The following is a 72089-nucleotide window of genomic DNA, read 5'->3' on the forward strand; positions in this document are numbered from 1 at the left end:
CGGAAAAACTTCCAAATGGCTTTTTGGTACTCTGGATTCAGACGATGAAGGTAAATATAACGATGCTATTCAGGAACTCCAGCGTAACCAAAATTCCACTCTGAAGGAAATCACAATGCAGATATCGCTTTCAAAAAAGCTGATAGACAATTACAATAATACAATAACTATTCTTACTACCAATCGAGAAGTAATTTAAAAACGGCTAGATTTTCCTCAATTCAATATCAGTCAAAACCTGATAGAATATTTGGGAACGCAAAATACATTAAATCAAATTATATTAAATTATCAAAATTTAATTACTTTTCTGAACAATTTAGAAGATGCATTAACATTTGCAAAATTAAATGCATTACACAGCACTGTGATGTCAGCTACGGAGCTAGAAAAGATAATGTGGCATCTATCTTCATTATACAATAAAGACAGGATTCCTCAATTTAAAACTTATATCTCATATTATCAATTGGTTGGCAAACAGGTTACCTTTTCAAAAAACAAACTTATATTTGCTATACATTTTCCAATTTTCTCTCAAAACTCATTCGAAATGTTTCGCCTATTTCCTATCCTAATTAGTAATTCCACAATCGTCCCAAGTCACCCGTTCCTACTACTTGGAGAAAATCAACAACAGTACGAGGATGAGATGTGCCCAACAATCGAGGACACACATATTTGCCAAGATCATCGGGATCTACATATAGACGATTGTATAGCAGCCCTTATCAAAGTAACCAACAATCCAAATTGCCGCACCGCCGGAGACTACGTAGCCAACCTCATCATAGAACCTATCTCCAGTCAACACGTATTAGTAATCCCAGCTGAAAAACCCCTGAAAATCCTGGAAACCTGCCAAAGCGATGAATTCACACTCATAGGAGAACCCAGCCTTGTTGAAATACCATTCAACTGCGGAATCACAATCGGAGATTTCAAATTATGTAACAAAAAAGAAATTGTGAAAGGCCATCCTTTAACCATTCCAGAAATCAAAATGAACAAGATTGACCCTGAAGAGTTGGAACCCAGAAAAATTCACCTAAAATCCATAGACCTGAAGAAAATTCATGAACTTCAAGACGATGCCAAGTTTCTTCAAATCCAGGACACAAAAGTAATTCATCCTGCAGTCTCCAGTTCTGCAAGCATCCTTATAACCCTCTTGATGGTTGCTGCCGCTGCTTTCGCAATCTGGAAATTTTATAAGAAAAGGACCTCCCCCATAAAAGAAGAAGGACCCGTCCATACCGAAAATACCGAAAACAAACCAGTATCCCTCTTGTTTTCGTCTTAGGGATGGAGGAGTTATGAACCCGAGTTCGCTGACCGAGCATCACTCAGGGATAGAGTTACATCCGCTGTTCCAGACGCCACTACATGCTAAGTCGACAAAACGTAACTTATAAATTATTGTTAATTTAATAATCATTCATTCTTGTTACTTTGCCTGAACTATAACGTTGCATTTGTCCAAAATAAAGTCTTTTTAAAAAAGTATTCTCGTATATCACATACGTAGCTAACACCAAACCGCTATTTTAACACCTCGACACCTTCAAGAGGAAGAAGAAACTCAGTAAATTAGTATGCCAAACTAGTTCTTTATAGTAATTTCATTGCTCAATGACCAACTAGATACGTGCTTTGAGGCTTCAAATGATAGCTTAATTTATAGTGATTTTGGCAAGAGTTGCAAAACTTTCTCGCATTTCGATTGTTTGAATTTGATAGCTGGAAAAATGTAGGGAAAAAGTTAGCGATGAGCCGAGTACGGTTTACTCGAGTCAGACTCGATTCCTGCTTTAGAACTCGCCTACTCGAATACCAATTTATTTTAATTCGAGTACGCCGGACTCGATTCCGGTACTCAAGTTAGAAAGCATCGATTCGTACTCGCTAACCCGATTCTATTTATGCGAGTCCAACTGACTCGAGTCTCGTATTCGAATTTGTTAACTCGTTCGTACAAGCATTGCCAACCATACTATTCAAATCGTGTTTATACATTTTTGGCTGTGGTACGATGTATAGTCGCCAGCACGTTAAGCTATACAAATATGTGAAATTTCTGTAATCGATTTTGAACTTTATAGCGAAATAATAAGGTTGGGTATATTCCTAATCGTTCCCAAATTATACGATCTTTTCGAACATTAGAATAAAATAAGAAAAAAAATATCCGACTAATTTTATTTGTCGATATATAAAATCAATAACAATTTACAGTTGTTTTTTCTATTGATAATGCACTTATCTAACCATTTTTAAACTTGAACAATCTTTAAACTTCATTTCGTATTTTGAGAACGCATCCAATAATTTTGAAACTTCATAGCTTATCGATGAGATTTATATTTTCTTTTATAAATACAAAGAAGTAGAAAGCCGAAGTTTCTCTCAACTAGTACTTGATGCATCAGATTAATGTATGAGTAATTGTTTGTGCAACGGGACGATCCCACGAAGACTGTATTCATCTGTAAGGTGAATATCTCACAATGAAGTGATTTTTGAATACGTAAGCTTTGAAATATTTGAAAAATACAAAAAATTAAAGTTGTTAGCATGTGTTAAAAGCAAAAAAATATACGTTTCTGATTCATTAACAACATAAAGTTCGAGCCACACTTTTTCTTTCTTTGAAATACTTTATTTTTATCATAGTCGAAAAATTTTTCATGCAAATATATAAATTTTATGTAAGTCCAGTTACTGCGCTGGCGGAAGACAAATCAAAATTCCACAATCCATGATGAGGCTGTTGTTCTCCTTATAAGAGCACACTAAGGAAACTTGATCACCTTGATAACTTCTGCCATGATTCTACCTAACGAATCGTAGGAATATAGAAGTAGTATTAAGAACACTGATGCTATCAGTTAAACATAATCAAAACACTTTTACAACTGGGTCCATGATCCAGGAATATCTTATATATGCTTGTACAACCCCCTTCTGTGTCACTAGAATACCTGTTGAGTACCTGATTACCAGAACCAACCCTGAGCACAAATACCAACCATAAGATTACAAAAATAGAAGTATATTGAACCCATTCGCAATGCAGCAGAATCGTTCGAAAATTTTGGAGTATAAAAATGTTATTTGAGTTGCTCATAGAATGAAAACAATCACATTCAAACATTTCACTACATTACTGAAGTTTTTTCACAACACCAAACCGCTATTTTCACACCTCGACACTTTCAAGAGGAAGAGGAAGCTCAGTAAATTAGTATGCCAAACTAGTTCTTTATAGTAATTTCATTGCTCAGTAACCAACTAGATACGTGCTTTGAGGCTTACACGGGTATAGAAATGAAAAAAAACAGTTTCTGATTACCTTATCTTGAAATAACAAAATATATTTTTTCAAATGAGAGCTTAATTCATGGTGATTTTGGCAAGAGTTGCAAAAATTTCTTGCATTTCGATTGTTTGAATTTGATAGCTGGAAAAATGTAGGGAAAAAGTTAGCGATGTGCCGAGTACGGTTTACTCGAGTCAGACTCGATTCCTGCTTTAGAACTCTCCTACTCGAATACCAATTTATTTTAATTCGAGTACGCTGGACTCGATTCCGGTACTCGAGTTAGGAAGCATCGATTCGTACTCGCTAACTCGATTCTATTTATGCGAGTCCAACTGACTACTCGAATCTCGTATTCGAATTTTTTAACTCGCTCGTACGAGCATTGCCAACCGTACTATTAAAATCGTGTTTATACATTTTTGGCTTTGGTACGATGTATAGTCGCCAGCACGTTAAGCTATACAAATATGTCAAATTTCTGTAATCGATTTTGAACTTTATAGCGAAATTATAAGGTTGGTTTCCGTTTGAGAAAATTTGATGGATTACCCACCGTTCGATCGTATATTCCTAATCGTGCCCAAATTATACGATCTTTTCAAACATTAGAATAAAATAAGAAAAAAAATATTCGATTAATTTTATTTGTCGATATAAAAAATCAATAACAATTTACAGTCGTTTTTTTTATTGATAATGCACTTATCTAACCATTTTTAAACTTGAACAATCTTTAAACTTCTTTTCGTATTTTGAGAACGCATCCAATTATTTTAAAACTTCATAGCTTATCGATGAGATTTATATTTTCTTTCATAAATATGAAGAAGTAGAAAGCCAAAGTTTCTCTTAACTAGTATTTGATGCATCAGATTAGTGTATGAGTAATTATTTGTGCAACGGGACGATCCCACGAAGACTGTAGTCGGACATTATAAACAAAGTCTCACGGAAGCTTTCTGATAATCCACAGATTAACTGTCAACAACAACTGACAGCGGAAACTGTGGACCATTTCTGATCCGAATAAATAACTGTTCAATACCCACAACATAACTTTGACACTGTGTTTTGAATTTTTTTTAATTCAAATACTGTAAAGAATTTACACACGCCCTAAGAAGTCACTGTATGGCGAAACACGTGTTCCGGTTTGAGAATCTGTAAGGTGAATATCTCACAATGAAGTGATTTTTGAATACGTGAGCTTTGAAATATTTGAAAAATACAAAAAAATTAAAGTTGTTAGCATGTGTTAAAAGCAAAAAAATATACGTTTCTGATTCATTAACAACATAAAGTTCGAGCCACACTTTTTCTTTCTTTGAAATACTTTATTTTTATCATAGTCGAAAAATTTTTCATGCAAATATATACATTTTATGTAAGTCCAGTTACTGCGCTGGCGGAAGACAAATCAAAATTCCACAATCCATGATGAGGCTGTTGTTCTCCTTATATGAGCACACTAAGGAAACTTGATCACCTTGATGATAACTTCTGCCATGATTCTACCAAACGAATCGTAGGAATATAGAAGTAGTATTAGGAACACTGATGGTATCAGTTAAACACAATCAAAACACTTTTACAACTGGGTCCATGATCCAGGAATATCCTATATATGCTTGTACAACCCCCTTCTGTGTCACTAGAGTACCTGTTGAGTACCTGATTACCAGAACCAATCCTGAGCACAAATACCAACCATAAGATTACAAAAATAGGAGTATATTGAACCCATTCGCAATGCAGCAGAATCGTTCGGAAATTTTGGAGTATAAAAATGTTATTTGAGTTGCTCATAGAATGAAAACAATCACATTCAAACATTTCACTACATTAATGAAGTTTTTTCACAACACCAAACCGCTATTTTCACACCTCGACACTTTCAAGAGGAAGAGGAAGCTCAGTAAATTAGTATGCCAAACTAGTTCTTTATATTAATTTCATTGCTCAGTAACCAACTAGATACGTGCTTTGAGGCTTACACGGGTATAGAAATGAAAAAAACAGTTTCTGATTACCTTATCTTGAAATAACAAAATATATTTTTTCAAATGAGAGCTTAATTCATGGTGATTTTGGCAAGAGTTGCAAAAATTTCTTGCATTTCGATTGTTTGAATTTGATAGCTGGAAAAATGTAGGGAAAAAGTTAGCGATGTGCCGAGTACGGTTTACTCGAGTCAGACTCGATTCCTGCTTTAGAACTCTCCTACTCGAATACCAATTTATTTTAATTCGAGTACGCTGGACTCGATTCCGGTACTCGAGTTAGGAAGCATCGATTCGTACTCGCTAACTCGATTCTATTTATGCGAGTCCAACTGACTACTCGAATCTCGTATTCGAATTTTTTAACTCGCTCGTACGAGCATTGCCAACCGTACTATTCAAATCGTGTTTATACATTTTTGGCTTTGGTACGATGTATAGTCGCCAGCACGTTAAGCTATACAAATATGTCAAATTTCTGTAATCGATTTTGAACTTTATAGCGAAATTATAAGGTTGGTTTCCGTTTGAGAAAATTTGATGGATTACCCACCGTTCGATCGTATATTCCTAATCGTGCCCAAATTATACGATCTTTTCAAACATTAGAATAAAATAAGAAAAAAAATATTCGATTAATTTTATTTGTCGATATAAAAAATCAATAACAATTTACAGTCGTTTTTTTTATTGATAATGCACTTATCTAACCATTTTTAAACTTGAACAATCTTTAAACTTCTTTTCGTATTTTGAGAACGCATCCAATTATTTTAAAACTTCATAGCTTATCGATGAGATTTATATTTTCTTTCATAAATATGAAAAGAAGAAAGCCAAAGTTTCTCTTAACTACTATTTGATGCATCAGATTAGTGTATGAGTAATTATTTGTGCAACGGGACGATCCCACGAAGACTGTAGTCGGACATTATAAACAAAGTCTCACGGAAGCTTTCTGATAATCCACAGATTAACTGTCAACAACAACTGACAGCGGAAACTGTGGACCATTTCTGATCCGAATAAATAACTGTTCAATACCCACAACATAACTTTGACACTGTGTTTTGAATTTTTTTTAATTCAAATACTGTAAAGAATTTACACACGCCCTAAGAAGTCACTGTATGGCGAAACACGTGTTCCGGTTTGAGAATCTGTAAGGTGAATATCTCACAATGAAGTGATTTTTGAATACGTGAGCTTTGAAATATTTGAAAAATACAAAAAATTAAAGTTGTTAGCATGTGTTAAAAGCAAAAAAATATACGTTTCTGATTCATTAACAACATAAAGTTCGAGCCACACTTTTTCTTTCTTTGAAATACTTTATTTTTATCATAGTCGAAAAATTTTTCATGCAAATATATACATTTTATGTAAGTCCAGTTACTGCGCTGGCGGAAGACAAATCAAAATTCCACAATCCATGATGAGGCTGTTGTTCTCCTTATATGAGCACACTAAGGAAACTTGATCACCTTGATGATAACTTCTGCCATGATTCTACCAAACGAATCGTAGGAATATAGAAGTAGTATTAGAACACTGATGGTATCAGTTAAACACAATCAAAACACTTTTACAACTGGGTCCATGATCCAGGAATATCCTATATATGCTTGTACAACCCCCTTCTGTGTCACTAGAGTACCTGTTGAGTACCTGATTACCAGAACCAATCCTGAGCACAAATACCAACCATAAGATTACAAAAATAGGAGTATATTGAACCCATTCGCAATGCAGCAGAATCGTTCGGAAATTTTGGAGTATAAAAATGTTATTTGAGTTGCTCATAGAATGAAAACAATCACATTCAAACATTTCACTACATTAATGAAGTTTTTTCACAACACCAAACCGCTATTTTCACACCTCGACACTTTCAAGAGGAAGAGGAAGCTCAGTAAATTAGTATGCCAAACTAGTTCTTTATATTAATTTCATTGCTCAGTAACCAACTAGATACGTGCTTTGAGGCTTACGCGGGTATAGAAATGAAAAAAACAGTTTCTGATTACCTTATCTTGAAATAACAAAATATATTTTTTCAAATGAGAGCTTAATTCATGGTGATTTTGGCAAGAGTTGCAAAAATTTCTTGCATTTCGATTGTTTGAATTTGATAGCTGGAAAAATGTAGGGAAAAAGTTAGCGATGTGCCGAGTACGGTTTACTCGAGTCAGACTCGATTCCTGCTTTAGAACTCTCCTACTCGAATACCAATTTATTTTAATTCGAGTACGCTGGACTCGATTCCGGTACTCGAGTTAGGAAGCATCGATTCGTACTCGCTAACTCGATTCTATTTATGCGAGTCCAACTGACTACTCGAATCTCGTATTCGAATTTTTTAACTCGCTCGTACGAGCATTGCCAACCGTACTATTCAAATCGTGTTTATACATTTTTGGCTTTGGTACGATGTATAGTCGCCAGCACGTTAAGCTATACAAATATGTCAAATTTCTGTAATCGATTTTGAACTTTATAGCGAAATTATAAGGTTGGTTTCCGTTTGAGAAAATTTGATGGATTACCCACCGTTCGATCGTATATTCCTAATCGTGCCCAAATTATACGATCTTTTCAAACATTAGAATAAAATAAGAAAAAAAATATTCGATTAATTTTATTTGTCGATATAAAAAATCAATAACAATTTACAGTTGTTTTTTTTATTGATAATGCACTTATCTAACCATTTTTAAACTTGAACAATCTTTAAACTTCTTTTCGTATTTTGAGAACGCATCCAATTATTTTAAAACTTCATAGCTTATCGATGAGATTTATATTTTCTTTCATAAATATGAAAAAGTAGAAAGCCAAAGTTTCTCTTAACTAGTATTTGATGCATCAGATTAGTGTATGAGTAATTGTTTGTGCAACGGGACGATCCCACGAAGACTGTAGTCGGACATTATAAACAAAGTCTCACGGAAGCTTTCTGATAATCCACAGATTAACTGTCAACAACAACTGACAGCGGAAACTGTGGACCATTTCTAATCCGAATAAATAACTGTTCAATACCCACAACATAACTTTGACACTGTGTTTTGAATTTTTTTTAATTCAAATACTGTAAAGAATTTACACACGCCCTAAGAAGCCACTGTATGGCGAAACACGTGTTCCGGTTTGAGAATCTGTAAGGTGAATATCTCACAATGAAGTGATTTTTGAATACGTGAGCTTTGAAATATTTGAAAAATACAAAAAATTAAAGTTGTTAGCATGTGTTAAAAGCAAAAAAATATACGTTTCTGATTCATTAACAACATAAAGTTCGAGCCACACTTTTTCTTTCTTTGAAATACTTTATTTTTATCATAGTCGAAAAATTTTTCATGCAAATATATACATTTTATGTAAGTCCAGTTACTGCGCTGGCGGAAGACAAATCAAAATTCCACAATCCATGATGAGGCTGTTGTTCTCCTTATATGAGCACACTAAGGAAACTTGATCACCTTGATGATAACTTCTGCCATGATTCTACCTAACGAATCGTAGGAATATAGAAGTAGTATTAGGAACACTGATGGTATCAGTTAAACACAATCAAAACACTTTTACAACTGGGTCCATGATCCAGGAATATCCTATATATGCTTGTACAACCCCCTTCTGTGTCACTAGAGTACCTGTTGAGTACCTGATTACCAGAACCAACCCTGAGCACAAATACCAACCATAAGATTACAAAAATAGGAGTATATTGAACCCATTCGCAATGCAGCAGAATCGTTCGAAATTTTGGAGTATAAAAATGTTATTTGAGTTGCTCATAGAATGAAAACAATCACATTCAAACATTTCACTACATTAATGAAGTTTTTTCACAACACCAAACCGCTATTTTCACACCTCGACACTTTCAAGAGGAAGAGGAAGCTCAGTGAATTAGTATGCCAAATCACTTCTTTATAGTAATTTCATTGCTCAATAACCAACTAGATACGTGCTTTGAGGCTTACGCGGGTATAGAAATGAAAAAAACAGTTTCTGATTACCTTATCTTGAAATAACAAAATATATTTTTTCAAATGAGAGCTTAATTCATGGTGATTTTGGCAAGAGTTGCAAAAATTTCTTGCATTTCGATTGTTTGAATTTGATAGCTGGAAAAATGTAGGGAAAAAGTTAGCGATGTGCCGAGTACGGTTTACTCGAGTCAGACTCGATTCCTGCTTTAGAACTCTCCTACTCGAATACCAATTTATTTAAATTCGAGTACGCTGGACTCGATTCCGGTACTCGAGTTAGGAAGCATCGATTCGTACTCGCTAACTCGATTCTATTTATGCGAGTCCAACTGACTACTCGAATCTCGTATTCGAATTTTTTAACTCGCTCGTACGAGCATTGCCAACCGTACTATTAAAATCGTGTTTATACATTTTTGGCTTTGGTACGATGTATAGTCGCCAGCACGTTAAGCTATAGAAATATGTCAAATTTCTGTAATCGATTTTGAACTTTATAGCGAAATTATAAGGTTGGTTTCCGTTTGAGAAAATTTGATGGATTACCCACCGTTCGATCGTATATTCCTAATCGTGCCCAAATTATACGATCTTTTCAAACATTAGAATAAAATAAGAAAAAAAATATTCGATTAATTTTATTTGTCGATATAAAAAATCAATAACAATTTACAGTCGTTTTTTTATTGATAATGCACTTATCTAACCATTTTTAAACTTGAACAATCTTTAAACTTCTTTTCGTATTTTGAGAACGCATCCAATTATTTTAAAACTTCATAGCTTATCGATGAGATTTATATTTTCTTTCATAAATATGAAGAAGTAGAAAGCCAAAGTTTCTCTTAACTAGTATTTGATGCATCAGATTAGTGTATGAGTAATTATTTGTGCAACGGGACGATCCCACGAAGACTGTAGTCGGACATTATAAACAAAGTCTCACGGAAGCTTTCTGATAATCCACAGATTAACTGTCAACAACAACTGACAGCGGAAACTGTGGACCATTTCTGATCCGAATAAATAACTGTTCAATACCCACAACATAACTTTGACACTGTGTTTTGAATTTTTTTTAATTCAAATACTGTAAAGAATTTACACACGCCCTAAGAAGTCACTGTATGGCGAAACACGTGTTCCGGTTTGAGAATCTGTAAGGTGAATATCTCACAATGAAGTGATTTTTGAATACGTGAGCTTTGAAATATTTGAAAAATATTAAAAAATTAAAGTTGTTAGCATGTGTTAAAAGCAAAAAAATATACGTTTCTGATTCATTAACAACATAAAGTTCGAGCCACACTTTTTCTTTCTTTGAAATACTTTATTTTTATCATAGTCGAAAAATTTTTCATGCAAATATATACATTTTATGTAAGTCCAGTTACTGCGCTGGCGGAAGACAAATCAAAATTCCACAATCCATGATGAGGCTGTTGTTCTCCTTATATGAGCACACTAAGGAAACTTGATCACCTTGATGATAACTTCTGCCATGATTCTACCTAACGAATCGTAGGAATATAGAAGTAGTATTAGGAACACTGATGGTATCAGTTAAACACAATCAAAACACTTTTACAACTGGGTCCATGATCCAGGAGTATCCTATATATGCTTGTACAACCCCCTTCTGTGTCACTAGAGTACCTGTTGAGTACCTGATTACCAGAACCAACCCTGAGCACAAATACCAACCATAAGATTACAAAAATAGGAGTATATTGAACCCATTCGCAATGCAGCAGAATCGTTCGGAAATTTTGGAGTATAAAAATGTTATTTGAGTTGCTCATAGAATGAAAACAATCACATTCAAACATTTCACTACATTAATGAAGTTTTTTCACAACACCAAACCGCTATTTTCACACCTCGACACTTTCAAGAGGAAGAGGAAGCTCAGTGAATTAGTATGCCAAACTACTTCTTTATAGTAATTTCATTGCTCAATAACCAACTAGATACGTGCTTTGAGGCTTACGCGGGTATAGAAATGAAAAAAACAGTTTCTGATTACCTTATCTTGAAATAACAAAATATATTTTTTCAAATGAGAGCTTAATTCATGGTGATTTTGGCAAGAGTTGCAAAAATTTCTTGCATTTCGATTGTTTGAATTTGATAGCTGGAAAAATGTAGGGAAAAAGTTAGCGATGTGCCGAGTACGGTTTACTCGAGTCAGACTCGATTCCTGCTTTAGAACTCTCCTACTCGAATACCAATTTATTCTAATTCGAGTACGCTGGACTCGATTCCGGTACTCGAGTTAGGAAGCATCGATTCGTACTCGCTAACTCGATTCTATTTATGCGAGTCCAACTGACTACTCGAATCTCGTATTCGAATTTTTTAACTCGCTCGTACGAGCATTGCCAACCGTACTATTAAAATCGTGTTTATACATTTTTGGCTTTGGTACGATGTATAGTCGCCAGCACGTTAAGCTATACAAATATGTCAAATTTCTGTAATCGATTTTGAACTTTATAGCGAAATTATAAGGTTGGTTTCCGTTTGAGAAAATTTGATGGATTACCCACCGTTCGATCGTATATTCCTAATCGTGCCCAAATTATACGATCTTTTCAAACATTAGAATAAAATAAGAAAAAAAATATTCGATTAATTTTATTTGTCGATATAAAAAATCAATAACAATTTACAGTCGTTTTTTTTATTGATAATGCACTTATCTAACCATTTTTAAACTTGAACAATCTTTAAACTTCTTTTCGTATTTTGAGAACGCATCCAATTATTTTAAAACTTCATAGCTTATCGATGAGATTTATATTTTCTTTCATAAATATGAAGAAGTAGAAAGCCAAAGTTTCTCTTAACTAGTATTTGATGCATCAGATTAGTGTATGAGTAATTATTTGTGCAACGGGACGATCCCACGAAGACTGTAGTCGGACATTATAAACAAAGTCTCACGGAAGCTTTCTGATAATCCACAGATTAACTGTCGACAACAACTGACTGCGGAAACTGTGGACCATTTCTGATCCGAATAAATAACTGTTCAATACCCACAACATAACTTTGACACTGTGTTTTGAATTTTTTTTAATTCAAATACTGTAAAGAATTTACACACGCCCTAAGAAGTCACTGTATGGCGAAACACGTGTTCCGGTTTGAGAATCTGTAAGGTGAATATCTCACAATGAAGTGATTTTTGAATACGTGAGCTTTGAAATATTTGAAAAATACAAAAAATTAAAGTTGTTAGCATGTGTTAAAAGCAAAAAAATATACGTTTCTGATTCATTAACAACATAAAGTTCGAGCCACACTTTTTCTTTCTTTGAAATACTTTATTTTTATCATAGTCGAAAAAATTTTCATGCAAATATATACATTTTATGTAAGTCCAGTTACTGCGCTGGCGGAAGACAAATCAAAATTCCACAATCCATGATGAGGCTGTTGTTCTCCTTATATGAGCACACTAAGGAAACTTGATCACCTTGATGATAACTTCTGCCATGATTCTACCTAACGAATCGTAGGAATATAGAAGTAGTATTAGGAACACTGATGGTATCAGTTAAACACAATCAAAACACTTTTACAACTGGGTCCATGATCCAGGAATATCCTATATATGCTTGTACAACCCCCTTCTGTGTCACTAGAGTACCTGTTGAGTACCTGATTACCAGAACCAACCCTGAGCACAAATACCATTCATAAGATTACAAAAATAGGAGTATATTGAACCCATTCGCAATGCAGCAGAATCGTTCGGAAATTTTGGAGTATAAAAATGTTATTTGAGTTGCTCATAGAATGAAAACAATCACATTCAAACATTTCACTACATTAATGAAGTTTTTTCACAACACCAAACCGCTATTTTCACACCTCGACACTTTCAAGAGGAAGAGGAAGCTCAGTGAATTAGTATGCCAAACTACTTCTTTATAGTAATTTCATTGCTCAATAACCAACTAGATACGTGCTTTGAGGCTTACGCGGGTAAAGAAATGAAAAAAAACAGTTTCTGATTACCTTATCTTGAAATAACAAAATATATTTTTTCAAATGAGAGCCTAATTCATGCTGATTTTGGCAAGAGTTGCAAAAATTTCTTGCATTTCGATTGTGTGAATTTGATAGCTGGAAAAATGTAGGGAAAAAGTTAGCGATGTGCCGAGTACGGTTTACTCGAGTCAGACTCGATTCCTGCTTTAGAACTCTCCTACTCGAATACCAATTTATTTTAATTCGAGTACGCTGGACTCGATTCCGGTACTCGAGTTAGGAAGCATCGATTCGTACTCGCTAACTCGATTCTATTTATGCGAGTCCAACTGACTACTCGAGTCTCGTATTCGAATTTTTTAACTCGCTCGTACGAGCATTGCCAACCGTACTATTCAAATCGTGTTTATACATTTTTGGCTCTGGTACGATGTATAGTCGCCAGCACGTTAAGCTATACAAATATGTCAAATTTCTGTAATCGATTTTGAACTTTATAGCGAAATTATAAGGTTGGTTTCCGTTTGAGAAAATTTGATGGGTTACCCACCGTTCGATCGTATATTCCCAATCGTTCCCAAATTATACGATCTTTTCAAACATTAAAATAAAATAAGAAAAAAAATATCTGATTAATTTTATTTGTCGATATAAAAAATCAATAACAATTTACAGTTTTTTTTTCTATTGATAATGCACTTATCTAACCATTTTTAAACTTGAACAATCTTTAAACTTCTTTTCGTATTTTGAGAACGCATCCAATTATTTTAAAACTTCATAGCTTATCGATGAGATTTATATTTTCTTTCATAAATATGAAGAAGTAGAAAGCCAAAGTTTCTCTTAACTAGTATTTGATGCATCAGATTAGTGTATGAGTAATTATTTGTGCAACGGGACGATCCCACGAAGACTGTAGTCGGACATTATAAACAAAGTCTCACGGAAGCTTTCTGATAATCCACAGATTAACTGTCAACAACAACTGACTGCGGAAACTGTGGACCATTTCTGATCCGAATAAATAACTGTTCAATACCCACAACATAACTTTGACACTGTGTTTTGAATTTTTTTTAATTCAAATACTGTAAAGAATTTACACACGCCCTAAGAAGTCACTGTATGGCGAAACACGTGTTCCGGTTTGAGAATCTGTAAGGTGAATATCTCACAATGAAGTGATTTTTGAATACGTGAGCTTTGAAATATTTGAAAAATACAAAAAATTAAAGTTGTTAGCATTAACAACATAAAGTTCGAGCCACACTTTTTCTTTCTTTGAAATACTTTATTTTTATCATAGTCGAAAAATTTTTCATGCAAATATATACATTTTATGTAAGTCCAGTTACTGCGCTGGCGGAAGACAAATCAAAATTCCACAATCCATGATGAGGCTGTTGTTCTCCTTATATGAGCACACTAAGGAAACTTGATCACCTTGATGATAACTTCTGCCATGATTCTACCTAACGAATCGTAGGAATATAGAAGTAGTATTAAGAACACTGATGGTATCAGTTAAACACAATCAAAACACTTTTACAACTGGGTCCATGATCCAGGAATATCTTATATATGCTTGTACAACCCCCTTCTGTGTCACTAGAGTACCTGTTGAGTACCTGATTACCAGAACCAACCCTGAGCACAAATACCAACCATAAGATTACAAAAATAGGAGTATATTGAACCCATTCGCAATGCAGCAGAATCGTTCGAAAATTTTGGAGTATAAAAATGTTATTTGAGTTGCTCATAGAATGAAAACAATCACATTCAAACATTTCACTACATTACTGAAGTTTTTTCACAACACCAAACCGCTATTTTCACACCTCGACACTTTCAAGAGGAAGAGGAAGCTCAGTAAATTAGTATGCCAAACTAGTTCTTTATAGTAATTTCATTGCTCAGTAACCAACTAGATACGTGCTTTGAGGCTTACGCGGGTATAGAAATGAAAAAAACAGTTTCTGATTACCTTATCTTGAAATAACAAAATATATTTTTTCAAATGAGAGCTTAATTCATGGTGATTTTGGCAAGAGTTGCAAAAATTTCTTGCATTTCGATTGTTTGAATTTGATAGCTGGAAAAATGTAGGGAAAAAGTTAGCGATGTGCCGAGTACGGTTTACTCGAGTCAGACTCGATTCCTGCTTCAGAACTCTCCTACTCGAATACAAATTTATTTTAATTCGAGTACGCTGGACTCGATTCCGGTACTCGAGTTAGGAAGCATCGATTCGTACTCGCTAACTCGATTCTATTTATGCGAGTCCAACTGACTACTCGAGTCTCGTATTCGAATTTTTTAACTCGCTCGTACGAGCATTGCCAACCGTACTATTCAAATCGTGTTTATAAATTTTTGGCTTTGGTACGATGTATAGTCGCCAGCACGTTAAGCTATACAAATATGTCAAATTTCTGTAATCGATTTTGAACTTTATAGCGAAATTATAAGGTTGGTTTCCGTTTGGGAAAATTTTATGGGTTACCCACCGTTCGATCGTATATTCCTACTACCTACTGTATGGGTACAGTAAGTAAAACTTATGATTTTCTACATACTCCAAAAAGGCAAGCAGTTTTGAAGAAATTCTTGGAGAAAAACTCCAATAAACTGATGCAATGTAGTCCTACCCGATGGATCCAGCGGCACGAAGCAATAATGGTTTCTGCTGAAAATTATGAAGCAATACTGAGGAGCTTAGAAGACATATCAACATGGGATGATCGAGAAAGTAGTTCAAACGCCAATATACTGCATTGCGCCTTGACTAAGGCTGACTTTATTTTATCACTGTTTGTAATTAAGAAGATATTTACTTTCAGTCTTCCATTAACAAAGTATTTGGAGACGGAAGAAATTGATCTTACAAGTGCTTTAAACTATGCAAAATCAACAGTAAATGTACTGAAGGAAGTGAGGGAAAAGGCTGATGAAGAATTTTCTGTAATTTTTTAAGATGCTCAAGATATATGCAAGAGAGAGGGTATCTCTATAGACATCCCTCGTACAACATCACGGCAGACGTGCAGAGAAAATGTAGAAAATGATGGTCCTGAATCTTACTATCGCAGGTCCCTGTTTATTCCCTTTGTTGACCACTTCATCAGCCAGCTTACTGAGCGCTTTATCTCCCACAAGGATGTTCTAACATCTTTTGATGTTTTGACAAACTCAAAAATGGAAAATAAAACTACTCAGGTGTCATGTGAAATACTTTTCAAGATGTACCAAAGTGATTTATTGTCGTACATCCAAGGACCAGCTGAACTGTATGCCGAAATTAAAATATGGACCAGAGATTAGTTGCAGTCAACCAACTTCGAGAAGAGACCCATAAACAGTCAAAGCCGACCAAGCATGTACAAAAAAAGATATCTTGATGAAGCATTGCAGTCGTGTAACAGGTATACATTTCCGGCTGTCTTCAAGCTCTTACAGATTCTAGCAACATTGCCGGTCACTTCGTGCACTGCAGAACGGTCTTTTTCTACACTCCGCTACTTAAAGGACTATCTGAGAAACTCTAGCAAAGAAGCAAGACTAAATGGTCTAGCTTTGCTGTATATTCACAAGGACGTTAGTGTAAGTTGTGAGAAAGTGTTAAACGAACTCTCTAAAAAACCAAGAAAGCTAAACTTTAAGCTGTAAGATACGATTTTTTACTTCATATACCAATGTACTGATGTTTATTCTGAAGTTGAAAGTACAAAACATATTTGTTTATTGTCCCTAAAAAATAAAAAATTTGTTTTATTTTGCCCTACTATTCTAAAAACGTTTTCATGATAAACAACAAACAGTAAAAACAGTATATTAAAGGTATTTCCGTTACTCACAATTAAAAAGTGTTGGAGTAAACTGACTTTTGTGAAGTTACGGCCAGTACTTTTAGATAGCCTGAATCAGCAATATTGAACACGTATCCCCCACCTAACTGCGGGATATTCCCCAGACCCCACGGAAAGGCCTCTCTGCCTGATCCCCCCCAAGGCAAAATCCTGGGCACGCCACTGCATTGATGGCTAGTTTACCGTCAGTACGGGTACAAGAAGCCAAAGTGAAAGCTTTGGCTTCTTGTCCACTGGGGTGGACTATTTTGGGCCGGTTAAAATTTCTTTCAGTAAGCGGAAAAATGCTTTAATATATAAGGGTTATGTGAGTCTGTTCATTTGTATGTCTGTCAAGGCAATACATTTGGAGCTGGTTAGCTCTTTGTCCACCGATCATTTTTTACAGGGAATAACTTTGTTAATTCTCCAGAATATATTAGTACGTTTGAAACGGAACTCGGTGTTCACGGAATTGAGTGGCATTTCAATAGCCCTTTCGCACCTGAACAAGGAGGTTTATGGGAAAGTAATGTCAAGGTCGTCAAAAATCACATACACCGGGTCATCGGAGACCAATTACTAACCTACGAATAATTTTCAACATTGTTGACGGAAATTGAAGCACTTTTAAATTCACGGACTTTGTGCCAGTTATCAGCGGATCCAACTACTCCAGAGGCTTCAACTCCGGCACATTTTTTGACATTGGCTCCTCTACGCGGCTAGAGAAATGTACGGTAAAATAGATTAACAGAGTGTCTCAGTCAAAAAATCAGAAATCAAACTCTGCTTTCCTTAGCCAAGCTTTCGCTTCTAACGGTAAGCTTCTTTAGGGCCTATAATTTAATGAGTTGTGAATATTTTCGCCATTAGAGAGTTATCGCCACTCCTCTGAAAAATACGGTAACCTTATTTTGACATCTACGCTTGCGCAGGTTGCTGTATTTTAGAAATAGCGTTGAAGGCAAATACCATATTACGGTATTTTGAAAGAATACCGTAAGGTTACCGTATTATGATCGTGACTCTTCGGATATTTCCGCATGTCATTTGTACCGAATCGGAAAGAAAAAGAAATAGAAAATTTCAAGAATAAACTGTATACAGTGACTTTCTCTCTGGTATTCCGGATATTTTATACTGAGTGTAATAAGATGGCACAAAACAAAAGTCGGTTAAGATTTACATATGAAAATGATATTAGCTGGAGAAGTATTGAGTCAGAATCCCTATGAGGATGCTGTAAGATGGGAAACAATCCAAAATGATGTTAATATCTTAACCACAAAAAATTTTACAATACGAGCACTAAAGGAACACTTGAATATGCTCATATTACAATATGTAAAAAAGGATAAAATTAACAGATCCAAGTAAGTATCATGCAATTACTTCATTACTGTTATTACCTAATAAAAATTGTATTTTTAGATCTGGGATGGAAGAAGTTTATTCGGAATTGGATCAACTTCTACAGGAAATAAGCGATATTGCCAAAAATGAAATGGTTACGTCGAAGAAAAAAAATGAAAAACAATTATTGGCCATATTGGCAAAAAAAGGAAAAGAAGCCAGATATTTAGCAATAAAGTCCCACATTATAAATAAAGAAAATAAAATAGTTAATTCAGATCATGATTATGGTAGGTATATTTTTACTTTTTTTATCTAAAACGGGAGTTGCATGGTGAAAATATATTTTGTTACATTACATTTTGTCAAATTTAAAATATATTTTCATTCATATCAAATGCTGAAGAAATTACAGCAGATGTGGATTTACAATGTCTGATTGAAGAACGTGATTCAGTGACCACACATACCCCAAACGTGAAACGAAAGATTTTGAGTAAGTAATATTCAAATAATTATTTTGTGTAAATACTTAGTACAATTGGGGCTAGTTGAAAACGGTTTTATAAATTTCATCATTTTGTGTGCTTCATTAATGTATTTAATGTTGTTTGTATATTTGAATTGTAATTACTTGGTATTCATTACTTTTTTTTTATGTCAATGGCTGCGGCATCTATGGCAATTTGCCTCGTGTTTTGGGTAGACTTTGTTACTGTTTCCATGTAGCACTTTAGGAACAGCACTGTTAATTAGAACCCAACAGTGAATGGTCGGGCAGAAAACCCTCTGTGGCTCTCTAAATTAATTTAATAACTGAAAAAAATTCTTACCTTGACTGGGGTTCCAACCCAGAACCATGCGGTTCTCAGTCAGAAGCTCTCTTTTAGGGTGGAAAATGTAATCCACCCATGAAAAAAACGCGTTGGATTATTGGAAAAAAAAAAACAGTATTGGGAAATTGCCGTTAGAAAGAAGGAACTGGCGTTAAAAGAAAGGCAATTAGATTTAGAAGAAAAAAACACATACTAGAAAGAGAGAAGATTGAAGCAGAAAAATTGGAAAAAGCAGAAAACAGGAAAATAAAACAAGAAAAGTTTCTACAAGACAAAGAGGAAAGAAAACAATTAATTGAAATGATTGAAGTGCAAACGCAACTATTGCAGCAGTTTGTAACATTGAGTAATACCTCTAAGTTAGTGTAGTGTAGGTTTATTTAAATATAGATTTTAGTTGTACAGGTTTTTATTTTTAAGTTAGCTTAAATAATCCTTTTTAAAGTAGGTTATTGTAAATAAAAATGCCCAACATTTAGTGTTCACTGTTTATATTTTACATATTTACGCTGTAAATCTCCCAAGTATTCTTCTAAATTTGGAGGTACCACATTAAAATATTGACTCGTCTGACTGCCATATAGGGAAGTATGGCAATTTGTTAACAGTACAGCCACTTTATAAAAGTTGTTCTATGTCTTGAACAAGAAGTTTCTGATTTTTCTTGGAATCTAAGAAAGCAAATTCTGCAGTAACTTTCTGAAAACCCCATTCTACAGATTGTCTAACTGCACTCATGCTTCTATTAAACTCCTGTTATTGTGGAGTTAAGTGCTGGTTTCCGTAAGGACATATCAATAGATCTCTTATACCATATGCTAGATCACTATATAAAACAAAATTTTCTTCATTTGGAAATCTTGCAACTATGTCCAATTCATCGTACAAATGGGAGATACGAAAAATACCTGCATCATGTCTTCGACCTGGATATGCACCTTTCAGGCTCAATATCAATCCATCAGGACTCAACAAAGATTGATATTTTACACAATGATACCGTTTGTGTCCAGAATAATAATTTTCTTGTTCTTCTGTAAGTCTGCAAATGACTCGTGTTGTGCCATCAATAAATCCCCAGCAGTTATTTAAGGAAGCATCTTTGGCAAATACTACCTAAAATGAGAGATATTTGTTAAAAATGCTATGTTAAGCAACATTCAGAATTAATAAGCTTTACAAGAATTTTACAAATGCCAAGAATTTTCTAGAAAACTTACATGTGAGTACCTTAACTTATCTAGATTCAACCACGGTAAATTCTGTAAATTTTCAATTAAATGGCCATGATTTTGGTATATTATATCTGCTACTTTATTTGCAATCTGCGATAATGATTGTGCAGATTATCCAAACAATGGCTCCAAATCACATAACCGATTAGGATATGCTAATCTTCGCAACAAAATACAAAGTCCATGTAGCCCTGAAATTAACAAGATCATTGGAAATATCACCAACTCTAATGAAATATAAGAGCATAAGTTTATTCAAATAAATAAGATAGTTTTTTTACTCACCAGAAATACGATGCCTTTGTTGGGTAACTATTTCATTAGGTAGGCCAAGAGCTCTTGCTAAACGAATTATATTGTCTTTGTCGAAACGGAAGTTATTTTTTACTTCAGCAGGAACTAATTCGTTCAAATCAAACCTTCCATGATCTACCAAAATTTATTATTAACTTTGGTTTTATTGCATGAAGTTAAAACGTCCAGGTTAAAATAAACTAATGGGGGTTATGTTATGATTGTGACATGACATATGCCGTAAGTCAGTCATCATTTTTACGTATTCCCAAAGTTATCGCATATTGCGATAACTCTTTTGTTTTCATCATACCGTAATACCGTATTGGATGTCAAAATAACGTTACCGTATTTTTCAGAGGAGTGGCGATATCTCTCTATTGAATAACATTACAAATCATACTTACAGTAAAAATGAGCGAAAAACAATAAATTGAACATATAAATTGACGAGAAAGTTATACATGTATAGGATTTTTTGTGGGTTTGACAAATGTCATACCTTCACATAAATGTCATTTTCCAATGAGTATGATGATTTCAAAATTTTTGACTCTAAAGTATATACAGTAACTCACTGAAACTACATCAAAAACATGAGTCAAAAATTATGAAATCATCATACCCATTGGAAAATGATATTTATGTGAAGGTATGACATTTGTCAAACCCACAAAAAATCCAATAGATGTATAACTTTCTCGTTAATTTATATGTTCAAATTATTGTTTTTCGCTCATTTTTACTGTAAGTATGATTTGTGATGTTATTCAATGGTGAAAATATTCACAACTCATTAAATTATAGAAGCTTCCCATTAGAAGCGAAAGCTTTTTGTTGCTCTATTTTCTTCTCAAATTCCTTATATAAATTCACCATTTCCTGTTTGTTAGAATCTAGTTTCATCTGTACCTTCTCTTCCAGCCTGTCAATACTCTGTTTCATTTCATCTTTCACACTATCTATGTTCTGTTTCATATCATCTTTTACTCCATCAATGTTCTGTTTCATATCATCTTTCACTCCATCAATGTTCTGTTTCATTTCATCTTTCATACTAACCATAAATTGCATTAACATCTTCATTTTGTTATCCAAATTCATTTCTTCTTGCATACTACTTTCACCTTGGTCTCCACTCTGTCTCACTTCTTCTTCTTCACTCACTCCTGTTTTCTTTCCGTCTCTCAAATCCATTCTCTCTCATTTACAAAACTTTTCCTCTCACTCTGTTTTCGGCTTTTCCAAATGTGCCCTACGTTGTTGGCGACAATTATTATACAATATATCCTGGTATAATAGTGATTTGTGATTTATTTTGAAGTGAATTGTTTTAATTAATTTTTTATATTAATAAATGGGTTCTGAATTTACTTGTTATATTTTTTATTATTATATGTTTACTAAAATTTTGACAACCTGTACTTTAGGTGATACCCTATCCTAAAGGAAACTTCCTACTTTGTCTAGCTCAGCTCAGTCGGATTTAAACAGCATGCAGCGCCCTCTCTCTCCACAGGTAGAGTTCTTGGAAAGGTCTTTGATGTTTATCAAAATTTATTGTGCCAAATAAAATTTCAAAATGCTAAATAAATATAATGTAAAATTTGAAAAAAAAAACAGCATTGATATTAATCACCTTATCACTACCTAGAATCTGCGAAACATAACTTAATCTAAAATGAGTACAGATTACCACTCTATGGTAATGTTTGTTCTATGATTTCTAGCCTTTATCATAGAATGACAGTTTTCTGTTTGTGAATAAACAGTGAATGACTGGAAAGTGACAAATATTGATTTATCGACAAAAACAATTTTCACAATGTTATGATTTGTAAATTAATGTTCGAAATGGTGAAATAATGTTTATTGAGTTTGTGATCACTGAATGATGAAAAAGTCTCTCCTGCCTCCTTATATCAGCAACATGTTTTGGAATGGTATATAGGTTTTATTTTACCTTAATATGATCTAGAAGCTGTGACTGGTCTAGTTGGAATTTCTAAAACTGGATATCCTGGTAAGTTTCAATTAGCTGCTTGTTCACACTAATTATCATTACTGGATTTTTATTTATTTTTAAATATTTTCACCTACTATTTTCAAATTAAATTCAATTTTCAAAAACTTAGCAAAATTTCAACGTGCTTCCACTTCCAGTGTTCTTCATCAACTCTCTTCGCTTCCCCAATCAATAAACTCCTCATTTCCTTGGCAACCAATTGTCGAAAATTCTAGATCATGTCAACTTGTTATAATTTGTAACTTTTTGGCACTTTATACAAACTAACCTTAGTTTATTCACCATTTGGATAAACATACTTAATCTAATATCTAATATTAACAATTTTGATTGTCTTATGACAGTTCACATTTTCAATTTTACAATATTTATTTTTGAAATCAGGAATTTGCACATTTTATGAACTCTTTCCATTAACAATAACTTAGTAGGTTCGTCAACATTTTTACTACATGGTTTTATCATATACTGAGTGTTGTTTTCAGTTACCCTTTGATGTACTTACTACATATTGATTTAGATAATTTTGAATGAATTTGTAATGTTATTTTGTTTGCTGATATTGATCTAAATGGTTTATTAATTTGTTTTTGTGTTTCAGGCAATATATATGAAGGGTGATTGATCATTTTCAATCATGGATTGTGACATTTGAGCTTCAGTGGAAACAAACTGATTGAGGAAAGATTATTTGTTGTTAATATATGTGCGTAACCATTATACTGAAAACAAACGATAAGAAATTTCTACTTAAGGTAAGGTATCTAATCTGTACTTCAAATGAACAACTTATGAGCTAATTAGGTTTTGTCAAAATTCCAATGAACAATACTTATATCATAACAATATATATATATATATATATATATATATATATATATATATATATATATATATATATATATATTGTTATGATATAAGTATTGTTCATTGGAATTTTGACAAAACCTAATTAGCTCATAAGTTGTTCATTTGAAGTACAGATTAGATACCTTACCTTAAGTAGAAATTTCTTATCGTTTGTTTTCAGTATAATGGTTACGCACATATATTAACAACAAATAATCTTTCCTCAATCAGTTTGTTTCCACTGAAGCTCAAATGTCACAATCCATGATTGAAAATGATCAATCACCCTTCATATATATTGCCTGAAACACAAAAACAAATTAATAAACCATTTAGATCAATATCAGCAAACAAAATAACATTACAAATTCATTCAAAATTATCTAAATCAATATGTAGTAAGTACATCAAAGGGTAACTGAAAACAACACTCAGTATATGATAAAACCATGTAGTAAAAATGTTGACGAACCTACTAAGTTATTGTTAATGGAAAGAGTTCATAAAATGTGCAAATTCCTGATTTCAAAAATAAATATTGTAAAATTGAAAATGTGAACTGTCATAAGACAATCAAAATTGTTAATATTAGATATTAGATTAAGTATGTTTATCCAAATGGTGAATAAACTAAGGTTAGTTTGTATAAAGTGCCAAAAAGTTACAAATTATAACAAGTTGACATGATCTAGAATTTTCGACAATTGGTTGCCAAGGAAATGAGGAGTTTATTGATTGGGGAAGCGAAGAGAGTCGATGAAGAACACTGGAAGTGGAAGCACGTTGAAATTTTGCTAAGTTTTTGAAAATTGAATTTAATTTGAAAATAGTAGGTGAAAATATTTAAAAATAAATAAAAATCCAGTAATGATAATTAGTGTGAACAAGCAGCTAATTGAAACTTACCAGGATATCCAGTTTTAGAAATTCCAACTAGACCAGTCACAGCTTCTAGATCATATTAAGGTAAAATAAAACCTATATACCATTCCAAAACATGTTGCTGATATAAGGAGGCAGGAGAGACTTTTTCATCATTCAGTGATCACAAACTCAATAAACATTATTTCACCATTTCGAACATTAATTTACAAATCATAACATTGTGAAAATTGTTTTTGTCGATAAATCAATATTTGTCACTTTCCAGTCATTCACTGTTTATTCACAAACAGAAAACTGTCATTCTATGATAAAGGTTAGAAATCATAGAACAAACATTACCATAGAGTGGTAATCTGTACTCATTTTAGATTAAGTTATGTTTCGCAGATTCTAGGTAGTGATAAGGTGATTAATATCAATGCTGTTTTTTTTTTTCAAATTTTACATTATATTTATTTAGCATTTTGAAATTTTATTTGGCACAATAAATTTTGATAAACATCAAAGACCTTTCCAAGAACTCTACCTGTGGAGAGAGAGGGCGCTGCATGCTGTTTAAATCCGACTGAGCTGAGCTAGACAAAGTAGGAAGTTTCCTTTAGGATAGGGTATCACCTAAAGTACAGGTTGTCAAAATTTTAGTAAACATATAATAATAAAAAATATAACAAGTAAATTCAGAACCCATTTATTAATATAAAAAATTAATTAAAACAATTCACTTCAAAATAAATCACAAATCACTATTATACCAGGATATATTGTATAATAATTGTCGCCAACAACGTAGGGCACATTTGGAAAAGCCGAAAACAGAGTGAGAGGAAAAGTTTTGTAAATGAGAGAGAATGGATTTGAGAGACGGAAAGAAAACAGGAGTGAGTGAAGAAGAAGAAGTGAGACAGAGTGGAGACCAAGGTGAAAGTAGTATGCAAGAAGAAATGAATTTGGATAACAAAATGAAGATGTTAATGCAATTTATGGTTAGTATGAAAGATGAAATGAAACAGAACATTGATGGAGTGAAAGATGATATGAAACAGAACATTGATGGAGTAAAAGATGATATGAAACAGAACATAGATAGTGTGAAAGATGAAATGAAACAGAGTATTGACAGGCTGGAAGAGAAGGTACAGATGAAACTAGATTCTAACAAACAGGAAATGGTGAATTTATATAAGGAATTTGAGAAGAAAATAGAGCAACAAAATATGGAGTTTTACAATAATACGAAACAAGACATTATAGATATTAACAATTCAATTTTCAACAACAGAAAAAAAATACAAGAAGTTAGGAAAGAATTAAACACAAATAATCAGGAAATGATGGGAAAAATCAATAAGGTAAATGAAAAAATAGAAAGCCATAAAATATATTCAAATGAAATAATTATGGAAAATAATGAACAAAATAAAAATAAAATTATTACTATAGAAAATAAAATTAAAAACATAGAAGAAAATAATCAAAAGGCAAGAATAGAGACAAGATACATTAATACATGTTCAAGTGTTCAGGAAAATAATAAATTTGATGGAAACATACAAAAATTACACCCAATAACTTTTGTAAAGATAATAAAAAATAAAATATCTAATCTAATGAATACAGATGAAATAAAGGACGTAATAAGACAATATTTAGTAAATCAACCATCTATTTGGTTCAACAGCCAAGAAAATAATATTAACACAGTGCAAGATTTTGAAAATTTGTTCTTAAAACAAGATTGGGGGAAAATGCTCAACTTAAAATTAAGGATAAATTACAATTTGGAAATTTGGAAATGAAAATAGAAGTCTAAATTTCAATAATTATGCCATTCAATTATATGCCAGTGCACAATATTCAAAACCAAGCATGAGAGAAGAAGAAATAGTAGGAAATATAAGCAGACATTTCAGGCAAGATATATTTGAAATAATTAATATGTATGAAATTAAAACTATGGATAGGCTTTGTGAATATTTGCTCAGACTAGAAAGAACATTGGCATATAGGAATAACAATACAAATCGATATAATAATCAGAACAATAATAACCAAAATTTTAATAATAGAACTAATAATAACAGATATAATAATAATAATTCTCAAAGAAGATTCCCACAACAAAATAATAGACCAATAAATAATAATGCAAACTTTAATAACAGAAATTATAATAACTACCCTCAAAGAAATAATAATAATAGAAATTATGAATACAATAATAATAATAATAGGGAAAATAGATGGGCTAATAACAATAGAAACTACAATAATCAAGGAAATAATAATAGAGATAGACATTATAATCAAAATGAAAGAGGACACTTTAGAAGAAATTCTTTACCGGGAAATGAAAGAGAAAAAAGGGTAAATTATCAAAGAAGGTCTAACAGTGAGGAAAGAGCAAGCAATAATGAGCAGAGCCAAGAAAGACCAAATTTTAATCCAAACGAACAAAATTTAGCATAAGACCAAGGAATGAGCAAGCAACACACAACTACGAACACCCTATAGAATTCATAAAACTGGATAATTTTAATGAGGAACAAATGTTAGGACTAATAATTTTAAAAGGGAAAATTGGGAATAAAGAAATTGATATACTAATAGATACAGGTTCAGAAGCATCTTTGATTAAAGAAAATTTACTAGAAAATATAGAATTACAAAATAAAATTCTAAGAATGCCAAAAACCACATTAGTGGGAGTAAATGGGAAGGAATTAACAGAAACAAATCAATCCATTGATATAAAAGTGGATATTCAGAATGAGAACATAAACTTGTAACTATTAATTGTCAAACAGATGGAATTTGACATAATTATTGGTACAGATCAACTTGAAAAATTAAAAGCTAAAATTGATTATGAGAAATTAAATATTGAATTAGATGGGAAATGGATAGAATTTGTGAATAAAGATCAGGATGAGTTTAACAAGAAAATACTATATATGGGAAGGATGAATGAAAGTGATGAATGTGATATTGAGGATAATAATATGAAATATATATGTGATATTGAATATGAAGAATATAATTTCACCATTTCGAACATTAATTTACAAATCATAACATTGTGAAAATTGTTTTTGTCGATAAATCAATATTTGTCACTTTCCAGTCATTCACTGTTTATTCACAAACAGAAAACTGTCATTCTATGATAAAGGTTAGAAATCATAGAACAAACATTACCATAGAGTGGTAATCTGTACTCATTTTAGATTAAGTTATGTTTCGCAGATTCTAGGTAGCGATAAGGTGATTAATATCAATGCTGTTTTTTTTTTTCAAATTTTACATTATATTTATTTAGCATTTTGAAATTTCATTTGGCACAATAAATTTTGATAAACATCAAAGACCTGTCCATGAACTCTACCTGTGGAGAGAGAGGGCGCTGCATGCTGTTTAAATCCGACTGAGCTGAGCTAGACAAGGTAGGAAGTTTCCTTTAGGATAGGGTATCACCTAAAGTACAGGTTATCAAAATTTTAGTAAACATATAATAATAATAAAAAATATAACAAGTAAATTCAGAACCCATTTATTAATATAAAAAATTAATTAAAACAATTCACTTCAAAATAAATCACAAATCACTATTATACCAGGATATATTGTATAACAATATATATATATATATATATATATATATATATATTATATATATTAGGTGCCAATACACAATCCGTTGAGAGAATGTGGAAGTCCGAAATAACATCCCAAGATTTGGTTGCAAGAAAAAAAATTTCACCACTTATCTAGGAGAATATATATTCAAACGATATTTTCCGGAACTTGATAATCGTTTTCGTCGATTTTCCGTTTTTTTTTTGTTGCATCTGTGTAGTAGAGTATCTCAATTCAATTTTCACTCTTCATTGCAATTGGTGCAAAGTATTGTTGCTGCTGACACTCCAACTAGAACTAGATAAATAATTTAAATGACTGAAATGAATAATATATATTATAGTTATGTCTTATTTATCGGCAAATGTGTATAAAAATTTTATTTATGTTTTTCTTGGATCCCCATCTAGATCTTCATAAATGTGATGTAAATTGCATCTACTGAAATGATTCTTACTCCTGGCGAAACCATTTTCTGCATCTAACCAATAACTGTACAGATTTCTTATTGTTTTACGATACTTATACATATGTGGAATCCCTTTGACCCTGACTAAAAACTTATATAAAAGCATCGGTTCTCTATTCCCGTTTAGAAAGTAAAACGAGCAAATTTCAACTCTTTCGGTATTTTTGAATGTTTTTATCAATAAAACTTCAATAATATAGTTTTGCCATTCACTTTGATGTCCAACCACATTTTGCATCAAACCATACTGCATCATCATTCACTGTGTAGAAAACCCTGACTCAATAACTTTCCATTCTTTTTCTGTTGAAGGTACCTGTAAAAAACAATACAAAATCACTACCATTGTTTCAGTACAGTTTTCAATAAAAACATTTAAATGTACAGGGCGTCCAGAAATTACATTCTTATAATTTTAAGGATGATTCCACATATAATAGAACTGGAATTTCTGGTTTTTCTATATATTCATTCACAAGCACATTTTTCTATTCCAGGACCACGAAACTGCCGGAACTGACGCCGAAGAAACCATCCCACCAAAGTCACCAACACCATCTATACCTCAGTCTTTGAAACGTAGTGAACCATCAATCACATCCCAAGCTCCAAAACGCAATAAGAGTTTTAGAAATCTTACATCTGGTTCTGGCGTTGATAAAGCAATAGAGTCCCTGAAAGAAATAGTCAACAAAAGTGAGAATTAACCCGATGATCAATATGATGCCTTTGCAAAACATATTTCAGGACAACTACGAGAACTTCCTCTGAGAAGTGTTATTATTTTGCAAGGACAAATTCAGGATCTTATTAATCGTGAAAGATTAGCCCACCTTCCATTCCAGCAACAAATGCACCAGCAGTTTGGCAGCAGACCTTCCACATCTACTAATTCTCATTATTCACACACTGGACAACAAGCATTTCAGCAACAAATGCACCCGCATGTCGTCAATACCCAAGGAATCGAAATATGAAAAGATAGAAAAACTGTCTTATTAGTAAAAGAATAATTACTTTAAGACATTACAACAAAAATCGGAAAAATAAAACCAATATTAAACTGTTTAAACGCGAATGAAATCAGTAGAAAAATAATTCTAAGTTGTCGTGAAACAAAACTATTTGCTTTGTTTCCCGAGCCTCAGTGCAAGCTCCGCACACTCTGAGGAAAACTTGGAAAAATGGAAATTATGTTTTTATGATATTTTCAGCTCAGTACGGTTACTTAGCATTGAAATATCATCTCCTGAGTGTCAGGAAATCTTTTGCAAGATGAATAGCATTCGTTAATTTTATATTAGGCGAAAACGGTCAGTTTCAGGGAAATGCCGTTTTCACTTAGCTAGATAGGGAAATCTTCTTCTGAAAGACATCGATAGAACTTTTAATTAGCTTTCGTTTGATACCAGAACGATTTCTGTAGCGTGACTGGTTCAGATTTTATTTAGATTTTTGTCGGATTTGGAATTAGAAGTATCGGAGGAATCAAGTCTCGATAGCTTCGACCAAATCTCGCACTTTGTACTTTCAAATGCAGTTTACAGCCATAAGGAATAGAGATATCGAAAAAATTTCATCAGTAATTTCGTTTCGGATTGTTGAATACTATTCGAATATGAAGTTGAAATTTTTCGGGGAAAAAGTTGGAAAATCGCAAATTTCCGTTAAACTTTCCGTTAGGCAGTTGTTTGTTCGCAACGGTTTCGCCCCCGGGCAAAATCAGGTCACCGGCCCGGCTTTTGATTGGCTAGTGGGCATGGCGTGATTATTGATTTTTTAGTCGATCGAAGTGGATGTGACTTTTTGAGAGATATGATTGGCCGATTGGAGCTCGTCCACAAACATATAAATATGCAGAGTTTTACATTCTTCGTTCAGATACTTTTCAGATTGAGAATACGTAATATCGATATTTGGAAAGACTTCTACTTTACGAGATTTTACTGGCGATTGAGATATTCCTTGGCTAGCATTTGAAAGCGATTACTACGATTGGATTGTTGGATATTCTTCGTGGATATTTCAAAGGATTCATCGAGATTTTGTAGTTCTTTTTAGAACTAAGAGAATTCGTTGGTTTTTCTAGTTCTTTTTAGAACTAAGGGAATTCGATAATATTTTTTCCGATTTTCAGGTGACAGGATCAAATAGAATTTGTATAATTTCTCTGGATCTTTTCAGATCCAAATAGAGAAATACTTTTCCGGTTTTCAGGAGGTTTTCAAATAAATGAATTCGCAGTCTATGGTTCATTTCAGAACTGAATAGAGACACTTGAGTATTGGACCAGAAAGTCAATTGGACTTAGTTCGGGAGTACCAGGAAAGTCAATTGGACGTCGAGGATTTTCTTGAAGGATTTTACCGATTTGATAGAGACTTCAAAAGAATTCGATCTCTAGTCCTTCTTAGGACTCAATAGAGATAATTTTCGGATAGGGATTTGCAGGAGGATTTTTCTACAGTCGCAGTGTTGGACTTGGCTGGAGCAGACTAGGAGTAGCGGCTTCCCGGAGTCAAGTGGACTCAGGTCAGGGCGGATTGCTGGCGGAATTTTTTTTCGTTTCAGAGTTGCGGTTCCTTACGGCACGCCAGGGGAAGCTGTCCAAAATCCTACGAAGGAAGAGTAGGTCTCCACTAAAGTTGCCCGGTCTCATTCCACCCGATCACCTAGCGGTGTTAAACGATCGAGGTGTTTAGAGATTAAACTCGGGGGAGTCAAGCCATCATTAGACTAGCATCTGGGCTGTCGACTCAACGTTACCGTTGGGACCTTCCAGGACTTCGAAACCTTTTTTCCACATTTCCTGCGGACGGCCCTCATCCTAGGGTGCGGTTCACCAGTTAGGCTTCGTGATCCTTACTTATTAGCTCAGTTCACTCTGTAGGTCTTGGTTAGGAAATTAGTTTCGCGAACCAAGAGTGAACTTAAAGTCTTAGCTTTCTGTGAATCCTCCCCTCTGCCTATCTCCAAGTCAGAGTCTTTGTAGGGATTTTTGAAACACGAAATGCAGACTAGGGCACAACAAGCGCGAGCGCAACTTGCAAGGGATACGACAGTGCAAAATCGCGTGGTCAACCCCTTCGACCAAGATATTCCTAATTCAGACAATTTTAGTCGCCCTTGTGCGACTTCTACAGAGCAACGAGAAATCCCCATGGAATCTGTGTTCGCGGGACGCAGTATTCCAAGAACTCCAGCTGAGACATCTAGTCTGAGGATGTCTGAAACACATCTGTCAATGAGGACACTAGTACCTCTTCCGTGGTCGCAGAGCGACAAAACCGTGGCACTTTCGGCTCCATTGCAAGTCGATTAGTTAGAGAAAACGAAATGTCTCAAAGGACTCAGTCCTCAAATCGCGATAAATTATCGTGCAGTCAAATTGTTTTAAATCGGTTTAGGGCATTAAATACCCCAAACACGAGGAGGATGGACAACGAAACTTTTGCTAGGGAACATCAGGAGATGTTTTCCGAGAAGCGTCTCAATAAGGGAAAAACTTCGCAGACACAAAGCGCGCCCCAGTTAGGGCTCCGCGCAATGATGAAAGCAGCAAGAAATCCCGCTATACCAAGATCGGTGGCGATGAAAAAGATGGAGGATAGAATCCCTCTAGAAAGGACAATTCTGTCTGAAAATCACAATAATTTCAGACAACAAGAGGTGTTAGCTACATATGTAGAGACACCTAAAGTGAACATGTACAGGGTGTACAGCCATCCTGTACCACTGATGAATTTCGAATTTACAAGGCCATTGTCGACTTCAGCTACGAGTTCATGCAGGAGCAGCCGACACACTCGAGACGAGGAACGTTTCGAGTCCAACGGGGGAATCTTCAGAGAGGAATCGCCGGCGGGCGTAAAACGCAGAAACGTTTTCCGAAATACGGAGTATTTCGGGGATGAAGAGGAGTCGCCGGCGGGCGTTAAACGCAGAAATGATTCCGGAAATGCAGAGTATTTCGTGAATGAAGAGGAATCGCCGGCGGGCGTTAAACGCAGAAAGGCTGTCCAGAACACAGGGTGTTTCGGAAGCGAAGAGGATATCATCAGGGACGAGTACCTGGGAGATGGGTACTCCGACGCGGGATGTGTCTTCGACGGGTCGCCGGCGGGCGTAAAACGCGGAAACGGAGCAGCAGGACAGGTCGTCCGACGCCAGGCGTCGCGACGCCCCCAGGTCAGAACCCTTAGCGGTTCCTGGGAGGGAGATGTTCGGCGCACAGGAGCGCCTTACATCTCTCGTGAAGGTGCAACTGAGGCCCTAGCGGAAGTGCTAGGGGGAGGTGGAATTCCAGGAGGGCATCCTGAAGGCAGCTGGGCCTTGGGGATGCCTTCATGGCGGGCGAGGTTGCTCACACAGATAGAAGCCTACAATGAGCTAGTCGACGCAACGAACCAGCCTCCCGTCGAGCTCAGACAGAAGCTGAGTCCCGAAATCCCTGGAGCTCAGGTCTGGGAGGCCTGCCGGTCGTCTCGACGTGGTGAAACGGTGACCGAGGTAACCGGCGGGGTCGCTGTAGCTAGGCACGCCTCCGCCTATACCGAGGTGAATGGAGCATGGGGAAGTGACGTCCAGCGCACCCGGCTGGACTACGAGCACCCCACTCGTCCTCCAAACCCAAACCGTTTTGGAGGACAAAGTCCAAACGGTGGACGGTAGCCTGAACGCCGATATACTCGACGTTCAGGAGCAGATGAAAATTCATTTCGCGTTGCGCTCTAGCGGCGAGGTAGGCGGAGTTGACGCCAGCCAACCACGCGCGAGAAACTCTTTCGCGATTTTATATTTAAGAAACGCGAAATGGATTTTTCGGACACTGTTCGATGACTCGCCTAGCTGCATCATCCGAGCATCTTTTGACTGTTTCATTCTGCATTTAAGTTCTGCTTTTCAACCATTGTAAAACGATTGTTAGTTTTTCACTGTACATCCGAAGTGTGTTAAATTATGCACTACAAATTAGTAGCGGCTACATTTCCAACTTCCTGCGTTGAGAAAGAGTTCTCAACTCGAATAGAATTCGGACTAGTCTGGTTAGACTAATAGTTTGGAGTTCGTTATCCAGTGGGATAACCTAGGAGTTGTTTGTGAAAACAAATAGACGGCGGTGTGTTTGCAAAAACCCGATTCAGATAGCGGAAAGGATACTTGGGTATTGGCTGTAGATTCGACTTTCTAGTTCCGAGTGAATTCGTGTGCTGTGTGCTGTGGACTTAAGCTGGTAAGCAAACAGACAATTTCACTAACTTTTGTGTGCATTCACAGTGGTACCTGCCTGGACTCCGGGATTCGACGTGGGATTCAAAGGAAGAGGCCTCTGTCGCCGTATTGACTGCGACCACAGTGAATACAGACAGAGGTACGCCTACCCGAGCCGTCTACGAGAGTCTTCACGAGAAGACTCTCATTGCATTGACGCTCGGCGGCTTAAAAGCCCTGAGTCCCCGGGGACTATTCGCATCTTCGGAGTTAGGAATTGTAGGCAGGTCACTTCGCGGTGTGAGTCTCTCGTAGATAGGGATCGTTAGGGAAACTCTGAGACCGGTCCCAGCGGCCAACGTGGTGTCTCACCGTACCCCCGCGAGTTTTTGTGTTTAGAATTAGATAGATTTTTAGGGAACTAAAAATAATTAATTCGATTTTGAATTTTAAAGAAACCAACTACTTTCTCTCGTGTAATTCGGTTACACTGGGAAAACAAGATCATCCGGGAGTCAAGGGGACTTCCCGGCTCTGGTCTCTTGTGGAGATTTCGGCGGCGACGAGTACACTCACTTCCCTGGCCGGGCATCGTCGGAAACAAAACCGAAAAATGAACGACGAAATTCATTTTTCCAGTACGCCGAGTCGACAACATGGCGCTGGCCAACGTGGGGCCATGAATTCACAACTGGAATCCCAGCCAAATTCAGCAATAAATCCAGTTTTGGAAATGGACGGACACATAAATACCTCTACAAACCCATTCTTAGCAATGGCTATGGAAGACGAGGTAACACTCAGGGACGCTTTTGGAAACTCATTCATAGTAAGGAGTGAAGTGGAATCGTTCCCCAATGTGAGAAATTCACAAAAAGAGATAAAGAAAAATGTGAATTTCAGTGAGGATATGCCTTTTTCGAGTTCAGGCACAATACAAACTCGATGGCGCCCAGAAAAGGTTATAGAGGATGGTCAACAGTTAAAAATTGTTGATCAGGCGATAAGTAAATTAGCTGATGTTCTATCAGTGGCAATGGGCCAAGGACATTCGGCTAATCAAAATGGAAACCGTCTGGATAGACAGAATCTTCCAAGGTTTCGAGGCCTGGAAAATGAGGACCCGAAACGGTTCGTGAATAGGGTGGAAAACGAGCTGAGGAAAGCAAAAATCTCACAAGAAGAATGGGTAGATTTTCTGCGGTCAATTGGACTCAGATGCTGCCAAGTGGGCAGCCGTTTACAAGGAGAGCCAAATAACTTGGCCTATTTTGATTAATAGGTTTAATCAAAAGTTTGATAGCCCTGAGCTGTTAGCTAAGCTGACGGCTAAATTTTATGGAGAGGGACAAACCCGGAATATAAAAACGGATGTTTTTATAATCCAGAAGATCGGCCTGGCGAAACGGCTGTTTTCGAGAATGGATGAACAAGCAGCCATGCACATCATTGTTCAGTTGATATCTCCGGAGATTCGATGCTTTTTCAGGGGCGAGTCCCGGACAAACTAGAACAACTGCTTCAGGATGCGTCGGCCATTGAGGAGGATATTAAGCTCTCAAAAGCGCCGACAACCAGCAAAGTAGCGAATGTTCAAGTCCCGAATCAGCATCGAGGGCCGATACTAAATAATCCGAACCCGCAGAACAATGCGAGGTATGTCCCTCCCTATAACAGGGGAAATGAAAACAGGCAACAGCAGCCTCCATCCGCAGGGTCCTCAGAGAGGAATGGAAACCAGCGGTTTCAAAACAGAGACAGGTCTCCACCTAGGAGAACTGTCAATAATGTCCTAGAAGAAGCTAGTCAGGAAAACTAGGAAGTTGCGCAGTGCCAAGTGGCGATGGCCTGTGCAACTTAATTAATCGCCAGAATAATCTAAAAAATTTAGATTTTTCTCCCCCTTGTATAAATAGCTTTTCTGAAGTACTTTCCCCACTCGACGAAGAGCCAAAAGGGTTCGGTCGATCCCTCCCTAGGATCCCCGTTGTCATTAATGACAAAGCTGTAACAGGATTAATAGACACAGGGGCGTCCAGTAATTTTGTGCGGGCAGATGTAGTGTCCCACAAGAGCCTAAAAAATCTCCCAAACTCAGGAATAGTCCTTATGGGTTGTTCTGAGAACATCACTAGGAGTTTGGGTCAGATTATGATAGAAGTGTATATAGAAGAGAGGGTATTCCAGCTAAAGTTCACTGTCCTTAAGGACTTGCAAGAAAAGGTTATACTAGGTATGCCTTTCTTGAAAGGTCAACAAGCCAGTTTAGACTTAGCTAGGAATACCATTTATTTTGGACAAGCTCCTCGGTTGTCGATATTTTTTGAAGGGGAAACCCTCAGAAGGCCCGGGAGAGACATCGCGCCTCTGAGCCTAGATGACTCACAATTCGACAAAGCACAAAGTCGGAAATTCTACCGGTATTGGAAACGTTCAAGGACGTTTTTGAGGAGACGATACGCCAACCTGAGACAAAGGCTATTCTCCACAAGATTACAGTTAAAGAGGAGAAGCCGTTTAGGCAAATGCGTTATGCCAAGATGTCTGAGGAGCGTAAACAGATCGTCCTTGAGGAGATCCAGAAACTACTGGAAGCTGGGGTGATTACTAGGAGTACCTCCCCTTATTGCTCCCCGGTAGTTTTAGTACCCAAGAAAGGCGGTAAGCTATGCTTTTGCGGAGACTACCGTCAAATTAATAAACTGATAGTCTCGGAGGCACCACATTTGCCTCCCATCCAGGAGACAGTGAGAGAGATGGGCAAGGCTAATATATTTAGCACTTTGGACTTGCGAAACGGATTTTGGCTGGCTCCGTTGGAAAAGGATTCCAGAAAGTACACCGCCTTCGGGGGCCCTGACGGTTCGGTGTACGAATTCAAGGTCCTAAGTTTCGGACTTAAAAACGGGCCGGCCGTTTTCCAAAAGCTCATGTCTGAAGTGCTAGCCGGATACGTAGACAAGTTCTGCAAAGTGTACCTTGACGACATTATTGTTTATTCCAATAATGTCAGGGCACACTGTGACCATCTAAAGCTAATATTAGAACGTTTGAGGACACATGGATTATGGCTTTCCCCAGGGAAATGTATGTTCGGGTCATCAACCTTGAACTACTTGGGGAGAGTCGTGTCCGAGAAAGGGAACTTCCCGCAGGAGACTCACATTCTAAATGTAAGGAATTTTGCAACACCGACCTCGGTTAAGCAGATGAGGGGATTTTTAGGAAATGCAGGATGGTTACGGGAGTTCATTCCACATTTTGCGAAAATGGCGGCCCCGTTAACCGATCTTTTTGACAAAAAACGCAAATTTAAATGGAACGCGAAAGCCGAGGAAACTTCCAACGGATTAAGCACGCAGTATCGCAACCGCTACATCTGGCTAGGCCTGTTCCTGCGAAACCCTAATTTTTGCAGACGGACGCTAGTCAGATAGGTATTGTGTTTAGGTATAGTGTTTCCCCAACGGGGGGAAACACTGGAAGAGCGTGATGTGATAGCGTATAGCAGCGCGAAGCTGAACGAGACTGAGAGGCGCTATCACATCAACGAGATTGAGTGCCTGGCCGTAGTATGGGCGATTAAGAAATATCGGCACTACCTGCAGGCAAGTTCACCCTATTAACAGATAGTTCGGCGTTGACTTGGCTCGGTCGTATGAAGGACGAAAGAGACAAGTTGACTAGATGGGCGCTGTTACTGCAGGAGTACGACTTCGAAATCGTACATGTGCCAGGGAAGCTGAATCAACTTCCAGATTTTCTCTCCCGAAATCCCGAGGATGTGGAAACGAAGGCTGATTTGGAGAAGGAGTCAGAGAGGATGTTTTTCCCTCACCAGGAACGACAAGTAGAGGACCAGAGCGAGGAAGACATAGTTCTGTGCCTGATCGATGAGGTCGCAGAAATATTCAACACCTGTGATATGGTGTCACTATATCACGGGGTTGAAACGTTACTTGAAATGAGAACCTTATTCGACCAGATAGTCGAAGAACAGAAGTCAAGCGAGGGAGTTTGTCGGTTCAGGATGCGCATCGAGAGAGCGCGAGAAAATCCAGAACCGAACGAATATGAACAGCGAATAATGAACGACTTCCAAATGGACGGGGATTTATTATATTATGTAGGTCCAGAAGGGAACTGCAAGCGTTTGCTAGTCCCCAGACGCTGCTGGAACCTAATAATCCGCAAGTACCACGACGAAGGCGGACATCCAGGTCTTGATGAGATCATTAATCAAATGAGTCGTCATTTTTACTGGTCCAACATGAGGAAGCAAGCGCAGGAATATATAAAAACATGTCTGACCTGCGCTACCACTAAAGCGTCGAAACCACAACTCCCAGCAGGACAAAGGCCGCTTGAACCGACAAGGCCATGGCAAATGGTGTCTGTCGACGTTCTCGGGCCTTACCCAGCGGGGGAGAGTGGGAACAAGTACCTTATCGTCGCGGTGGACTGCTTTCCCAAATGGCTTGAGGCTAAGGCCTATAAGAGCGTCCAAGCAGGAGTGGTGACGAAATTTTTATTGGAAGAGGTTTTTTACAGGTGGGGTTTCCCTGAAATCATAATAACTGACGGCGCGGCGATGTACTTAGGAGCGACGTGGGAACGATTCTGCGAATCCCACAATATTGTGTCCAGGATGAGTCCGTCGCACCACCAGCAAGCCAATCCGGTGGAGAGGCGGGTGCAGGAGATCAAGAAGATGCTCCGCGCCTCCCTCATAGATAAACCGGAAGCTGAGTGGGAGCGACATATACCGGTAATAGTGTTTCACTTACGAACACGGGTGAATGCGTCTACGGAAATGCCCCCTAGTGAACTGCTGCTGGGATATGAAATTCCCAAGCCCGGAGAATGGGCTACTCCTGCGCAGCGCTCACGAAGGACTAACAACCAGAATCGGCAGGCTAGGATCGAAAGAGCCAATCAGATGGCCGAGCGTTACAGAGAAAGAATTTTTTCGAATCGCGACCAGCAGCCAAAGGCGAATTTCCGGCCAGGAGACTGGGTGCTTTGCCGAAATTCGGAATTAATCCGGAAAATTTTCGGCCAGACCTGGTCAGTCCCTTCTCGGGTGATCCGGAAATTGGGGGTTAATACGTATATTGTGAACCGTGACGGTCAAGATCGCACGATACATATGAATGACTTGCGGCTAGCGCCTCCTCCGAGACCGGGCCAGGATCATCTAGATCCGAGGTATCCGGATTTAGTTCCGTAGCATAAACGCCTTTACATTGTAAATATTATATCACCAATTGTACCAATTGTATATCAATGAATTTGTAAATATGTTATTTGAAAAAAATAAAGAGAAAAAGAAATTGCTTCTCAGGCACTTGAACTCGAATAGCCGTGCAACATCTTAGGGCAGGGGGGTGTCGTCAATACCCAAAGAATCGAAATATAAAAAGATAGAAAAACTGTCTTATTAGTAAAATAATTATTACTTTAAGACATTACAACAAAAATCGGAAAAATAAAACCAATATTAAACTGTTTAAACGCGAATGAAATCAGTAGAAAAATAATTCTAAGTGTCGTGAAACAAAACTGTTTGCTTTGTTTCCCGAGCCTCAGTGCAAGCTCCGCACACTCTGAGGAAAACTTGGAAAAATAGAAATTATGTTTTTTATGATATTTTCAGCTCAGTATAGGTTACTCAGCATTGAAATATCATCTCCTGAGTGTTAGGAAATCTTTTACAAGATGAATAGCATTCGTTAATTTTATATTAGGCGAAAACGGTCAGTTTCAGGGAAATGCCGTTTTCACTTAGCTAGATAGGGAAATCTTCTTCTGAAAGACATCGATAGAACTTTTAATTAGCTTTCGTTTGATACCAGAACGATTTCTGTAGCGTGACTGGTTCAGATTTTATTTAGATTTTTGTCGGATTTGGAATTAGAAGTATCGGAGGAATCGGTTTTCGATAGCTTCGACCAAATCTCGCACTTTGTACTTTCAAATGCATTTTACAGCCAGAAGGAATAGAGATATCGAGAAAATTTCATCAGTAATTTCGTTTCGGATTGTTGAATTCTATTCGAATATGAAGTTGAAATTTTTCGGGGAAAAAGTTGGAAAATCGCAAATTTCCGTTAAACTTTCCGTTAGGCAGTTGTTTGTTCGCAACGGTCTCGTCCCAGGGCAAAATCAGGTCACCGGCTAGCCGGCTTTTGATTGGCTGGTGGGCATGGCGTGATTATTGATTTTTTTAGTCGATCGAAGTGGATGTGACTTTTTGAGAGATATGATTGGCCGATTGGAGCTCGTCCACAAACATATAAATATGCAGAGTTTTGCATTATTCGTTCAGATACTTTTCAGATTGAGAACACGTAATATTGAGATTTGAAAAGACTTCTATACTTGCGATATTCTACTGGCGATTGAGATATTCCTTGGCTAACATTTGAAAGAGATTATTACGATTTGATTGTTGGATATTCTTCGTGGATATTTCAAAGGATTCATCGACATTTTGTAGTTCTTTTTAGAACTGAGAGAATTCGCGAACACAGATTCCCCTTCCGTGGTCGCAGAGCGACAAAACCGTGGCACTTTCGGCTCCATTGCAAGTCGTTTAGTTAGAAAGAACGAAACTTCTCGAAGGACTCAGTCCTCAAACCGCAGCAAAAATTCGGACATTCAATTTGTGTTAAATCGAATTAGGGAATTTAAAACTCCGGAGAACCAGCGGAATAGCATTTTCCAGGAGGAAAATGTAGCAAGGGAACATCAGGAGATGTTTTCCGAGAAGCTTCCCAATGAGGGAAAAACTTCAAAAGCACAAAGCGCGCCCCAGTTAGGGCTCCGCGCTATGCTAAAGTCAACACGAAATCCCGCTATACCAAGATCGGTGGCGATGAAACAGATGGAGAATGGAATCCCTCCAAAGACAATTCTGTCTGAAAACGTAGAGATTTTCAGGCAACGAGAGGTGTTAGCTACATATGTAGAGACACCTAAAGTGAACATGTACAGGGTGTACAGCCATCCTGTACCACTGACCAATTTCGAATTTACAAGGCCATTGTCGACCTCAGACAAGAGTTCATGCAGGAGCAGCCGACACACTCGAGACGAGGAACGTTTCGAGTGCAACGTGGGACTCTTCAGGGAGGAATCGCCGGCGGGCGTTAAACGCAAAAATAGAGCTGAGATTTGGTCAAGAGGACTCAAATCTGGATGGCCGGCGGGCGTTAAACGCAGAAATGTTTTCCGAAATACTGAGTATTTCGGAAATGAAGAGGAATCGCCGGCGGGCGTTAAACGCGGAAAGGCTTCCCGAGATCAGGAGGGTTTCGTAAGTGAAGAGGACATCTTCAGGGACGAGTACCTGGGAGATGGGTACTCCGACGTGGGATGTGAATTCGACGGGTCGCCGGCGGGCGTAAAACGTAGAAACGGAGGAGCAGGACAGGTCGTCCGACGCCAGGCGTCGCGACGCCCCCAGGCCCAAACCCTTAGTGGTTCCTGGGAAGGAGATGTTTGGTGCACAGGAGCGCCTTACATCTCTCGTGAAGGTGCAACTGAGGCCCTAGCGGAAGTGCTAGGGGGAGGTGGAATGCCAGGGGGCATCCTGAAGGCAGCTGGGCCTTGGGGATGCCTTCATGGCGGACGAGGTTGTTCAAACAAATCGAGGCATTCAACGAGCTAGTCGAAGCAACGAACCAGCCTTCCGTCGAGCTCAGACAGAAGCTGAGTCCCGAAATTCCTGGGACTCAGGTCTGGGAGGCCTGCCGGCCGTCTCGACGTGAAGAAACGGTGACCGAGGTAACCGGCGGGGTCGGTGTAGCTGTGCACGCCTCCGCCCATACCGAGGTGAATGGAGCATGGGAAGGTGACGTCCAGCGCACCCGGCTGGACTACGAGCACCCCTCCCGTCCTCCAAACCCAAACCGTTTTGGAGGACATAAGTCCAAACGGCGGACTGTAGCCTGAACGCCGATATACTCGACGTTCAGGAGCAGACGAAAATTCATTTCGCGTTGCGCTCTCGCGGCGAGGTAGGCGGAGTTGACGCCAGCCAACCACGCGCGAGAAACTCTTTCGCGATTTTATATTTAAGAAACGCGAAATGGATTTTTCGGACACTGTTCGATGACTCGCCTAGCTGCCTTTAAGTTCTGCTATTCAACCATCGTAAAACGATTGTTAGTTTTTCACTGTACATCCGACGTGTGTTAAATTATACACTACAAATTAGTAGCGGCTACATTTCCAACTTCCTGCGTTGAGAAAGAGTTCTCAACTCGAATAGAATTCGGACTAGTCTGGTTAGACTAATAGTTTGGAGTTCGTTATCCAGTGGGATAACCTAGGAGTTGTTTGTGAAAACAAATAGACGGCGGTGTGTTTGCAAAAACCCGATTCAGATAGCGGAAAGGATACTTGGGTATTGGCTGCAGATTAGTGTTGTACAACGGTTGTTGCCAGAGCAATTACGAGTCAAGTGTTTGGGAGGTAATTTAATTAAAAACAAAAATTACCTCCAGAAAGAATCCGTTATGATCACAACGATCACAAACAAATCTGTCTTTTTCAAGACAAACTAAACCGATTCGACTTTCTAGTTCCGAGTGAATTCGTGTGCTGTGTGCTGTGGACTTAAGCTGGTAAGCAAACAGACAATTTCACTAACTTTTGTGTGCATTCACAGTGGTACCTGCCTCGACTCCGAGATTCGACGTGGGATTCAAAGGAAGAGGCCTCTGTCGCCGTATTGACTGCAACCACAGTGAATACAGCCAGAGGTACGCCTACTCGAGAGTCTTCACGAGAAGACTCTCATTGCATTGACGCTCGGCGGCTTAAAAGCCCTGAGTCCCCGGGGACTATTCGCATCTTCGGAGTTAAGAATTGTAGGCAGCTCACTTCGCGGTGTGAGTCTCTCGTAGATAGGGATCGTTAGGGAAACTCTGAGACCGGTCCCAGCGGCCAACGTGGTGTCTCACCGTACCCTCGCGAGTTTTTGTGTTTAGAATTAGATAGATTTTTAGGGAACTAAAAATAATTAATTCGATTTTGAATTTTAAAGAAACCAACTACTTTCTCTCGTGTAATTCGGTTACACTGGGAAAACAAGATCATCCAGGAGTCAAGGGGACTTCCCGGCTCTGGTCTCTGGTGGAGATTTCGGCGGCGACGAGTACACTCACTTCCCTGGCCGGGCATCGTCGGAAACAAAACCGAAAAATGAACGACGAAATTCATTTTTCCAGTACGCCGAGTCGACAACAAGCAGTTTGACAGCAGACCTTCCACATCTACTAATTCTTATTATTCAGACACAAATGCAGAGCGGTACAACACATCTTCCACAGCTTATTCTCAGTGTTCCGACCTTTTACACCAAGCTCGAGAATCGGCTTTCTTAGCATCTGATGATGAGTATGAGAATATTTAAAGTAGTATTACAAAATTAAAATGTATTTTGTTTTTCCAAATATAACTAGCATTGAAAATATGTGCACTCATGACCAAACTATTATTGCATACTCTCCAAAAGAAATCATCAATCATATTGAAACCCATACAAAAAAATTACTATACGATATGAAAAAATGTGGGTGTTTCATTAACGTACCGTTATATAGTTCGCAAGGGCTTCATATATTGTCAAAAACACCTCTGGTAAAAATACTGATATAGTACTTTTCGGTAGTCTATATAAATACTGCAAGGAAGCAAAACTGTCACCAGTGGCAAGATAACGCAATGTTACTTCCAATTTCATTTGAGGAGCAATAGGACTTCTCATCCACGTTTCTGACTTTGTAAGTTCAGGTTCAACTAGTTTTAAGAGCTCTTGAAACTTTTGGCAAGATAACCTCATGAAATTCCTATAAGGCTCGGGATCTTCAATTGATATCTCTTCAGGTACCCATTATGAATTTTGAGATGAAAGGTTCGGAAGAAAGTCGATGGTTTACTCTGCATATTATTGTAAATTTAAAAATTATTGTATATAGGGTAAGTCTGAATATGGTACCGCCCATATCCTTCAGGTACCCAATATGAATTTCGAGATGAAAGGTTCGGAAGGAAGTCGATGGTTTGCTCTGCATATATTTGTGAATTCAAATATTCTTTAATTTGGCTATTAGTAGAGATTGAAGTGAAATTATCCACGGTTTTTTCGCCATGAAAGAGTTGGATGTTGGTCAATTGAATTAATTGCTTTGATAGTAACTCAATTATCTTATGGTATATATAGATTCATCCTCAGCTAAATATTTAAAATTCTACAATCAAAGTATGAAAATTAAAATAGTTAATGCATTGAACAATGAAATACCTACATGGAGAAAACATTTTTTGCAAATGGCAAAAGTCACATGTTAGCTTGAAAATTGTCAATTATGTTATTTTAGACGAATTAAATATTGAAAAATATTTTTCATTTTTCGCATCACTTGTCAGCTAAATATTTAAAATTCTACAATCAAAGTATGAAAATTAAAATAGTTAATGCCTTGAACAATGAAATACCTACATGGAGAAAACATTTTTTGCAAATGGCAAAAGTCACATGTTAGCTTGAAAATTGTCAATTATGTTATTTTAGACGAATTAAATATTGAAAAATATTTTTCATTTTTCGCATCACTTGCTATTTTTTTATGTTTATGTATTTCAATACATTTCCCTGCTTTGTGTAATTTTTAAAGATAAAAATTAATAGATTTAAAGTTGCTGGGAAAAAAAAATAATAAATCACTGTCTATTGAACGTTGTGAAAAATAGTAATTTTTTCTCTTTTTTTTCAGGGTTGGTTGATGAAGTATACTTTGGGGTTGTTTTTGGCTTCGTCGTTTATTTTTTGCGTCGTTGTTTTTTTTACGTCGTTGTTTTTTTTTACGTCGTTGTTTTTTTTACGTCGTTGTTTTTTTTCCATCGTTTGTTTTTGGCTAAATGTTATCATTGTTGTATTCACTTATATATCAAGAGTGATCCACGTCATGGCAGCTTTTGCACTTGTAACTACTGACAATGGAATGCAGACGGTCATTCCCAGGTCAGAAATAATATCACAGGATAATAAGGTGGAGTGTTTCATATTGGGGAAACGTTACAAAATCGTCATAAATGGATTCAACGAAGATTTTCTTCCCTTATATAATTTTGCTGTGGGACATAACACACGCAAACTTAAGGTTGTCTTGGAGAAAAATTTGAACATTGGCAACCCAAATGAAGCAAAGTTGAAAACTCCAAAGGGTAGAAAAAAACAGAACGGATTACTGATTCGTTAGAGGGCAGGTCTGTACTGAAGAAAATGAAACCCAGACGTATTTTTCAAAATGTACCTATTGAGGTGGAAGGCGTAGAGGGGATCAGTCGTATTCATCATTCCAGTTTCATTTCAAGTACTGTTTCACCAATTCTTTTCAAGTCCAATGATTTGCCCTCCGTGTGCAATTGGTTGTCTGCAGTATGTAACTGTTTGTCTTCTGCATCTGACAGTCTGTCTCCTATGCATGAAAGTCTGTCTCCTATGCCTGAAAGTCTGTCTCCTATGCCTGAAAGTCTGTCTCCTATGCCTGAAAGTCTGGCTCCTATGCCTGACAGTCTGCCTCCCACAATCGAGAGCCTGGCTCCCTCAATTGACTGTTCTCTTCCCTCAGTTGACTGTTCTCTTCCCTCAGTTGACTGCCCGCCTCCCACAAATGACAGATCACCTCCCACAATTGACAGCCTGCCTGCTACAAATAACATTCTTCGTTCAACGTCCTCCAATAGTCTGCCCTCCAAAGCCATGGGTCTGCCTTCTTCATCAAGCAGTCAGTCATCTATATCCATCCTTTCAACAATTGCTGAAGAATCCGTATCAGAAATGAATGATGATAATCCCACTTTAGTGAATGAAGCTGCTTATAAGCGAAGGTGAGTAACGACAATAATCAAATCTATTACTTTTCACATATAATTGTGGAATTGTGGAAGTGGAATCTTCTAAAACATGATGTGAAAATATCTCAGTAGAGACAGCGTCAAAAAGGTTTGCTTCCTTTTTTTTTGAGAAAAAAGAAAACCTCGTAGTTTGTTCTGATGTTAATGGTTTGATGGACTGCTTGAATTTGGATCACACTCCATCTGAATGGAGACTGTTTATAGACTCTTCAAAACTAAGCTTAAAAGCTGTACTTCTGCATAATGGAAATCAGCTACCCTCTATTCCTATAGGTCACGCAGTTCACATGAAGGAAACGTATATAAATATGAAAACACTTCTCCAATCAATCAAATATGAACAACACAAGTGACACATCTGTGGTGATCTGAAAGTCATTGCTATAGTCCTAAGAATGCAATTAGGGTTCACCAAGTACTGTTGTTTTTTGTGTCTGTGGGACAGTCGGGATAGAAAATCTCACTATAAAAAAATGAACTGGCCTACACAAGACCTAAACCCTAATGAGAAAAATGTAGTTTACGAGCCTCTTGTAGATCCTAAGGATGTTCTCCTTCCCCCATTACATATTGAGTTGGGACTAATGAAAAACTTTGTGAAGGCCATGGACCAGGAAGGACAAGCTTTCAAGTACTTGAGAGCAAAGTTTTCCAGGTTGAGTGATGCTAAAGTCAAGGAAGGCATCTTTATTGGGCCTCAAATCCGTGAAATCGTAAATGATCCTGCTTTTGACATGATTTTAACAGGAAATGAAAAAAGAGCCTGGGAAGCCTTTAAGGGGGTTGTACATGGGTTTTTAGGTAACAAAAGAGATGATAACTTCACAGCATTGGTTAAAGAGCTTCTTCAAGCTTACCACCAACTTGGATGCAACATGTCCTTAAAAATTCATTTTCTTCACTCTCATCTTAATTTCTTCCCACAAAACTGTGGAGCTGTGAGTGACGAACATGGAGAAAGATTCCATCAAGACATTGCCTTAATGGAACAGAGATATCAGGGCCGTTGGAATGAAGCAATGCTTGCAGACTACTGCTGGTCTGTGTGTAGGGATGCTCCAGAAGTGTTTTATAAAAGACAAGCTAAACGACAGCGACCTTACAATGAATCGGATGGACTTAATTGAAATTTGGTGGTACAAACTTCTTTTATTTGTCAAAACACTAAGAATAATGTTTTTTTTATTAATTTTGTACTTAAAATATTCTAAAAGAAACATAACAATATTGTTTTATGTACTTTCACTTTTCACGTATAGTATAACTTCTCTTTAAGATTGAGTACTGTGTATCTCAAAAACCAGAGCTAATAAAATTTTTTCATTGTTATTTTCGTTTTTATCACCCCAAAATTAGTAGGAATTGACTAATTTAGTGTAGGAAACATTCAAAAAATATTTTTTTGTTGTGTTGTGTAATTGATAATTAATTAGAGCACGTTGTTTTATTTCGATATTATTGTAGGTACAGTTTTGCAAAAACGAGGTGGTGAGGACGCTCCTAGGACTGTACGTACCGTTGTATTGGAGGAAAATATTTTGGAAGCCGTCGCTGATGATCCTTCAATGAGCATCAGGAATCTATCAGAACAGTTCCATACATCCAAGTCCACTATTCATAGAATAATTAGGGAACAACTGCTCCACCCATTTCACATCCATATGACTTTTATTAATCGAGTTTTATTCACTGATGAAGCAGGTTTCAGTAGAGATGGAGTTATCAACTCTCATAATCTCCATATATGGGCCGAAGAAAATCCCCATGGGATATTGCAAACCAAACACCAACGGAAATTCAACGTGAATGTTTGGGCTGGTATCATAGGAAACCATCTTATAGGACCATTCGTTCTACAGGACCGATTGAATGGAGAACGTTATTTGGAGTTCATTCAGAACGATTTGAATGGACTTTTGGAACATGTTCCATTGCAAACCCGAAGAGATATGTGGTTTATGCATGATGGCGCTCCTCCTCATTTTAGTTTGATTGTGCGTGACCATCTGAACCATATTTTCCACAATAGATGGATTGGTAGAGGTGGGCCATATTCATGGCCATCGCGGTCTCCGGATTTAAATCCATTGGATTTCTTTCTGTGTGGGCATCTAAAAAGCCTTGTTTACGCTACACCTATTCACACAAGAGATGCATTGTTGAATAGAATAACATTACATTGTGAAGCCATACGAAACGACCCTGGAATGCTATTTCAAGTACAGAGAGGGTGTCTTCGCAGACTAAGAAAATGTATAGAGAGAGAAGGTGGTCGTATCGAGCAGTTTCTGTAGCGGATTTTTCATTCCTGTTTGCTCTTGAGGCTCTTGAGTTTCGTTAGTTAAACGTGTTTGCATTATAAAAATTCGTTATGAACATTTTACCTATCATTTCCATTTTCCTTAAAAACTAATATTTTCGAATAATGGTAGACATCTCAGGATAAATGTTGTTGAATTAACGTTATCATTATTATTTCTGCTTTGATAATTATTCATTTCAAATAATGGTGGACGAGCGGGTTTGATGTCGTCGAGTGAAACTACATTTTTATCAAGACTCGTTGCTCCGATCGACTTTCCACACGAGTACTTTTATTCATAAAATTGTCCAAGTAACCTTAATTTGTTGAAAAATATTGAAAAATATCTGTCATTTCAAAGTTTTGGGGTGTGGACCATCGGGGGTAGTCCGTTCCTGACTTTGTAGCAAAACAACTGACTCCTGCATGAAAGCTCATCGAAGGAATTCATTTGTTTAGTCAATTACCAAAATTTGGATGATTTTGAATATTCACTTGAAAAGTTATCAAAGAAAAACATTTTTCATTTTGTAACTTCGAGGGCCCGTTACTTGGTAACGAAGGATTTTAGGAAAAAAAGTTATATGAAGTACTGGTGATATTTTGACCCCATCTATACATTCTCGAGAGGAAAAGAGGAAGTCCAGGGACACCCTGTATGTATATATATATATATATATATATATATATATATATATATATATATATATATATATATATATATATATATATATATATAAAGAGAGATTTTATCGAGTGGGTATGATATAAAAATCAAAAAAGGAAACAATTAGTGGACACAACACTCCAAAAGTGGTGTAAACCGCGGACACGTGTTTCTGGCTATTGGCCTCATCAGCGCGGTGTAGCCAAGTGTAAAGATGGGCAACACTTGTTTGCCGAAAGCAGGAAACAACACATATGCACGAAGTCAACAACAGGAGCCAACCGCACATTTGTGGTTTCAGTTAGAAGACCTAGAATTCCCAGGCTACATCTAACATGACCACGTAGGCAGCTATAGCTACCTGCGTGACATCCGGGTCCAGGATATAAATACAAAGAGAGATTTTATCGAGTGGGTATGATATAAAAATCAAAAAAGGAAACAATTAGTGGACACAACACTCCAAAAGTGGGGCAAACCGCGGACATGTGTGTTGCACATGTTTGCAACACACCGTGCATATGTGTTGTTTCCTGCTTTCGGCAAACAAGTGTTGCCCATCTTTACACTTGGCTACACCGCGCTGATGTGGCCAATAGCCAGAAACACGTGTCCGCGGTTTGCCCCACTTTTGGAGTGTTGTGTCCACTAATTGTTTCCTTTATATATATATATATATATATATATATATATATATATATATATATATATATATATATATATATATATGAAAGCAAAATGATATCTGTTATGTAAAATTGGAAAAGACATAATAAACTTATTGTAAAAATTTAGGAATGATGAGAAATTCCAATATTATTTTTGTAAACCGTTTCCTTAGATAGGGACATCAAGTGATGCTTTTGAAGAATTTTGATATAGTCATAAGTGAGGTTAACCATTTCTGTACATAATTGTTAAGTAAAGATGTATTTAAATTCAGGAACAAATATGAAAATCATAGAATAGATAGTTTTTGTGATATTGAAGTTGAAAATTTGGAGTAATGAAAATTGAGAGTTGGTAATTGAGGAAAGTAAGAGATTTTCAACTTTTTCATCAACAACGGGATTATTCTTAAGGCGACGAAGGTGAACGCCACGAAAATTTTTGTCTCCAGAAATTGAATAATATTTTAATAGAAAAGTTAGAAATTGAATATTATTGTATTGTATACTAATAATTAAAGGCAAATATAATGAAAACCAACCTGATAAGCCAGTCCAAGTTCCAGGCCTCCAGTTTTGAAGGTTATATAAAGTTGAGAATCTTACCGACTGGAGAAATGTACAGTGAAATGGATTAACGAGGTCTCTCAGTCAAAAAATCAAAACTCTGCCCTACCTTGCCAAGCTATCGCTTCTAGTGGGGAGCTTCTTCAGGGTCTATGATTTATTGAGTTGAGGGGTTTTTTGCCAATGAATAACATCACAAATCATACTTACAGTAAAAATGAGTAGAAAACAATGAATTGAACATATAAATGGACGAAAGAAAGTTAAACATTAATGGATTTTTTTGGTTTGACAAATGTCATACCTTCATATAAATGTCATTTTTCAATGGGCATGATGATTTGATAATCTTTGACTCTGAAGGGAAAGTTGATTGATACAATTTTTATTATTATCATTATGTTTTTTGGTGTAGTCCCAATAAGTTACTGTATATACTGCAGAGATCATCAATGTCAGTTCCCTTATTCATACAATCAGAAGACTTATTGATTTCGACCATTTCAAGGAAAAGGAGTTTGGAAACATTTTTTTCTGTATGCAAAACTTTGATATTGAGAGTAATTTGATTTATGTCTTGTTTCTATAGAATGTCGCGCTAATGCACATGCTTTCTTATTGAGCTTTATATCACTTTTATGTGAAGTTATTCTATCTTTAAGAATTCTCGATGTTGTTCCAATATAATCCAATTAACAATTGTTACAAGGAATGTTATAAATCACATTTGATTTTTTTTGTAGTATCCGTTTTATTTCTCAATTTGATATTCGAATTCTTTATAGTTTTAATATTTTTTTGTCATATTGTTTATTATGAAAAAGTTTTATAATATTTGAAGATAAATTTACACGATTAGGTATAAATTTATAAGAAAAATTGACATAACATTTGATAACAGATAACATAATTTTGTTAACTGCTAAACGTTGCAAAAACTTTATGCACTCTTTCGATGAAGTCTCCAACATCACGTCTGTCCTTATTACAATTTCTCCAAAGTCACTTGAAAACCTAGCACCGTCAAGTTCATTAGGTGTGAACCAGATTTTCAGAGACCTCCATAACCTGGAATAAATAGGACTTGAATGAAAACTGTTGGAGAAATTCGTTAACGAAAATACAAATTCAATATCATCATTTCCTCTCCTGGGTTGAAAATAGATACTCCTCCAATTCCTACAAGCAGCGGATGCGTTCAAACCATCATTCCTACCCAAGAAACTGAAAATTTTCGTCAAGACCAAATGTGGCAACTCAGCCCATGGTTTCAACTCAATTTCTTTCATGGATCTGATTTTTTCGTATTCCGAACACTCAGGGTCCTCCACTAAATTCATTCCAATAAATACAATCCATTAAATATCATTACATGCTGATGAATTATACAGTTTCCGATCCAAGACACACTCATCAAAGTATATTAGTCAAATATGAAATTTTTACAAATCCACATATATTCGAATTTTTGTTCTCACCAAATTAACTTCTTGTCCTCAACTCGGTATGAATTTCAAATATCCGGTAATGATCAAGTGGCAATAAAAATAGTAAATGAAGTTAGATACGAGTAGAATGAACATCAGTTGAATGATACTAATTTTGTTTGGAAAATGATATTTATTGATACACCTTAAAGTACCAGATCAGCCTATTCTCTTTCGTTACACCTATGAATTGTGACGTCATCACTTTAGGATACCGGGGAAACGATTTCCTAAAGACAAATTTCTTGTCGGAAATTTTAAGAAGCTATTTATATTTCACTTATGATATAATACATTTATCAAATGGAATCAAAATTATACAGCTGAAAGTTGAACTACACAACAAAAATATACATTTAACATCTATTTACAGATCACCATCTACATCAACTAATGATTTCATTGAAAGATTGTCAGAATTTCTAGAATCTTGTGAAGATAACATTATTAACGATCATATTCTGATAGGAGATATCAATATTAATATAATGGAGAATGATGACATAACAAATAAATATCTGAATACGCTTAGTGCTCATAGATCAATATCTTATATAAATTCTATAACTAGGATTAACTCTGGTACTTGTATAGATCATTGTTTCGTAAAAGATACCTCAAATAACTACAAATACTACTCATTCGTCCTTGAAACAGATATAACTAATCACTTCTCTATTGCACTACAGATCACTTCACCTGAAACAAAAAAAAAAATCAATTGATTTATTGAAATATAAAAAAATCATTGATAACAAAAAACTAAAACAAAACATATGCGAGGAAAATTGGCTTGATTTATACTCGACAGATGATATTGAATTTGCCACTCAAATATTAATTCAAAAGACCAACAAAATCGTGGAAAAAAGTACAAACACAATTAAAGTTAGTAGGAAAAACATGAAAAGGAATCCGTGGATTTCTGATGGTATACTGAAGTCTATTGAAGATAAAACCAATCTTTACATAAGAATTAAAGGCAACCCAACAGAAGTTAATAAAATATAAACAGTACAAAAATAGACTGAAAAAAATGAAAGGGGAAGGCCAAAATGAATTTTTATTGAAACAAAATTGAAAATTATAAAGGAGAATCCTCTAAACTGTTAAAAACTATTGATGAAATGACAAATAAAGGGAGTAACGAGAAAACAATCAAATAAATTCAATCTAATGATGGTTCTATGATTATTGACCAGAAAAAATGTCTAACAAATGTGTTGAACACTATAGCGAAATTGGTAAAATCTTGAGGGATGAAATACAAAAAAGACCAAATTATAAAAAAAAAATTAACTAAAAACCATAATTATGAATTCTTTTTTCCTAAAAAAAAACTGATGAATGTGAAGTCTTGCAAGTTATTCAGAACTTGAAGAATAAAAAATCCCCCGGAATTGATTCTCTTAGAGCTGAAACTATTAAACTAATAGCAAAAGAACTAGCAATACCATTGACATACATAATAAGCTGGTCATTCAGTAGTGGAATATGTCCAGCTCCATTCATGCGTGCTGTTATTTCATCAATATTCAAGTCTGGAAATAAACTCAAAATAGATAACTACCGCCCAATATCCGTAATTACAAACTTTGCGAAAATATTCGAAACCATCTTAAAATCACGCATTGAAAATTACCTAAATACCTAACGAAATATAAAATCTTATCAAACAATCAATTCGGATTTCAAAAGGGAAAATCAACTGAAGATGCAATAACACTCCTAACAGAATCAGTAAATATGTAGACGAAAAATCACCATCGCTATGTATATTTGTAGACTTGAAGAAAGCATTTGATACTGTTGGCCATGATCAACTTCTAGAGGTACTTGAGAGTATTGGATTCAGAGGAACATCCCACCACCTCCTCTATAGTTATCTCCATGAAAGGAACCAATATGTGAACATCAAAGACACTCATTGAATCTCGAATAATACAATATGGTGTATCCCAAGGTACAGTTATGGGTCCAATTCTCTTCAATATCTACGTAAACGATCTTTTTATGGTAGATGTGGAAGGGGACATAATAAGCTTCGCAGATGATACAGTAGTCATTTACAAATCGAAAACGTGGAGCTGCCTGAAAGAAAAAATTGAAGAAAATTTGAAAGTTATAATTCAATGGTTTGAAAGTCAACCATGGCCAAAACATTTTACATTACCTCAACATCTTATGCTAGCCATTTACCAAGTTTCAAATTACTACTTATAAAATATGATAATGTGAATATCACTATTTCTTCAGTAAATGAAATAAAGTATCTTGGTATATATACAGTGTCACACATAAAGTCCGCATCAAATGGGATTTTTTTTTGTTCATCTCTTCAAGCAACTTTTGATATCTCCATTAGGTTGTGCTTTAAAAATGATGCCAAATGACATGCATATGACCGATCAAGTGATTTTTCTTCCCTGTCAAATTTGACATTGTTTCCAAAAAATGTTCAGAAAAGCAGTTATTGCTCGAAATTTCGAAAATCGGTGAAGAGAATAAATTATTGACTTTTCATTGATGTTTTTTAATTATGCTTATGTATCAAGCTATTTCGCAAAAAGTAGAAATAAAGTGAAATATTCATGTTTTTAGAAACTGTATCAACTTTGCATCATTTTTGGCATAATTTTTTCTGGTGTTTTAAATTTTTGCGAAATAAGTTGTATTAAGAATTGCAATTGGTAATAAAAATGCGTTGGAAAGATAAGTTAGGCATAAAGCACTAGCTTTGTTGAGGTTTGACTTTTGAGAAATCGGTAAATGTCAAATTTTCAAAAAACTGTAAAAAAACTAAATTCGTACTAGAGAGCTAAAAATTGGTATATGGCTAAAAATGAAAAAACAATCATCTTTTCTCTTTACCGATTTTCGAAATTTCGAGCAATAACTGCTTTTCTGAACATTTTTTGGAAAAAATGTCAAATTTGACAGGGAAGAAAAATCACTTGATCGGTCATATGCATGTCATTTGGCATCATTTTTAAAGCACAACCTAATGGAGATATCAAGAGTTGCTTCAAGAGATGAACAAAAAAAATCCCATTTGATGCGGACTTTATGTGTGACACTGTATATATATATATATATATATATATATATATATATATATATATATATATATATATATATATATATATATATATGATGAGCTGTTTTCTCGGGTTTTGCTCCGTGTTCTGTGTATTTTCTCCCCATAAGGATTATTTTCACAACGTTTCGGCAAAGTCTCATTTGCCATCTTCTGGTGATGTCTGGTTTTTTCAAGTAGAGTCTAGTTGAAAAAACCAGACATCACCAGAAGATGGCAAATGAGACTTTGCCGAAACGTTGTGAAAATAATCCTTATGGGGAGAAAATACACAGAACACGGAGCGAAACCCGAGAAAACAGCTCATCATACTTTATCCGTGAGAATCTTCGAGTTAACATATATATATATATATATATATATATATATATATATATATATATATATATATATATATATATATATATATATATATATATATATATATATATATATATATAAATAAATGCCCATTTGAAATGGGATGCACATATTGACTATTTGGTGAGAAAATTACGTAGTGATACATATAGTTTGAAATACATGACACCCTACCTAGATATAACTCAAATGATCATGCTATACTATACCTTGTTTGAAACTCACCTCTCCTATGGGATAGTTGCCTGGGGAGCAGCAAGTAATTCTCAAATAAAAATCCTAGAACAAATTCATAAATTAACTCTGAAAATAACCACAAATAAAAAAAAGAACTTACCCCACAGAAGCGCTATATAAGGAAACATTGACGTTAGACATTAGGCAACTTTACTTCTTCAAAACTGTTATAAGGCAACACAAAAATAAACATGAACTTAGAAAAATTGAACACCATTATGCAACTCTCCACAAAATGAATTCAACCTATGTACCAAAATCAGAGAAAAATACTTTACAAAAGTGTTATACTTACTTAGCTCCTCGGCTGTATATTCTTATTCCAGCACATATCAAAACTATCGTTGGCATTAATATGTTCAAAAATAAGCTTAAAGCTTGGATCTCAGGTTTGCCTAGAGCACAGATACACCAATATGTTGATGTGAAAAATACATATTACTACAATGTATAAATATCTGTAGAAGATGTATGTGATTAGAGTTGTGTAATCTTGTCCTCCAACGAGGTAAACGGGTTCGCTTGAGGGGGCGACCCCACCCCCATCAACCGCATTTACCCTTCGCCGTAACGGCTGGCTGGCCTCCCAGACCTGATCCCTAGGGATTTCAGGACTCAGTTCCTGTCTGGGTACGACGGGAGGTTAGTTTGCTTCAGTTAGCTCTGTTAAGTCCCAGAGTTTCCTCAATCCAATACGAATTCCTCCAATAAGTATCCAGCCACTGGTCTGCTCCGTTTTAATCTTTATTGGTCCTAGAGATTCCTGATTCCAGTAAAAATGTCTTCAATTCCACTGATTAATAGTAACCGCAGATCTCTGAAGACTCCTGTGCTGTGATTTGTCTCTATTAAGTTCTGAAAAGAACCAGAGACTCGAATTCATTTAATAATCCCGACCGAAGCTTCAAACTTCCAAAAAATCTTCGGATTTTCAAGATGACTGCTACTCGCTCGATGTTCAAACATCAACTGACTATCGTGGCTCAGGACTTCGTATATTTATACAAAATAAACGGGCTCTAATCCGCTCCGCTTTCGGCCAATCGGCGATCGCAAAAGTCGTGCGATTCTGCCTGACCTATATTAAATTTTTACACAACGAAAAAACTCATTTCGTATGTATTTGCCAGCGTTCACGACCTGTTTTTATGCAGGCGCTGGACTTTGAAGTAGGAATACCGCTCTGCTACTTTTCATTGACGTCTAAATGCTTCTGTTTCTGTCTCATTTCTTATATATATCGTTTCGCTTCCTCAATTTGCGTTCTTCGATAAATGGAATCAAACAGTCTTCGGCCTCGCTCGGAAATCTTCGGAAAATCGCGAAAATTCTAAATTTTCGTTTTCATCGATTTCACATAGAACTCAGCATCCTAAGACAAAACGTCCTATGCTGCGTCTCGATATTCCCATTCCTTCTTGAAGAAAAATGCGTTTGAAAAATGTAATATTTTTCAAAACTCGAATGCTAATAAAATTGAAACACGAGCACTAGAAACGTGATCGAGGTGTCAAACAAAAGCTACTAAGAATATCTATCGATGCTTCTTTGAAGAAAGCTCGATTTCCCTATCTAGATAGCTGAAAAAGCCATTTTCCATAAAATCGACTTTTCCCTATTTAAAAAATTAGCGAAGGCTACTAATCTTGCAAAAGATTTTTCTATCGCTTAGGAAACGACATTTCACATCTCAATTTTCAAAACTAAGCTGAAATATCTTGGGAAAATTAATGTTTTTCCATGTTTTCTCAATGTTCATTCATTGTTCCGGCGCTCGTGAAATTCAAAATTAGTTTTTTTTCACGACAATCTGTAGGTCAACTTCTCCATGGTTTGTTCATTTGTTTCATTTTCAAAAAATAGGGTATTTGTTTGATTGATGTGTGAGTGATATTCGATGTAATGTATCTATTGCGATTGTTTCAATATAACCTAAATGTTCCCATTTATATTAACTATATGTAATTTTATTGTGAAATCTGTATACAATGTTTCTAGTGCCATTTCTTTGTTCATGCTAAATGTTTTTATTTATATTCACTACATATGATTTTAATGTTATATCTGTATACAATTTTTCTAGTGCTTTTTTGTTCATACTGAAAAAAAATTATTTTTATATTTCATTTAATATAATCAATTGTATAATAAAATGATATAACTCACGCACAGGTTTATCCTTCTGTGGGAACTATATTTATAACTCGTTATCTACCAAAATGCTCTGCGACATATTTGATTTTTTTAACTTAAATATCACCTCTAGAGCACCAACACGAGTTTTCACAAATATAAGAGGGCAAACAAGTTCTTCATGCATAGATTACATATCGACAGATATTCCTCTCGAGTCTTATAACGTGGAAATATTTGACCCAATGTTATCAGACCATTATGCCCAGTTACTTTCTGTTTGTTTTAAAATCAATCAAAACATCGAGAACACAAATATCAATAAAGTATATAAGCGTGATATACGAGAACATAATATGCAAGAATTTAATGATCGTCTAATGAATATAAATTGGGACGTCATATTAAATTTAAATGTAAATGATGGTTTTAATGTGTTTATTGAAAACGTCACTTGGTGTTTCGATGTTGCATGTCCGTTAATATTAACTAAAAAAAACCACAGTCTTACAAAAATGACAAAGGTTGGCTGTCAAACGCATTAATCGTAGAAGGTAAAGAGATTCGTAAAATATACAATGAAATAAAAAACTGTCCTGAAAATAAATTACTTTACATGGAAAGGAAAAAAATATATAGAAAGAACATAAAATCTGCCAAATTGAATTATTACAATGATAAAATAATAAATGCTGAAAATAAATCCAAAGAGACATGGGCTCTAGTTAATAAGAAGCTTGGAAGGTCAAAAACTGGTTTTAAAAATATTACTCTGAATATTCAAAACAATTTAACTGCTGATGGGAAAGAAGTGTCAAATTGCTTTGCTTCCTATTTTTCTAGCGTTGTGCCTGATCATATCGCCGAAAATTTCGGATATAACTTATCTTTGCCCTGTACTTTGTCTGAACATAGGATAAATTCCATATTTTTTTATCCAGTGAGTAAAAATGAATTAGCAACTGTTATAAGCAATCTTAAAAATAAAAAGTCGGCTGGTTTGGACGGTTTCACTACTCACATCATAAAAAATATTTGCAATAACATCATAGACCCACTGCTGCACCTCATAAATCAGTCATTTCTTAGCGGAGAGTTTCCTGATCTTCTCAAAATAGCTTGTGTAATCCCTATTTTCAAAAAAGGCTGCATGAATGAAGTAGAAAATTATAGACAAATATCCTTGCTAAGTGCATTTTCAAAAATTATAGAAAAAATTCCCTACTGCCGCATTTTAGCATATATTGAAGGGAACAAAATTTTTACAGATTGTCAACATGGATTTAGGCCATCAAAATCAATAGAGACAGCATCCGCACATTTTTTCAAAAATGTATATAAAGAGCTAGATGATGGCAAATATGTTTTAACTCTATTTTTTGACCTATCGAAAGCTTTCTATTCAGTGGACAGGAACATACTGTCTAAAAAATTATATAATATCGGAATAAGAGAATGTCTCCTAAGCTATATCAATTCCTACATGGAAAATAGAACACTAATTGTAAAATGTAATGAATGCCAATCAGACATGCATGACGTAACTCTCGGTGTTCCACAAGGCTCTATTTTAGGCTCACTACTCTTTTTAATTTATGTTAATGATTTACCAAATCATAGTCAATATGGTGCCACCACTTTGTATGCTGACGATACCACTGTTACTGTGTCGGGTGTTACTGAGGAGGAACTTTACCACAAAACTCAGGTAACGCTTGACGAAGTGTATGCGTGGTGTCAAAGAAATAAACTTATTTTAAACCATGAGAAAACGGTTTTTATGAACTTTGACCTTAGGAGGCCATTAACACCTGGCTGTAATTTTGCTGTATCTGAAACAACTAAGTTCCTTGGCACCTTTATAGCAAGTTAACAGCAAGTTAACATGGGAACCACACATTGATCACGTCTGCAAGCTGCTTAATAAAGCTTATTTTGCCATTTTACAGCTTGAAGACACAATTGCCAAACAGGGTCTTGTAAGTGTGTACTATGCATTAGCTTATTCACATATTTCATTCAATATATTAACCTGGGGACGATCGAGTCATTTACAGCGCGTCTTTGTTGCTCAGAAAAGATTACTGAGACTGATCTTCAATATAAATCGCTTAGATAGCTGTAAAGAAACTTTTATAAATAATAATATTTTTACGGTACCTAGCATTTACATCTATAAATGTCTGGTGTACGCGAAAACTAATATACTCTCTTTCAATACCTCTGCGGAAAGGCACATGTAGGATACACGACATAAAAAATTATTGTCGATACCTGGGCATAAAACAGCTGCATTCAAAAACTCTCTATACTATAACTGTATTATTTTGTATAACTGTGTTCCTCAGCCTATGAAAGAAATGACGTTATCTTCATTTAAAAATGAAATGCTGAATGCTTTTTATAGTATAGATGAGTTTATAAATAGAAATAAATGACCTGTCAAAGGGAAAATAGGAGGAATGAGGAATCTAAATTATTTCCTCATTGTGTAAACTTTTTGTGTAGTGTAAGTATTTTGTTTTATCCCATATACACCTGACAAATATTTTGTTTTGTCTCATACACATGTTTTTTTGTGAAATTGACAAGTATAAGTTATATTATACAATCATATTTGTAAATATGTTCATGTGTGTAAATGTGATGATTCAGTTTTTATTCATTTTGTTACATGACTCTACATTTATTTGTGACATTTGTGATATTTATTTGTGTGTGATATTCAAGTGACGTGCCAAATATACACTATTGTATCAAGTATTGGTAAATAAATATTCTATTCTATTCTATTTGTCGTTAACTGAGATTATTGTGTATTTCAAATTGAATGGCATATAAATATTATTATTATCATTATTAAGGAATTTCAGGAACTTTTTCTATCCATCAAATGATCACTTGATAAATTTGGTAGGCAAAATATATGTTATATGTTGTTTATTGACCTTCTCCATTCATAACCAAGGTGACTCGAAGTAAACAAGATCCAATGTCAACGCTGATGCTGCAGAATCAACACCTGCATATTTTTAGAACATGTAAACAATATTTCTCTATAAATACCGTCCTGCGTGACGAAATAAGTTAGTTACAGATTGTCAGACTTATATTCAAGTTAGTGACGAATAATATTATTGTAACTCAGGGGAATTCAGTACTGTTCCCCCATTTTCAAAATAAATAATTTTTAAAAACTTATATTTCCAAATTGGCGCAGTCGGTAGGATCATTCAACACTAGACGGAACACGGAACAAGTCTAACCGGTAGTGGTGGATCCCAATCCTTCAAAGGAAGAACCAACAAACCCCAGGCCAACAGGACCACAGACGGGCGGTCTCTTCAACGGCAGAAGAACACGCGAACGCTAACTTCTCCCGGAGCAACGCTTGTGAAGTAGGGTTTCATCCTCTATGGACAACCTTTGGTGAGTGAAAAAGAATCATCACGACATTTTCATATTTTTCTTTTTTTTTGAAACTGAATATTTATAAGTCAAATAACAGTTCTATTGTCAAATATCATGCCAAATGCAAACCCTTTACCTGAACTTGAGCCTTACAAACTCAATGAGATATTTTCAATTATACCTGAGTACGATGGAGATCAAATTTTCATCAATACATTTTTACATGCTTGTAATACTGCTTACCGCATGGCTGTACAAGATCAAAAAATTTTAGTAACATTACATATAAAAAACAAATTAAAAGGAAAAGCAGCAGAACTCATCAGTTCTAGAAACCCTCAAACATGGGATGAAATTAAATTACTGTTAATCCAATATTTTGGTGACACACGTGATTAAGCCTCTTTGATACAAGACCTTCAAAGAATCCATCAAATGCCCAATGAGTCCCCTTTAACATTCATAAACAGACTTCAAACCCACGATGCAAAAATGCACGCGGCAATTCAAAAACAACCGCTTTCTCCAGAAGAGAAGCAGGCACAACAAAGTTTAATACAAACCATGACTCTAAATACTCTCTTGGCAGGCTTAGAACCAACCATAGGACAAATAGTAAGAGCCGGAAACCCAGCTTCCTTGCTCGAAGCTATTCAAAGAATAAAGCGAGAGCTACAACTCTCATACTTTCAACAACAAAAATTAAACAAAAATGCAAATAACATCCAGCATAAAAAACCACAACCCTCCATTCAACAAAAATTTTGCAATCTCTGTAAGAGACAGGGACACAGTCAAAATGAATGTAGAGTAAGACAACAAAATCCCCAAGCCACACAAAATTTTCAAAGACAAAATTTTCAATTCCAAAATGTCCAAAGACCACAAAACCCGCAATTCCAAAATTTTAGGCCCAATACATCAACAACGGTGACAAATCAAAATAGACCACCAATAATAAAACAAAATCCAAATCAACAAAGACCTTCTGCAATTCAACCGAACCCAAATTTTAACAGAATAAATACATAGAGAGCACATCATCTCAACCCGCAAGATTTCGATAATTATACAGCTAATTATCAAGAATACCAAAATATTGAAAAATTTTACGAAAATTCTTATGACTACGAAACGGAAAACTATACTGCTAGTTATCCGGAATACCAAAACACAGATGAACAACCGAATCAGGATTTTCAAATGGATTCTTTACAACCAGATCCTCTCCCTATCGAAGAAATCCAAACTCATATTCAAACCCTGAATATAGAAGATTAACCCCAATCTGAATTTCCCAGAACAGAAATTCATTTAGGACAATCTCTAATGGTCAATTCAAAAAATTTATATTATATTATGGACACTACCAACACGTTCAAAATATTAATCGACACAGGAGCCGGACTTTCAATTTTCAAACCTAAAACAGCAGAAAAATATAGAAACCGATTTTCCGAAAACATGATGATCCAAGGTATAACTAACTAATCAAAACATTTTAATAACCGAATCTGTATTGATACCTTTCTCAGACACAGATCCCCACAAAATTTATATTTATGATCTCGACATAGAATTCGACGGACTTCTCGGAGCTGACTTTTGAGAACATTATAACGGCATAGTTGATATACAAAACAAAAAATTAATACTGGATTTTAAAACAGTACCACTTTTCAAAGCATCGGACGATGAAAATACATCAGTATCCCCTCAACCTCCGATACTGCCTCAACCTACCAAAAATCCAAAACCAAAATTCCAAGTCACATTGAACCCAGAAACCTCTACTGCAGAAATTGACGACATTTTCGAATACGATCCTGACAATTATGCCTTCGAAAGTAAATTCGGCTATTACCAACATTTAAAAAATGAAATTTCAAATAATACCATAAACATAGAACCTCGAATTGAAAGAATTTTCAAATTAAAATGTAACCTTTCGAACACTGATGCTATACTGGTAGCACAAAACAAAGAAAACGTTCATTTACCAATGTAAAAGTAAATGAACAAGGCGAATTCTTGACCTCAATTATAAACTCAAACGCCATACCCAAAACAATAAATTTTTCTGACATAAATATTGAACCTATTCAAAATTTTTCTTCAAATCACTTAAACGAAACAGAAACAGAACAAAATCACGTTGACAGAGAATTTGAAATAAAAAGCCAATTACGTTTAGATCATTTAAACGACGAAGAATCTGAACTAATAACAGAAACATGTTTAGAATTCTCAGACATTTTCTATCTAGAAGGTGATCGATTAACGTTTACGAATGAAATCAAACACTCGATAGATACAAAAGACGCAAAACCAGTCTTTACAAAATCATACCGTTACCCCCAAATTCATAAAGAGGAAGTCAAAAGACAAATACACAAAATGCTAGAAGACGGAATCATACGCCCTTCTATTTCTCCCTGGTCATCCCCAGTATGGGTTGTTCCAAAAAAATTAGACGCATCTGGAAAACAGAAATGGCGAGTAGTTGTTGACTATCGAAAGTTAAATGAACTGACTGTAGACGACAAATACCCTCTCCCAATGATATCAGACCTTCTCGATCAACTTGGCAAATGTCAATACTTCACTACCCTTGACCTTGCTTCTGGTTTTCATCAAATAGAAATCGATGACAAGGACATCCCAAAAACAGCTTGCACGGTAGAAAACGGCCATTTTGAATTCCTCAGAATGAGCTTTGGCCTTAAGAATGCCCCATCAACGTTTCAAAGAGTGATGGACAACATTCTTCTCGGAATCCAAAATGAGCGATGTCTCGTTTACATGGATGACATCATCATTTACCCCCCTACCATTCACGATCATATATTTAGACTGAAAGAAGTATTTACAAGACTTCATCAAGCTAACCTCAAAATTCAACCAGACAAATGCGAATTCCTTAGAAAAGAAGTAGCATATCTTGGCCATTTAATCACAAAAAATGAAGTAAAACCAAACCCTAACAAAGTCGATTGCATTATAAACTTCCCAGAACCTAAAAACCAGAAAGAAATAAAATCCTTTCTTGGCTTAGCAGGATATTACAGAAGATTCATTTCAAATTTTGCAAAAATATCAAAACCCCTTACAAAATTACTTCAAAAAGACACCCCTTTTATTTTTGGAAATGATTGTAAAAAATCATTCGAAGAATTGAAAGAAACTCTAGTTTCATCCCCAATATTAATATATTCAAATTTCGAAGACACTTTTCTATTAACAACAGATGCTAGCGCATATGCTATTGGAGCTGTACTATCTCAAGGCTCCATTGGAAAAGATTTACCTATCGCATACGCTTCACGAACCCTCTGTTCAGCAGAATCAAAATATTCTACAATTGAACGAGAATTATTAGCCATAGTATGGGCAGTCAAACACTTTAGACCCTACCTCTTCGGAAGAAAATTCAAATTAATCACAGACCACTTACTTGGTTATTCTCAATGAAAGATCCTGGCAGCAGACTTGCTAGATGGCGCTTAAAACTCGAGGAATATGATTATGAAATCGTATACAAACCCGGAAAAATAAACAGAAATGCTGACGCACTTTCCAGAATCAAAATTGATCCCACGAAAGCATGTCTTATTTTCAACTCGAAATCAATCCCAAAAGGTACTTTCATCTTACCTACAAACGAAGATTCAGACCTTGAAATAATTCAAGACCCAAAAGAAGAAACTTCTAAAGACCCTGACGAAACTTCTGAAAACCTCGATAACCCCGAAAATAAAGAAACGGAATATTCAGCCGAACACATTACACAAGAATATTCAACTTTCGTAAATTTATATAAAACCGAATCTTTAATTGACTATTCAAAAGTCAAATATTCAAACTGTCAATTACTTGACAAAGAAAATAAAAATATTCTAATATTTCCCAGAGAAAAAGAACTCAAAGATTTTCATTATAAAATTTTTGAAGACATTCTCGAAGAAGATTACGATTTTCGAAATCTACGAATAAATATAGTATCGAGCAAAACGATCAAAAATCGGAAATACTATATAGTTCCTCTCACGTACGATCCAGAATCGGTGATCGAACATCGAACGACTTGGAACCCTCAAAAACGTATTGTGTAGAAACCAATCCAGAATTACCAATTTTGGAAATATTATGTTTCATACTATCTGAAAAAGACATCAAATTCAAAGTGTGTAACAACATTATTGTCACACCTGACAAAGACCAATTTCCAATAATAATAGATCAAAACCATAGTGGAAAGAGTAATTTACACCGCGGAATTGATGAAACAATTCGGAGAATACGCGAAAAATATATTTGGCAAGGATCAAACAAAGATGTCGAAAACTTTATAAAAAACTGCGACGTTTGTCAAAAAATCAAAATTTGTAGGAAAAATCTAAATAATCCTTTGGTTATAACTAAAACACCAAAAACCGCATTTGAAAGAATAAATATCGACATAATCGAAATCCCAACAAAAAATTATGCCCTTAGTATTCGCGACGAACTCACAAAATTTACACAAGTCTATCCAATCCCGGATAAAACCGCAAGAACAATATCAGACACTATTCTCTTATATTTTCAACATTATGGTACTCCATTACGAATTCATTGCGACTACGGAAGAGATTTCGATTGCTTTACTTAAAGACCTTTGTAACCTATTCAACATAAAATTGACATACTCTAGCGTAAACCATCCTCAATCTAACGGATCAGTAGAAAGATTTCACGCAACTCTACTAGAAATGATTAGAGCCCATTTGGCAGAACACCCAAATGACCACCCTCTTAACGTACTACCATATGCTGTAATATGTCATAACAATTCTGTAAACAAATCTCACGGATTTACCCCTCACGAACTAGTTTTTGGTCACACAGCTAGTAGACCCCCGAAACCCTGTATAATCAAGAACAACTTATTACCAAATATGTAAGAGATCTCAATAATATGATTTCTCACTACTATAAAGTTGCACGCGAAAAAATAGATAGAAAGAAAGAAAAAGCAAAAATTCGTTTCGACGGAAACATTTCTGGCAAACCACCTGATCATAAAGTAGGCGACAAAGTCTATGTGAAAGAATCACAAATTAAGGACAAATTACAAAACAAATTCAATGGACCGTTCATAATTGAACAAATTTTCCAAAATTCAGCCATACTTCTAAATTTACAAACAAATCAAAGAACAAAAGTAAATGTTGATCGCATGAAACCATACACTGAAAATTAATTTATTTTCAGGTTTCTCCTACTGGTCGGATCAGTAGCCACTCCGTCAATAGACAATTACAAAATAGAACCAATCAACAACACTGTAGGTGTGTATTACCACCAAACTGGCAACATTGTCCTCACAAATGACAAGTGGACATTATTAGTAAACAAAAACATTTCCCAATTTAGAGAAGCTTTTGAAAACAATTTCAAAATTCTTCATTTATTAATCGATACAACTCAAATCAGTGGCCATAGTATGAGTGAATTCAGATCAGAAGTAAAGACTCACATTAGTCTTCTCACTCAAATTGCTAAATCAATACAAATGAAATTTCAAGAAATAACATTTGACACCAAAAGATATGAAAGAGGTCTTATTGATGGCATAGGAAGCATATTTAAATCAATCACTGGCAACCTTGACGCCTCTGATGGTGAATTTTACACCAATTCCATAAACAGGCTAAATAACGATGAACATCAATTAGAAAACTTATTGAAAAACCAAATATCGGTAACTACTTCTGTTATTCAAAACTTCAATACAACCATAAGAAAATTACAAGTTGACGAACAAACCTTCAACGAAGATATAAAAGGAATTGAAAAATCAATTAAAACCACAATCGAGAAAAAGCATTGAAATATATTATATACATTATATACAACGGCATGAACAGTTACATCATAGCTTTTCTTATTTTGGAGTAAACCTTCAGCAATTTTCCAACAGCCGCCTTCGCACCCTCATCACGACTTCTTGAATACACTTCCCCAGAATTTTCGTGGTTGATCGCACACTCCGTTGGTCTGTCTCCTTTTCAAAATGTGAAGTAAGCACAATCAAGAATACTCTTCGAATCTCTCGATATTCGATTTCATGTATCGGTTTGCCTGGGGACATCATTTGCCGTTGAGATTGAGTTCCGCAATTCACTATCTCTTCTAGAAACTTTGGAAAAGGTTCGTGTCTCAATTTATCGATATCCATTGTTCTCGATTGAGGTATCAACTGAATGATGAACTGATTATGATTTTACTATGGAATATCTGAATTTATATATATGTCAGGTAGGTAGGGGCGTGGCTAGACCTCATTAAGATTGTTTCACTTCGTTACCGAATAATTGCCTGCCAATATGTGGAGGAGAGATGAATACTTGGAGGAAATGAAACTGACAAAGTATTTTGTATTCATAATCTTGATATAATCAATCAAGTTATAGCTATATTGCTGAGATCACCATTCACAACAAAATAACTGGCTTTATCTGCTATAGTTCGTTTAGGGGGAGCATTACATTCACAAGCAAATTTCCAGACTCTTCGTTGGACATCGTTAACTTCGTTGTACAGTTCAAAGTTCAACATCAATATTTTGGAGGAGCATTACATTCACAAGCAAATTTCCAGACTCTTCGTTGGACATCGTTAACTTCGTTGTACAGGTCAAAGTTCAACATCAATATTTTCCTCATGAATTTCCTCAAATCACATATGCCTCGGGTAATATCCATCAGCGTTCACCGTTTGAGATTTTCTCAAATGATTTCACAAAAACATTCTTTAAAAATTTGCACTAGACAAACAAATTAGTTTGGACTTTTTTCAACTCCAGATGTGAGGAATAACATGTATTGCAGCTGTTCATAATTCGCGGTATTCAATTGAATGGACTTGTTTGCCTGAGAACATGCATTTTTCATGAAAATTTTGAAATGTTGCTACTTTACAGAAAGAAAAACCACAATCGAGAAAAAGCATTGAAATATATTATATACATTATATACAACGGCATGAACAGTTACATCATAGCTTTTCTCATTTTGGAGTAAACCTTCAGCAATTTTCCAACAGCCGCCTTCGCACCCTCATACTCCATTTTATAGTCAGCATTTCTGGTAGTATTCAACAGTGTGCGCCATTTGTTACTATTGGATACGACTTCTTGAATACACTTCCCCAGAATTTTCGTGGTTGCTCGCACACTCCGTTGGTCTGTCTCCTTTTCAAAATGTGAAGTAAGCACAATCAAGAATACTCTTCGAATCTCTCGATATTCGATTTCATGTATCGGTTTGGCTGGGGACATCATTTGCCGTTGAGATTGAGTTGCGCAATTCACTATCTCTTCTAGAAACTTTGGAAAAGGTTCGTGTCTCAATTTATCGATATCCATTGTTCTCGATTGAGGTATCAACTGAATGATGGACTGATTGATTATGATTGTACTATGGGATATCTGAATTTATATATATGTCAGGTAGGTAGGGGCGTTGGTAGACCTCATTAAGAATAACAACTTTCTACCTGATATTTTGATTGTTTCACTTCATTACCGAATAATTGCCTGCCAATATGTGGAGGAGAGATGAATACTTGGAGGAAATGAAACTGACAAAGTATTTTGTATTCATAATCTTGATATAATCAATCGAGTTATAGCTATATTGCTGAGATCACCATTCACAACAAAATAACTGGCTTTATCTGCTATAGTTCGTTTATTGGGAGCATTACATTCACAAGCAAATTTCCAGACTCTTCGTTGGACATCGTTAACTTCGTTGTACAGTTCAAAGGTCAACATCAATATTTTCCTCATGAATTTCCTCAAATCACATATTGTACTATAAAAAATATGCCTCGGGTAATATCCATCAGCGTTCACCGTTTGAAATTTTCTCAAATGATTTCACAAAAACATTCTTTCAAAAATTTGCACTAGACAAACAAATTAGTTTGGACTTTTTTCAACTTCAGATGCGAGGAATAACATGTATTGCAGCTTTTCATAATTCGCGGTATTCAATTGAATGGACTTGTTTGCCTGAGAACATGCATTTTTCATGAAAATTTTGAAATGTTGCTACTTTACAGAAAGAAAAACTACAATCGAGAAAAAGCATTGAAATATATTATATACATTATATTCAACGGCAAGCAAATTTCCAGACTCTTCGTTGGACATCGTTAACTTCGTTGTACAGTTCAACATCAATATTTTCCTCGTGAATTTCCTCAAATCACATATTGTGCTATAAAAAATATGCCTCGTGTAATATCCATCAGCGTTCAATGTTTGAAATTTTCTCAAATGATTTCACAAAAACATTCTTTAAAAAATTTGCACTAGACGAACAAATTAGTTTGGACTTTTTTCAACTTCAGATGCGAGGAATAAAATGTATTGCAGCTGTTCATAATTCGCGCCTGAGAACATGCATTTTTCATGAAAATTTTGAAATGTTGCTACTTTACAGAAAGAAAAACCACAATCGAGAAAAAGCATTGAAATATATTATATACATTATATACAACGGCATGAACAGTTACATCATAGCTTTTCTTATTTTGGAGTAAACCTTCAGCAATTTTCCAACAGCCGCCTTCGCACCCTCATACTCCATTTTATAGTCAGCATTTCTGGTAGTATTCAACAGTGTGCGCCATTTGTTACTATTGGATACGACTTCTTGAATACACTTCCCCAGAATTTTCGTGGTTGCTCGCACACTCCGTTGGTCTGTCTCCTTTTCAAAATGTGAAGTAAGCACAATCAAGAATACTCTTCGAATCTCTCGATATTCGATTTCATGTATCGGTTTGGCTGGGGACATCATTTGCCGTTGAGATTGAGTTGCGCAATTCACTATCTCTTCTAGAAACTTTGGAAAAGGTTCGTGTCTCAATTTATCGATATCCATTGTTCTCGATTGAGGTATCAACTGAATGATGGACTGATTATGATTTTACTATGGAATATCTGAATTTATATATATGTCAGGTAGGTAGGGGCGTGGCTAGACCTCATTAAGATTGTTTCACTTCGTTACCGAATAATTGCCTGCCAATATGTGGAGGAGAGATGAATACTTGGAGGAAATGAAACTGACAAAGTATTTTGTATTCATAATCTTGATATGATCAATCAAGTTATAGCTATATTGCTGAGATCACCATTCACAACAAAATAACTGGCTTTATCTGCTATAGTTCGTTTAGGGGGAGCATTACATTCACAAGCAAATTTCCAGACTCTTCGTTGGACATCGTTAACTTCGTTGTACAGTTCAAAGTTCAACATCAATATTTTGGGGGAGCATTACATTCACAAGCAAATTTCCAGACTCTTCGTTGGACATCGTTAACTTCGTTGTACAGTTCAAAGTTCAACATCAATATTTTCCTCATGAATTTCCTCAAATCACATATTGTGCTATAAAAAATATGCCTCGGGTAATATCCATCAGCGTTCACCGTTTGAGATTTTCTCAAATGATTTCACAAAAACATTCTTTAAAAAATTTGCACTAGACAAACAAATTAGTTTGGACTTTTTTCAACTTCAGATGCGATGAATAACATGTATTGCAGCTTTTCATAATTCGCGGTATTCAATTGATAGGACTTGTGTGCCTGAGAACATGCATTTTTCATGAAAATTTTGAAATGTTGCTACTTTACAGAAAGAAAAACCACAATCGAGAAAAAGCATTGAAATATATTATATACAACGGCATGAACAGTTACATCATAGCTTTTCTCATTTTGGAGTAAACCTTCAGCAATTTTCCAACAGCCGCCTTCGCACCCTCATACTCCATTTTATAGTCAGCATTTCTGGTAGTATTCAACAGTGTGCGCCATTTGTTACTATTGGATACGACTTCTTGAATACACTTCCCCAGAATTTTCGTGGTTGCTCGCACACTCCGTTGGTCTGTCTCCTTTTCAAAATGTGAAGTAAGCACAATCAAGAAAACTCTTCGAATCTCTCGATATTCGATTTCATGTATTGGTTTGCCTGGGGACATCATTTGCCGTTGAGATTGAGTTCCGCAATTCACTATCTCTTCTAGAAACTTTGGAAAAGGTTCGTGTCTCAATTTATCGATATCCATTGTTCTCGATTGAGGTATCAAATGAAGGAGTCCGTTGGTCTGTCTCCTTTTCAAAATGTGAAGTAAGCACAATCAAGAATACTCTTCGAATCTCTCGATATTCGATTTCATGTATCGGTTTGCCTGGGGACATCATTTGCCGTTGAGATTGAGTTGCGCAATTCACTATCTCTTCTAGAAACTTTGGAAAAGGTTCGTGTCTCAATTTATCGATATCCATTGTTCTCGATTGAGGTATCAACTGAATGATGAACTGATTGATTATGATTTTACTATGGGATATCTGAATTTATATATATGTCAGGTAGGTAGGGGCGTGGCTAGACCTCATTAAGATTGTTTCACTTCATTACGGAATAATTGCCTGCCAATATGTGGAGAAGAGATGAATACTTGGAGGAAATGAAACTGACAAAGTATTCTGTATTCACTCAGCTATATTGCTGAGATTACCATTCACAACAAAATAACTGGCTTTATCTGCTATAGTTCGTTTTGGGGGAGCATTACATTCACAAGCAAATTTCCAGACTCTTCGTTGGACATCGATAACTTCGTTGTACAGTTCAAAGTTCAACATCAATATTTTGGGGGAGCATTACATTCACAAGCAAATTTACAGACTCTTCGTTGGACATCGTTAACTTCGTTGTACAGTTCAAAGTTCAACATCAATATTTTCCCCATGAATTTCTTCAAATCACATATTGTGCTATAAAAAATATGCCTCAGGTAATATCCATCAGCGTTCACCGTTTGAAATTTTCTCAAATGATTTCACAAAAACATTCTTTAAAAAATTTGCACTAGACAAACAAATTAGTTTGGACTTTTTTCAACTTCAGATGCGAGGAATAACATGTATTGCAGCTTTTCATAATTCGCGGTATTTAATTGATAGGACTTGTTTGCCTGAGAACATGCATTTTTCATGAAAATTTTGAAATGTTGCTACTTTACAGAAAGAAAAACCACAATCGAGAAAAAGCAATGAAATATATTATATTCATTATATACAACGGCATGAACAGTTACATCATAGCTTTTCTCATTTTGGAGTAAACTTTCAGCAATTTTCCAACAGCCGCCTTCGCACCCTCATACTCCATTTTATAGTCAGCATTTCTGGTAGTAT

The 72089-nt window shown here is 35.8% G+C and overlaps 1 protein-coding gene and 1 long non-coding RNA gene across 2 annotated transcripts; one reads left to right on the forward strand and one right to left on the reverse strand.

The window, feature by feature from the left end:
- Window positions 1–18421: 18421 nt before the first annotated feature.
- LOC141484194 (uncharacterized) lies at window positions 18422–21216 on the reverse strand. The gene is made up of 3 exons (XR_012466522.1): window positions 20883–21216; window positions 20583–20788; window positions 18422–20478 (listed from the first exon to the last, which is right to left on the reverse strand). It is a non-coding gene; the product is annotated as an uncharacterized lncRNA (long non-coding RNA).
- Window positions 21217–24028: 2812 nt separating this feature from the next.
- On the forward strand, window positions 24029–33879 carry LOC141484203 (uncharacterized). Its single transcript, XM_074179287.1, has 3 exons — window positions 24029–24732; window positions 29251–29449; window positions 29501–33879. The coding sequence occupies exon 3, from the start codon at window positions 32090–32092 to the stop codon at window positions 33422–33424; it is 1335 nt and encodes a 444-aa protein (XP_074035388.1). The 5' UTR covers window positions 24029–24732; window positions 29251–29449; window positions 29501–32089; the 3' UTR covers window positions 33425–33879.
- The last annotated feature ends 38210 nt before the right edge of the window (window positions 33880–72089 follow it).

The sequence above is a fragment of the Leptinotarsa decemlineata genome, unplaced genomic scaffold, assembly GCF_025532065.1.
Source record: "Leptinotarsa decemlineata unplaced genomic scaffold, Ldec_3_MD MMD2_tig00005002_RagTag_RagTag, whole genome shotgun sequence".
NCBI classification, from domain to species: Eukaryota; Metazoa; Arthropoda; class Insecta; order Coleoptera; family Chrysomelidae; genus Leptinotarsa; species Leptinotarsa decemlineata.

Excerpts from the sequence above, each read along its gene's own strand:
- LOC141484203 (XM_074179287.1), top strand. The coding sequence starts at position 32,090 with ATGTCTCAAAGGACTCAGTCCTCAAATCGCGATAAATTATCGTGCAGT.